The following is a 72089-nucleotide window of genomic DNA, read 5'->3' as shown; positions in this document are numbered from 1 at the left end:
AAATATATGTATTAAAAACTATCATCTGTTAGTTATATGAATTGGAAATCTGTTCTTCAAATTTTGGTTTGTCCTACCACTACTTAATATAGCATTTGATGAACAGATGTTATTATTTTTAGTAATATAAATGTATCACACAACTTTCATTTATAGTTTGTGCTGTTTGAATGTTACTGAAAATTCTCTCTTATGATATCATAAATAAATTCTTCTGTTATTTTCTAAAATTTGCATAACCTTGATATTTATATTTAAGTCTTTCATCTGCCTGGAATTAATATATTTTGGTATGATTCAATATAATCAATTGTCCTAATGACATTTATCAAAGAAATATCTTTCTCCGAGATATCTTGTCATATAGGTTTGATGTAGGCTTCTGGTATCTCTATTCTGATCCACTGTGTCAAATACCCATCCTTGTGCTAATACCTCATTGTCTTAGTTCGCTTTTAAAATAAGCCTAGATATTTGGCAAGCAGGTTCCTAAACTTATTAAATTTGTCAGGGGTATCTTGGCAATTCTTTGCTCTTCTGTAAAAATTTAAGAATTAGCATTCTCATAATACTCCAAAAATAATTAAAATACCCTTTGGTGGACACTTTATGCCTGACTTGGCCTTTGTTTCTCTTCCTTATCTTCCCCTCAGAAGTGCTTTTAAGCTGTAACAGACTGCAGTTTCTTATCTGTGATGTGTGCTATCTCATGACTTTCCTTTTATCTTAAACTATTTTAGTCTCTTTTTGTGATTAGAGAACATCCAGTGTTGACTATTTAAGCATTGTTCTTATAGCTGAGAACTTTTTTTGGCATTTCCGTATCTGTCATGTTGGATTAATTTAATTGTGTATCTGTGTTATCTATGCCAAGGCAGAGGCTATGTCTGGACCTAAGCATATCCTGATGAGGCTGTTAGAGTGTAGAGAACCAACAGAAGTGTTTTCAGTTATTAATAGTTGAGACAAGCATATACAATCTTGTCAAGGGCTTTCAAAACTATAACATTCCCTGGGATGGCTAAGGAAAAGCAACTTCAAATGAGGAGTGCTGATCCCATTGGCAGGCTTGAACTTCAAACTCTCCTAGAAACATTCCCATTGCTGACTATGGTATATAGAGAGAGCTGAACTGAAAACAAACAAACAAACAAAAACATGAGATTGTTGCTACTTGATAAAGGGTTTTATCTATTTTTTAGGCTGCATTTGAGATACTGCATCACAAATTCTTATACTAGAGAATATCATGAAGCCTATAAAGTTTCCTAAGATTCTCTGAGCTATTCTTTTCTCTACTGTCACTATTGTACACTGAAGGTCACAGGGAAGCTACAACTACCCACTGGAAGAGTCAGGAGGGTGGGAAATGGAGAAACAAAACAACAACATTGTCTTAGAAATGTGTGATACAGCAAATGTGTGCACATTTTTTTTTTTTTTTTTTTTTTTTTTTGCGGTACTCGGGCCTCTCACTGCTGTGGCCTCTCCCTTTGCAGAGCACAGGCTCCGGACGCGCAGGCTCAGCGGCCATGGCTCACGGGCCCAGCCGCTCCGTGGCATGTGGGATCTTCCCGGACGAAGGCACGAACCTGCCTCCCCTGCATCGGCAGGTGGACTCTCAACCACTGTGCCACCAGGGAAGCCCCAATTTTTTTAATGACAGAAAATAAAAATAAAGTGTTAATTTTCATGGCTCAATTCAAGGCCTTCTTTTTTTATTTTGCATGTTTAGGATGCAAAGAGCGTTCAACTTTGAAATTAATCTCATCCATTACGGAGACAGAGAGAACATAAAACAGAGAGAGACAGACCAAAGCACTCTTCTATCATTTAAGAAGTTTAAAAGGAGGAGAGTTTTTGTCTTGACCATCGTTTGTCAATTTTATTGATCTTTTTCAAATAATTATTACTTAGTATTTCTATGAGTTTTATTATGTTTCCTTTCATTTTTCACTCTTTCTACTATTTATTTATGTTTAATTTGCTGCTATTGTTCTAGTTTCTTGAGATGGATGTTTAGTTTACAGATTTTTAAACTCTGCTTTTCTAAACTATACATATAAACTCCACCTTATACACATTTTAGCTACAGTCCACAAGTTTTGATATGTTGAATTTTCAGTATATTAAATTCAGAATAGTTTTCTAAATTTGATTTTCATGTCCTCTTTGATATATATGTATATATGTGTGTTTACTTATTTCTAAACATATGGGGATCTTAAAAATCATTTTCTTATTGACTTCTAGCTTAAGCCCAAAATGTTTAGGAAAATGTACCCTTAAATTTACATCATTGGCATTTTAATGAGGCTTGCTTTCTAACCCAGGATGTAATCAATTTTTGCAAAACTTCTGTGTGTACTCAAAGTAACGGGTGATCTGCAACCGTGGGGTACAAATTTCCGTGTAAGTCAATTATGTCGTTTGTTAAATGTGATGGTCAAATTTCCTGTATTCTTACAGCTTTCACGTCTGCATTTTTCAGTCAGTTCCTGAGAAAGGTGGTTAAATTCACCACAATGATTATAGATTTTTCTATTGTTCTTTTAATTCTGTCAATTTTTACTTTATATATATTTGAGGGTATGTAATTAGATAAATTAAAAAAAACTTTTGAAATATTATGGTGGATTTAGTTACTGATCATTCTGATGTATTCCTCTTTATCTCTAGTAATGCTTTTTGCCTTAAAGTCTGATATTGATACAGCAACACCAGCTTTCTTTTGATTAGTCCTGGCATGGCATAACCTTTTCATTCTTTTATTGTACTTCCAAACTGTGATTATTTTAGATGTATTTCTTAAATTCAACATAAATATATTTTTCTCTTTTACATTTCAGGAAATTGATAGAAACTACTTGGGTGAAATGAAGTTTTCAAATTTATTCATATTATTTGCAATAACATTAGGGACTATTGTAGGGACTATGCACCGCATTCCTAGAATATTATCAACTGTTTGCCATATTTACTTTTCCAACTTTAAATTTTATTCAGTCTTCAATCCGTTTTTATTTTTAGGAAAACAAATTTGCTTCATTGACTCATTTTACAACTTTGATAGCTCTTAAATGTTTAGTGTCTACTGATCTATATAGAACATTAAATTCAGCCCTGAGTCTATATAGTATAGAGCAGACTGATTTGTAGAGTTAATATAGCATAGTAGTTAAGAGCACAGATTATGGAGTCAAATTCTGTTTGTTCCACTTATTAGTTGTGTGTCATTGCACAAATTATCTGACATCCTTATGTTTCAATTTCCTCATCTATAAAATGAGGTAGGTAATAATGACGTCTACCTTACACAGTTATTGCAGGATTAAACAAGCTAATATGTAAGAAATGTTTAGAACATTACCTGACATGTAATAAGCACTCCTATACATACTTGAGTAAAGCAACAAAATATTATTAGCTATTAGATCCAATAATATTATGCGTTCTTAGCTATGAAATCTAGTGTTATTAGATCTTCAAGGATAATTGGAAGGCTTTGCCTCAACCTTTATTTCTGGGTTAATTCTCTGTCATGACTACACATATGGAACTTCTGCTAACATCTGGATGCTTCTGTGCTTTTGCATATACTGCCCCCATGGACTCAATACCCCATTTCTTAGATCTGGGAATTCTTCTTAAACCTCCAAAATCCAACTCGTTATCAAATTATCCAAAATTCCCTCTTTAAATTCTTGGACTTGTGTTGTCCAATATGATAGCTACTAGCCACTTGTTGTTATCAAGCATTTGAAATGTGGCTAATCCAAATTGAGATGCACTGGAAGTATAAAATGCATCCTAGATTTCAAGGATGCATTTAGTTAAAAAACAGAACAACAACAACAAAAATGTAAAGTATCACATTAATGATTTTTATATTGGGTTAAATAAAATGTATTATTAAAACTATTTTTGTCTGCTTCTTTTTGACTGTTAGAAAATTTTTAATTACATGTGTCTTTGCATTATAATTCTTTTGGACAGTGCTGATCTACACAAATCATTCCCTTTCCATTCATGTGCTCCCACATAACTTAATAGATCCATTTCCTTATCATCACATATTATACCATTATATAATTTTCTTTTACTTTGATATTCCATTATCAGATTGTCAGCCTTTAAAGGGCAGAGCCTACATTTTATTCATTTTCAGATCTCTGATATATTGCTGATGTCATGACCCATAAATACTTGTCCAATAAGATAAGATTGATAAAAGATTGTAAATATTTCAGTGAGAGATAGTAAACAAGTTAAGCTTACAAGGATGCTCTGGCTTAAAAAGCAGAGCAATTATATGCAACAAGTGATCCTATTTGCAAAACAATATCTTCCCAATTATAAATATAGGTAGAAGTCAGGATTGAATTATTCAGAGCCTTAGTGGAGCCAATGAGGTATGATTATACAAAAAATACCTGACCCATATAATCAGAGTGCACAGAAGGGATGTATGTCCTTGCCCATTCTATCCAAAACCATAAGTAGACATTTGGGAAAAGTCAGTAACCACCCACTCTACTACCACTTCCCATTTCCTCCACTGGGGATATAAAATCTTTATTGATTTGTAAACTCTTAGAATAGCATTTGATCTTTTGTTTAAGATAAACAATCTCTGTTCTTTTAATCTTTTCTAAAGCATCCTACTTTCCAAACCTTGTGATCACTATCAATGTAATTCAATTTAACAAGCTTTCTCATGTCTATGAGGCAATGTGCTGAGTGCTATGGAGGACACACAATGAAGATATATGCCTGGCTTCAACAAGTTAATAATATGTAATGAGAAATAGATATATAAACTAACCTTAGCCCAAACCAAAAAAAAGGATAATAGCTTTGCAATTCAAACCAAGAATTATGAGCATGCAAGAGATAGAAAACATAAAGAATGAGGCAGAGGTCTTATGCCCTACAATTTGGACTTCATGCAAAATAGAACCAGGTTTTAGGAGGATCCATCTGTCTTGCAGAAATTTCTCATAGTGAAGCATGGAAAACAGAGCACCATAAAGGATACAACAGGAAACAGCAGCACCCTTGCATATAAGTGTTTGGCTCATTCTATGGACAGACTTCTCTTCAAACAGTTTTTATATGATAGAAACTGTGTTAGGCACAGGGAGATGAAAAAGAATAGGACATGGGCCCTACCTTTACAGACATGTATCCAGACCTAAAGTAAATTAATCTATAAAAAGCAAGAGTGTCACATAAGAAGCATCATAGCAGACATATTTCTAATAGTAAGCTACGTAGCTCAATTCCTCTATGGGAGTCCTGGACAAGCTAAGGTTGCCTAATGAATAAATCAAATATTTGAGGTTTTCTATTCAATTGTTTTTCTTTTCCAGGTATTTGTCTGGCCTTCACCCTTTGTCTTTAAACCCCACAAAGATGAGAACTATAGCTACTATATTTTTTTAATCAAAGCTCCATTCCTTTGCTTTATGCCTGCCCATGGACCACTCAACCCAACACTATTTAGGCTCTTTTAGCCTAAATGAAAACGACTCTCACTAAAATCTTTTCTGTATTGAGTAACACAATTCTTGAATAAGAGGAAACATGTCTGACACCCTTCCTTCCTCAAAGCACTTTTTTGGATCCTCAGAGTATACGTTGATATGCCCTTTGGTGACGTCTCTGCCTTCTTCCATTGCCAGGGATTCTGACTGCCTGAGAAAAGGCTGTTCCATCATTCAAAAGTCTTAGAAAACAAAACCATTTAAAACATGTTTAAGCTCCAACAGATATCTGCTGATTACATGACACTGTGTTTAAAAATAGATTCTTACCTAAGGTTTTCTGAAAATGAGTTTTACCTTTGATAAAATAACTAAAAAGGCTTTGAGTTCCTCTGAACAGATTGTTTGACAATTGTCAAATGACAACTCTTTTAACTCAATGATCTCAGATTGAAGGTTTCCACCAACTGCAGTAGCAAAGCACTTTCAAAACACAGATTGCATGCTAAAAAGGAGTAAGTGATGGAAAACACAACCTGTGTAGCAATATCCTCTATGTCATATTGTGCTAATTCAATTCTGAATGTCTTCTTGACCTCTTCTTATCTTAGCAATACATGGCTACTGTATCCCCAAGGCTGCAAAGAAGCAGGGTCAGGGAAGGTGGTGAGGAGCAGTTCCTTTTGAATGTAAGCTTGCAATAGTTTGCCTGTTTTGAAAGGAGATGTGCAAAGCCTTGGCCTCGTATTGTTTATGTACACCAGGGGAATTTGAAAATCAGATTACCTAGCAGAAGAATTCCAACATTTACTCAACTATGTCCTTTTTTCTTTTTTGCAGAAATGCAGCTTCCTGAAGCCCGGAGACTTACTGGTAATACATACTAGATTCCCTCCTGTTCAAGATATATCACTATATATCTAAGAATTCAGTTTATGATTTGTCCTAAACTTTACATGGGAAAATCCATGTAATAGTTACACAATTGTTTATAATAACCCCCACTAAGAGCCACAGTTACTAAGGAGCTATGGAGAAAGGGATTCAAGGGGCTCTATCTGTCATCCATAGCAGCTCATGCCAAGTGATTTGCACAAGGCCAAGCAGAAAGTAAGCAGTACATCAGGAACTTTCAATCAGATTTCTTACCTCTGGTTCAGTTTGACCTCAAAACATCTGCCATAGCAGTGTTGAGGTTACCTTTGCACCTCACTTACACACACGCAGGCACACACACAAACATGTTCACACACACACTCACAACATACGCACAATCATGAAGCCAGACACTGCAGTTTAAAAGATGGTGGATTGACTGGAGTTTCTCTGCCCCTGAACAGTTTAGGAATTCTCAGTTTAGTAGAGAAAAAAAATCAGTAAGGAGAAGCATTATCATCTAGTATAAATACTGTAAAACAATTATTTCCAAAAATGTCACAAGAACCAGGAAAATGCATGAGTAGCTCTACTATCATCTTGTTGTACACGCTGCTTTTGTATTCTTGTGACTGCGATGTTCTGGTTCCTCCACCATATCATGATACCCTTAAGAAAGAGACATCGTGCCTTATTCATGCATTCATTCAGTGAAGTTATGTGTAACATCTATCTTGCTAGGTACTTAGCATCAGTTAAACTATGTCCTTATAATTGAGAAGCACACAACCTAATAAGGGAGAGAGACATAAAAGACTCTCATTTCAGTACAGTGCTTGAATATAAAACATTCTTAACATAGGAAAGAGAATAGTGTAGCATTGACACTTATTGAGACTATCTTATGAGTCAGACACCACCCTGATTGGTTACCTCCATTCATGTAATGCTCATAGCCCTTGAAGTAGCTATAATTACTATCCACATTTTACCAATGAAATCACTGATGCAGAGAGAATTTAAATATGTTGCCTATGTCATAGAATTAATAAATAGAAGAGATGGGATTTTAGAAAATGGGGCCACAAAAACCATGCTTTCAACCATTAAAATGCCCTACATTTCAGAGTATATTAACACCTACCCTTAACTTTCTTGTGGCCTGGTTTTCTCATGCATAAAATAGGGGTAAAAATTAGTTTCTCTAATAGAGATAAGTATTAATTAAAATTATATATGTAAAGTTCTTGGATCTGTGTCTTGCATGTAGCGAATGTGGCCAGTGTTATTTCTTATTCGCAAATATTTGTTGAATACATGAATAATTCTCTCAGGAAATCTGTGAAAGAAGTATATATTATCATCTCACTAGGGCTATTTATCTCTAAGGCAGTGGTGCTGCCCCAGATATTCTTGTAAGATTTCATCTAACACAAAGAGGTTTGTTGAGTTTCAGGAACTCTGGGTGTCATGTAATAACCCAGCCACAAGCACTCAATCTGAATGCGCCTTGGGTTCTACCCTGTGCAGATTACATCAAGATTAATTGCCTTGTCTCTGCATCTGGAAAATATTATAGGTGCCCTAGCCACTATTTATAGCTTCAGAAAGTTTCCAATGTGATTGTCTGTGACAATATGTCAATTTCAATGCTGTGATTATGCAGGCATCTAGCAGAGAGGGGTGTGCAATATGTAATATTAGTGCTTCTACACTCCCTTGGAGATGCAATTAGAATAGTGAATTATGTCATCTTGCAGTGCTTTTCCCACATCAGCTGTACTTCCTGTGCATGAATTCCAGGCAGCACTGGACATTTTATTCAGAAACAATGCATATGGACAGTAATCCCATTAGCTTTCAAGATGGAGAAAAAAGACCAAAAATATATTTTGGCCAAAAATGTCTTCATTGAAAAGAGTAAGTGCTCATGACAGCTTGAATTCAGTTTTTTTTTTTAATCTTAGAAAGATGAATTACTATATTTAGATGACCTGCTTCTAACACAAAGTAAGAATCTTTCTCATTCTTCTAAACTATAACTTCTTTTTTGTCTCCTGGTGCCTTTCTTTTCACTGGATATGTTCAAGTTGTCAGAGATAAAACAGGAGGAAGGCTTTTTATAAATGGAACCAACATTAGCATTGGAAGTAGCACCAGTAGCTGAAGAAAGAGATTGATGGCCCTGTAACTCCTATCTGGATGTCAAGATTAAGGCCATGAAATGAAGGGCCTCATATGAAGATTTGTTATCAGTAACATTTCACATGATCTTTGCTGAAACCTACAATGCAGCTATAGTCAGTATGTTTTATCATTCTATTTATAATAATCTTTACTACTAATCTCAGTTTGGAGAATATTTACTTGCTGACTTACATTGGAAAAAAATTAAATCTACCTGATCTAATTCTTTACAAATTTCTCATTGTGGTGAAGAAAATGTATCTATCAATTATCTGATTCTGAACTTCATTGTAGACCCAGTGCTAGAACTCAGATATGACTCCAGCCACGATTTTTCCAAAATTTCACCACCACCTCAGTTTACAAAACTTTAAAATAAGGTCTTGGTAATGTAGAGAGAAAAATTCAAAAGATAACAAAAGATAATCAAGACATGTATCAATGCTGCCTTGTAACATGCTAATTAAATTAGTGGGATTAGTACAAATGATGGATAATGACATAGAAATAATTCAAGAAACTCATAGTTGCAGGTTTAAAACAACAATATGGGTTTTAAAAGACTGACAGAGGTGTTATTGTTTTTTTTTTAAAAAAATGGAGAAATTGTATAGACTTAAAAACCTTCAGTGAAGAGTCACTGGGAACATCTGAAACACTATGCTTGATACCGAGAGTGATTTTACTATTCTATGAGCTTTGTGGGTAATTAGAAATATTTGACTCTCTCTGCTTACCTTTATGGAAGTGAGGAGAATATACTCAGAAACATTTTGTAAACATGGCAGGGTAAATACAGGTGAAAGCAGGCAGCCAGAAGTCCATATCTTGGACAGCTATAATTAGACAATAAATGTTAAAACCATAACCCCCCAAAACAATGTATGCTGCCACTAACAGCATAGTCCCTGTTCTCAGAGACTTTTTTAAAAAATTTATTTATTTATTTATTTATTTTTGGCTGCGTTGGGTCTTTGTTGCTGCACGAGGGCTTTTCTCTAGTTGTGGCAAGTGGGGCTACTGTTCTTGTGGTGTGCAGACTTCTCATTGTGGTGGCTTCTCTTGTGGAGCACAGGCTCTAGGCATGTGGGCTTCAGTAGTTGTGGCCACTGAGTGAAGTGAAGTCTAGCATAACTTTTCTTTTTCAGAGAAATTGTAAAGCAGTGAGAGGATCTGTATTGAAACAACTCAAATAAACAAATAAACATACTTCAGAGGATCTGACAAATTTGTCTAAAAACACCAAATACTTAAAAAAAATACTTAAAAACACACAAAAAATGTATTTCTTTTGACATGGATTAAGGAATTAATCAGAAAGAGGAGGTAAAAATTTTATGGATGAAAGTGTTTATTGCAGCATAATATTATTTTAATTTTTATACGAGGTATAATATATACACCACAAAGGATGTACATGTTAAGTGTATATAGTTCAGTGAACTCTTACGTATATACCCATGTAATCTCGACTTAAGTCAAGATACAGGACATTCCCAGCACCCCAGCAGGCTCCTTTGTCTTCAATGTCAATACCACCAACCACAGGTAACCACTACTATCATTTCTAACAACATAGATTAGTTTTTGTACGTTCCCAAACTTCATGTAAGTTGAATAATATATAATTTTTGTGCAAGCTCCTTTCACTCTATATTACATCTATAAAACCTGCAAGTGGGACTTCCCTCGTGGCACAGTGGTTTAGAATCAGCCTGCCAATGCAGAGGACTCAGGTTAGATCCCTGGTCCGGGAAAATCCCACATGCTGAGCAGCAACCAAGTCCATGAGCCACAAGTACTAAGCCTGCATGCCACAACTATTGACGAACCTGTGCTCCGCAACAAGAGAAGCCACCACAATGAGAACCCACACACCACAACGAAGAGTAGCCCCCACTCGTTGCAACTAGAGAAAGCCCACGCGTAGCAACAAAGACCCAACACAGCCAAAAATAAACAAATTTATTTTTAAAAGTCTGCAAGATCTGTTACATGTATTGAGTTTTATTTTTCTCTGTGGCATTCCATTGCATTAATATACTACAATTTATTCTTCCACTCTCTGATAAACCTTTAGATTATTTCTAATTTTGAGATATTATCAATGAAACTGCTATGAAACAATCTTGTACATGTCTTTTCGGGGCACATTTAGGAGAGCAATTGCTAGTTACATATTCCTTTTTAATAGGAAAAAATTCTGGAGTAAACTACATGTCAGTTAATAGAGAAATCATTGTGTAAATTACAATGTTTATTTTCTAAAAAATTTAATAGTATATAAAAAATGTATAGTAATAGATACTATGTAGTAACGAGTTAATACTTATGGTGTAACTTTAAATTAGGTGATCAGAAAACAAAATACTCTCCATACTATAACACTACATGCAAAGATATATATGTGTTACATAAACTTAATATCATAAAAAAGCAGCAAAAATGCCACAAGGCTAAACATGATTTTTTTTTTATCATAGTCAATGAAACAAGGCAAAGATGACATTACAATATTAGTGGTAAGCACAGAAAATACCTTTTAAGGAATGAGGAAATGATAATCCAGATAACAATCAGAGGAAACAGGTAGAGGTGGAGCTGGCTATATAATTTGTGATTGTCTAACTTAAGAGGTTGAACATTGACAAATACGTTGATAAATTTGTACAATTAGTTAATTATCTTTGATATAAGGAGAAATATGTTAGATATAAAGTGGCTTGAATAGCATAACTTTAAATCAAATATTTTTATAAGTTGATCAACTCAGAAAGAATAATGAATACAAAAAAAACGTAATTTCTAGTTGTCACCGTGTTACTATGCATGTTATCTGCACAATAAACTTTGCATAGTTCACATAGTCCCTAGTGAAGATGGGTGGCATTACACCCATGACATCTAGATGCTGATGTATATAAAACCCTGTACTATGCTATCTGGGGTATGGTTTTACTCACAAACATGATGGGATCCGAAATTTACTGCTCATAATCTCAGTCTCTGGGAATATGTAGTACATTGGAAAGGTTGTTTCTGTTGGTAACGAAATGAAGAATGATACTTCAAATTTTAACTGTTTAGTGTTTCAAATATCCTTTTATCTCTGCTTCAACTATATGGTTTGTTAGATCATTGAATTGTAAGATCACATAATTAAATGAAAAGAAAACTTATGTGGATAATGACTCCCAGTGTAAGATAATATTTAGGGAAACTGTGTTGAAGCTCCCCATACCTCTGCACACTGGCCAGAAAAGGAAATGAATTTGCCCTTAGAAAAATTAAACACTAAATCAAGCCACTCTGTCAATATATACTAACAGTTTCACGTAACTGTAAATGGTGGAGCAAAAAGAGTAACTGAAGGGATATGTACATAATTAATATGCTTTATAGAAGCAATCTCTACCCTCATTGGGTGTTTCAAAGTCTGGTGGCTTTCAGGGTATTAGTATGCCTAATCTTCTGTATTTAATTTTGCAGAAAATGTTGTAGGACAGATAATGGAAAAAGTAACTGAGAAATATGTTGCAAGGAGATATTGATTGAAGTCAGAGATATTGATTGAAGTCAGAATGCAGGCAGAGGAGGAAAGGGTTACAGAAACTGGCCTGGGATTTGCGTCTTTACCAATAATGGAGGAACATTCCTGGGTGGGCAGGGGGAGGCAAGTGTTTCAGTTGAATTTCTTTGCATATAAGATAATAACTCACCTTAGGAAAATAGACAAATAATAATTGCTAATAGAAGAATGCTTCTCTATGAAGTGCTCTTAGAAGGACAATCCTGATTTAAGATTTCTTATGGTAAAGAAACTTAGAGTCTATGAAATTAGGAGGCACACTCCTGGAAAGTGTCATGAAAGCCCTGTAATAAATTGGATATAAAATAGAGATGTTTCATAACTTCGATGCTCACACTGGGTAAGGTGACATGCATACCTCACCTGGAGACCTTTTCTATTACTGTGGGCCAGAAAGTACATCTGATACATGAGGGGAAGACCAAGAGAGCCACATGGGATATCCAAGTCCTCTCCCCGCTTTGCCCATGCCACTGATAGCTTGTGTCCTTGAATGAGTAAGAGCTCAGATTTATGTGTGTGTGATTTGACAGTTAGATCCTCTGTGTTATCTCATAGTGAATGAACCATTAATTTAACTATTAACCTCCATAAAATACAGGATGAAAAGAATCTCATCTTGGAGTGTTAAGAAAAGGTAATCCCTGACACAAAATTGTAGCCAAGTTTCTGACATCATATTTTCTTTAATGATAATATCTACCTATCTATCTATCCTCTATCTATCTATCAATCATCTATCTATCATCTAAAGTTATACAGACAGTTTGGGCCCATGTCCACAAACAGAAACCTAAAATATTATTTAAGAAGTCAGAGAAAATATGTAAATATTGATTGTAAGTAATATAAGGCTTTTTTCTAGTTATCTTTCCATCTCAATATAATTAACTAGGAGGTAATGATTGATGAAAATGGAAATTTTAAGCTAAGAGCTGGCAGATATGTATAAGAGTAAAGTAGTCAGTACATTGTTTTTCCTCTCTTAGGGGAGAGTTTTTGCTGAGTTGCAAACCATTCATTGAATCAATAAATATGTTTTAACAGCATCATCTATGCACCAGTTACTGTGTTTGATTTGGGGGCCAAAAAAAAGAAATGAATGACATACATATTACTTCTATAAACAGATAACATTATAATAGTAAGGGAAGGTAGGTAAATCATATTATAATATGGTACAGCAAATGCTATAAGCAAAAATCCCAAGAGATAATAGATATACACAAGAGGAGGATTGAATGCAGACATGGGGTGGGTGAATGAGAAGGTATAAACAGTGGAACACAATCAGAAATATGTTTTATTAAAAAGAAAAATAAATAAATAAGGGAATTCCCTGGCAGTCAAGCAGTTAGGACTCCATGCTTCCACTGCAGGGGGCAGGGGTTAGATCCCTGGTGGGGGAACTAAGATCCCGCAAGCCATGTGGTACAGCCAAAAACAAAAAAAAAGGAATAAGTTTTACATAGTTAGTTAGTTAGCTAGTTAGTTGTAAATGCTAAAACACCACTTCAATATCAGAAGCAACATTTTTTCTTTAAAAACTTATCTATATCACCAGGCTCTATATAGCAATAACAAAATGTAATGAAGGTGTTTCTTGGACCCCATTGCCTAGGAGTTCTTTAGACTCGCTCACCTAAAGAAAATATAAATAGAATTGAACAAACATATCAGCTTGTTATCAACTATAAAAATCACATTGCTACTTAGTTGAAATATTTCACAGAATCAAAATACAAAAATATAGCAGACTACAGCATTCTGATTTTTCTCATCTGCCTTAATGAACGTACCACATGGAGCTTTTTCAATCAGAATTGTTGGCAGGGGAAAAACTCTAACCTTGGCATAAGAGGGAACCTGATGTTTTTAGAAAATACATATTTTTTTAAAAGAATAAGGAAGATAAAATGCAATTTGGTAAAATATACATAACCATAGTTGACTAACACTAAAAATTCAGACTGTTCTCTCTCCCATTTTCTCTCCTTATTTCAAGGTGTGATCATTCTCTTTTGTGAATTTCTTATTTTGTTGGCATCTATGTATAAAGGGAATAACAAGACAGGTGCTTCTAGTCTTTACACTTGTTACATTCATATATGGAAAATAACAATTTTCTGAATCCTCTCTGATTTACCACAATCTGTGCTTCCTGGATCTCTGTATTCACTTATAAATAGCTTCAGATGGAAGTCATAACTCTTATCTCCACTACAAAAACCACCAATTGCTTTACCCAACTCTGAAAAACTGATGGATTCAGTGAAAAAATATATATATATATTTTTTTTTTGATATATAACCAAACCAATTATTTGAAAGACTCTCTGGCTGACTAGCTCATTTTATAAATGCATAGGTACTAGGAATTCAAGGGTGTGTTTTGGACTACTAGATTAGCCAGTGATTTAGCTTTTCTCTTTTCAATGATGGTTGTCAACTGCAAAATAGAGAGGATTTGTGAAAAAGAAAAAAGAAATCTATTGAGCATCTATATGTGGTAGGCCTTGTACTAAACAATGCATGTATTATCTCATTTAATCCTTAAAAATAACCTGTGAGGTATTATCACTTCCCATTTCACAGATGAGGAGGCTGAAAATAAGACAATTTAACTTTTTCATTGTATAGATATTGAAAGAAAGTGATAGAGCTGAGATTTAAACTTGGGCCCAAATCTTACCCCTCAGATGAGGAACAGATATATCCCTAAAGCTTCTTTTTTGTTTCTTATAAATGCTTCCTTTTTTTTTAATTTAATTTTATTTTTGGCTACATTGGGTCTTCATTGCTGTGCGCAGGCTTTCTCTAGTTGTGGCGAGCGGGGGCTCCTCTTCGATGTGGTGCGCGGGCTTCTCATTGTGGTGGCTTCTCTTGTTGCGGAGCATGGGCTCTAGGCATGCAGACTTCAGAAGTTGTGGCTCGCAGGCTCTAGGGTGCAGTCTCAGTAGTTGTGGCACAGGGGCTTAGTTGCTCTGTAGCACATGGATCTTCCTGGACCAGGGATCGAACCCATGTCCCCTGCATTGGCAGGCAGATTCTAAACCACTGCACCACCAAGGAAGTTCCTCACAAAACTTCTTGTTAGTAATCCAGGGAGCTCATTGAGCAATATGGACATGTACATACAAACACATTTCCGATACTGGGAAATGATAGATGATAGATAGATAGATAACAGATGATAGATAGATGATAGAAAAATAACAATGTTAAGGCCATTAGGGTAGCATCCTTTTTACATAATCATATATATACTTTATTTTTATGTTTACCAATTAAACCTTTCAAATACATTCTAAATTCTACCCCACATAAAAATAATTGCAGGGGCTTCTCTGGTGGCGCAGTGGTTGAGAGTCCGCCTGCTGGTGCAGGGGACACGGGTTCGTGCCCCGGTCCGGGAAGATCCCACATGCTGCGGAGCGGCTGGGCCCGTGGGCCATGGCCGCTGATCCTGCGCGTCTGGAGCCTGTTGCTCCACAATGGGAGAGGCCACAACAGTGAGAGGCCCGTGTACCGCAAAAAAAAAAAAAAAAAAAAAATTGCAGAAAAGGGCTTTTGGATGATTGTGAAGATAAGACATTCTCAAAGGAAAATACAAGTAATAGTACTTTCCAGCAATTAATTGCAAATAATCTCAAATACTTAAACTACTATTTAAAATTGTTGAACCTTAGTTTCTCTATGTAATTTTTCCATAGCGTGTAATGTCCATAAATCTTGAGGGAATGTGTTATTTCATACCCAAATATAAAAATTCTCACAAATTTGCAAACTAGTAGCATGAGTAAAATAAAAAGTAGAGTAATTATCTCAAAAACAATGGCCTCAATATGATATTTTCAAACTGTAGAAAGACATAAATGATCGATTTTCTTTTCTAGTCACCCAAATGTCCTCAAGATAAATGATGCAGTATAATTAAGTAGAGGAAAGTTTACTTTGCTCAATCCATGAGGAGCAGTAAATCTTTAACACTTACTAAATTTGTGTTAATTAGGTAGCCATGAAAAGCACGTTGTTATTAAAAATGATGATAGAGCTTTAAAAAAGAAAAGAAGGGCTTCCCTGGTGGCGCAGTGGTTGAGAATCTGCCTGCCGATGCAGGGGACACGGGTTCGAGCCCTGGTCTGGGAAGATCCCACATGCCGCGGAGCAACTGGGCCCGTGAGCCACAATTACTGAGCCTGCGCGTCTGGAGCCTGTGCTCCGCAACGGGAGAGGCCGCGATAGTGAGAGGCCCGCGCACCGCGATGAAGAGGGGCCCCTGCTTGCCACAACTAGAGAAAGCCCTCGCACAGAAACGAAGACCCAACACAGCCAAAAACAAATAAATTAATTAATTTAAAAAAAAAAAGAAAAAAGAAAAAATTGCTATTCAGGTTAATTGAAGAATTTTTCAGGCAAGTATCAAAGAAAAAGAAAAAATGACACTTGTTTTTACACCTTTATCAAAAATAAGCACCAAAGACAATAAAGATACCTAAGCACCAAGGTGAACTGACAAGTGGAAACCAAAGGAGCATATGCCAGTGTTATGTGGCATGAAAGAGGTTTAAAATACAATCCTTACCCATCAAGAAGCACAATTTAACTGTTAGGGTACTTGGAATGGAGAAATTCTATATTTTCTAGCATTTGGATCAAATAGAGAATTATTTTAGGTTATTTGCCCTTTTAGAACTTCCCTTTCCTCTTTGGTAAAGAATCAGAATACAATACAATCTTGCAAGGTTTTTGCCAAAATCACATGAAATAAGGAATTTGAAAATTATACAGTGCTATAAAAAATAGGGCATTTTTATTACTCTGTAGAATGAAAATTATTCAGAGCTAATAAGTGTACAGCTGTGTGAAAACAAGAGAAGCCAGAGGGGTTGAATAATCCATTTAGGAAAATCCACATTTTAAAGGAGTTCCAGTGCATCTCACTGGTCAAATTAACTCAATGATGCAGTCACTGGGAGTATGATATGGGGTCCCTGTCCTATTTTCCCTCATTCATCATTCAATGGGCTGGACTGCTTTGGAAAATGAAGAAAGAAGAACAAGGGGAAGATGTTTAGATATTGTCATGTCTGGTTTTGAATCTATATAGGTTCTGTTTCGTTCTAGAAAAAGGAAGATCAAGGTTTCTTAATCCTCCAAACCCAAAAATAAGTACGGCCTGCTGTGGACAGAAGATTTCACTGAAAAAGGTTTTTATTCAGTATTCCTTTGTGGATCCCAATTTGAAGGCATCATCTTAATAGGCAAGTCCCTCTCATAGCTAAACAATTACAAGGACAATAATATTGTAATATTGATTACATTTTACAAGTGATATTTTGCCCTTAGCTGTGGATGGCATGCTTTGAGGAGCCCATGATGTCCTACCTACCTCAAAGCAAACCCTGACTTGAGTTCCATACTGATTATCATCATTGCTTTAGCCTTTCTATTCACACCCAAATGAATGATTATATGCGACCTCAACATAGCAAAGGACAAGGAACAGACATTGAGGAAATACAGTGTGGTAAGACTGGAATTTAGAAAGGGCCAAACTAATTTTTTTTTCTTTTTTTTGCGGTACGTGGGCCTCTCACCGCTGTGGCCTCTCCCGTTGCAGAGCACAGGCTCCAGACACGCAGGCTCAGTGGCCATGGCTCACGGGCCCAGCCGCTCCGCGACATGTGGGATCCTCCTGGACCGGGGCACGAACCCGTGTACCCTGCATCAGCAGGCGGACTCTCAACCACTGTGCCACCAGGGAAACCCCTAACATTCTTTTTATATCCCTACTATGTGCTGGGCACTTAGTAATAATTTGACTAAAGTCTCTCCTTTAATCTTTACAACAGTCCTGTAAGAATATTTTTAAAAATTATTTCAAAGCTTTCAGATTAGAAGAATTCAGTTTAGAAAGATTAATTTAAGTAATGGTTGCTGGAGTCTAGAATCCAAAGTCATGGCCCATATTCCTGTCACTATCACAGTACTTCTCAGACTTTGTGAAATTTTTGTATTCATTTTTGTTTTTGTCTTGTTGTAATTATGTTACCAGCAGGGAAACATTCCCATCAAAAAAAAAAAAAAAATCTCACAGAGAAACTCAACTGTAAAACAAATTTCAAAGTAGTTAATTTGATTGCAAGTGAGGTCATGAAGAGGGGGCCTTCATTAATCACCCCTACATTGGCCACTATGACATTTGTTCCAAAGCTTTGTTCATTTCCAGGACTCAGAAAATCACTCAACTCGACAAGCTAACTTGAGTCCTTACTCTGAAAACTGCTCTTGCTGAATGCAGATGGAGGTCAAGGGGATGACATGGAATGAGATTACTAAAAGGGAGAGGGATGCAACAGAAAGGAGACAAGAATGAGATCACAAATTTGCCTATTTCACAATTCAGCCTATGATCAGTCCTGGATAAATGACACTCAATGTCATTTATGCTAATGATTTGAATGCAAATTTATTTTGACCAACATTCTTTCAGATTAAGAATCATACATATTCCTAGTCACACCTTACATTAAAGAAACATCTGACTTATAATTGATTTATTTGTCCTTAAAGAAGAAAAATGAATAAATGCATTTTAAAGCACCATTAATGAGTAAAACAGCATTTTAATTAATGTGCCTTTAATTAAACAAAATTAATTTTCTTCACAAGATCCTAAGTGATTTTTTTCCACCCCCTCTAGGCAAAACAGCAGCATTAAATGTTTCAGCCCATTAGGTTTTAAAGTTTTAAGTGACAGAAAAGTTGGATTCCTGAATCTGTATTACAACCCACTCACAATGGAAAATTAATAGCTCATAAATGTAACTTCTGTTACTAGTAAATTACATCAAACATTTTCCTGAAATAAACATTTTTTTAAATGGAGCTAATTTTAACTTCTGTTCTCTGCCCCAGGTGGTCACAGCTCAACAAAGGAACACAGCAGCGGCAATGGACCAGAGGAACTTGGGAACCAAAAGTTCACACACCTGTAGCTTCAGCTTTTCATGCACCATCTATTTTTCTCTTCTAGCCCAAGGCATAGGCCTTATAAATCATTGTTGGTTTTTATTTACATGTAAACACATAGTCTAAGCAAATGTGACATAAGGGTCCACAAAATATGGGTAAGAAAATTCTCTTTTAAAAAAATAAACAATTAGCAAAAAAATAGCTTCAAAAAAATACCTTCTGTGAAATGTGGACAAAGTGAAGTTTCTGTTTCTACATCTGGGGGAAACATACACGATAAGAATTAAAAATGCTGTAATAATTTAAGAAAGCAGATTTAACTTTGGTGTCCCTGGAACAAGTTGAGAGACAATATTGGTCTTCTTCAGGCTCTTGTCTTAAATTTTGCAAAGTACTGTCCAATCATCAAATGCAAGAAAACTCAATGAAATGCTAATCTCTGACTTGCCAAGGCAATGCATTGTAATTAGAATCCTTTGTGTTCCACCTAAGTCAGTGGTTCTTGAACTTTTATGTACATAAAACACACCAACGAACGGGTGCTTTTCAAAGTGTAGGATCCAAACCCCATTCCTAATTCAATGAGTCTGGGAGAGGGCCTAAAGCAATCTGTTTATCCTATGTGATTCTAAAGTAAGTAGTCTGATGACTATGAATAGACACAGACCTATAAAGATGTTTTTTTTCCATATATACACCTTTGTATAAAATTTGGAAAATAAAAGGGAAAAAATTCTGAAAAGAAAACATAATTGCTTGTAGTCCCATCACTCAACATAGCTACTGCTAAATCTGTACAACAACTTCTAGGAGTATGTGTATAATTATTCACAGTTTTCTTCATGCTGTATATATTATATATAATATTTCACATCTAATTTAATATTACATCTCAAAAACTTTCTTTAAGTCATTAAAAACTGACTGTGTATAAAATTCTGTGATGATTATATTTTCTCTTAATATTTGAAGATATTATTCCATGGTTTTCCTACACAGTGTTGCTAATGAAAAATCTAATGATAGATTCCTGGTTGCTCATAGGTGACTTTTTAAAAAATCTCTGAAAACACAGACAATTTTATTTTCATCATTGATATTCTTAAACTTTATCATCCCATGTTATATAAGTAAAAGTTTACCTACAAAATTAGAGGGGTTACACAAATGGAATTTCACTATCCACTTTCTATGTCTTTAATTGTTCATTTAACAATGGATTTTACAGGAGTCTAGATAGAAGAGGGCCAAAGATGACAGAATAGGAAGACTTTCAGTTCAGTACCACACATGGGGACACCAAAATTACAATTTATAGAGCAACTATTAATGAAAACAACCTGAAGGCTAGCAGTAAAGAGCTTCAACAATTAAAAATATAAAGAAGGAAGCACTACAAGATGGGTAGGAGAGGGACAGAGACATAGTATAGACAAGATCCACACCTCCAGGTGGGCAACCCACAAACAGGAGGATAATTAAAATTGCAGAGAGTCTCCCCAAGAAGAAAAAGGCCCAAGCCTCACATCCAGCTTCCCAGCCCAGGGTTCCTGCACCAGGAATATAAGCCCCAGAACTTTTGGCTTTGAGAGACAGTGGGACTTGCTTTCAGGAGAGTCAGGTGGCTTGTAGGAAACACAGACTCCACACTTAAAGGACACAAACAAAATCTCACACACTCTGAGACCCAGGGCAAAAGTAATAATTTAAAAAGATCCTGGGTCAGACCACTTGCTGATCTTGGAGAACCTTTCAGAGAGGCAGGAAGCAACTGAAACTCATCCTTGTGACATAGACACTGGAAGCATCCATTCTTGGGAGCTCACTTTACCATGAGGATACTGGTGCTAGAAAGTGCTGTTGTGGAGTCCTACCTCTAGCTCATTAGCCCCAGGCAAAGAAGACATAGACACAGATGGCAAAGACACAGCCCCACACAAGAGTAGACCAGTTGCCATAAGCCCTCCCGAGCCTCTCAGCTGCCCTAGGACCTGGCTCCACCCACCAGTGTGCTGATACCAGTCATGGACCCCCATGGTCCTGTGGCCAGGGACACTGGAACCCAGCACCACCCACCAGTGGACTGGCACTAGCCTCAGGACCCCATGGGGCCCTGCAGCCCGGCCTTGGGACAAAGACCCACCCACCAGCAGGCTAACACCAGCTCCAGGACCTCTGAGCCCTTCACCTAAAGATCCCAGGGCCCAGCTCCTCACACTTACTGGCGAGCACTAGCCCTGGGACCAGGCTCACTACCTGTGGACAGGCATCTGTCCTGGGACCACCTGGGCCCCAACCCCACCCACCACAAGTGGACACCAGATTCAGGACACCTTGGGCTCATCACCCAGCAGGCTGATAGTTCCAGGACACCCCAGGCCCACAGCAGACCACATCAGAAACCAGTCCCATAAACCAGCAGGCTGACACTAAATCCCAAACCCCCACAATCCCACAAAGAGCTGTGTCAGGATCCTGCCTGACTACCAGTGGACCAGCACCTGATCTGGGATCCTTCAGGTCCCAGCCCCACACACCAGCAGGCCAGCACCAGCCCCAGAACACCTGGCCCCTGAAGCCTTCTGCCTTGTGAACTGGCCCAGCCCATTAGCAGACAAACACCAAAACTGGAACTCCTTGGGCCATGCAGACAGTGGCACAATGACCCAGCCACTCCCAGCAGTGACCAGCAGTCTCCACATTACGCAGGGCCTGGCAACAAGCCAGGCAAGAGTACATTCATGCCTACCAGCATGCTCACAGTAGGCAGTCCTGCCACAACAGAAGGACCCATGCAGCCCCCACAGAGGGCACCTCTAGAGCACATAGCTCTGGTGACCAGAGAGGAATGTACTGCTGGACCCCATATCATGTCTCCTGTAGGAGGCCACTTGTTCAATCAAGATGGGGAAACATAACTGACTTATCTAATACATAGAAATAAATCAGATAATAGGAAAAATGAGGCAACAGAGGAATATGTTCTATATAAAGGAACAAGATAAAATCCCAGAAGAAGAACTAAGTAGAGACAAGCAATCTACCCAATAAAGAGTTCAAGGTAATAATCATAAAGATGCTCAATAAACTCAGGAGAAGAATGGAAGAATACAGTAAGAAGTATAACCAAGAGTTAGAAAACATAAAGAAGAAACAGAGCTGAAGAATATGTAACTGAAATTTAAAAAAAAAATACACTAGAAGGAAATAACAATAGATTACATGATACAAAGGAACGGATCATTTGGAAGACAGAGTAGTAAAAATAAATGGAACTGAAAATATATATATTTTTAAAAATAAGGACAATTTAAGAGACCTCTAGGACAACATCAAGTGTACTAACATTTTCATTATAGGGATCCCAGAAGAAGGGAGAGGGGGGTAGAGAACATATTCAAAGTGATAATAGCTGAAAACTTTCCTAACCTGAGAAAAGAAACAAACACCTAGGTCCAAGAAGCACAGAAAGTCCCAAACAAGAAGAATCCACAGAGGCACAGACCAAAGCAAATTGTAATAAAAATGGCAAAATTTAACGATAAAGAGAGGATATTAAACATAGCAAGGGAAAAGCAACTAGTTTTGTACAAGGGAGGTCCCATAAGGCTATCAACTCACTTTTCAGCAGAAATTCTGCAGTCCAGAAGGGAGTGGCATGATATATTTAAAGTGATGAAAGGAAAAAAAACCTACAACCAAGGATAATACACCCCACAAGTCTATCATTTAGATTTGAAGGAAAGATGAAGAACTTTACAGACATGAAAAAACTAAAAGAGTTCAGTACCTTGAAACTGACTTTACAAGAAATGCTAAAGGTAGTTCTCTATCAGAAACAAAAAGACCAAAACTAGAAACATGAAAATTACCATGGGAAACCTTTTATTGGTAAAGGTAAATATAGAGTAAAAGTAGTAAATGAACCACCTAAAAAGCTAGTAGGAAAGATAAAATCAAAAGTAGTAAAATCATCTATATTCTACTTATTGTGGAATAAGTAGTTGAGGGATACACAAAACAAAAAGATGTAAAATATGACATCAAAAACATTAAATGTGGTGGGGTGAGTAAAATGCAGGGTAGTCAATATGTGTTCTAACTTAAGAGATCATAAATTTTAATATATATATGTAATACATATATTAAATCTATAATAGATACACACACAAAAAAGAGAAAGGAATCCAAACATAACACTAAAGATAACTATCAAACCACAAGGGAAGAGAGCAAAATAATAAAGGAATAAAAAGGAACTACAAAAACACCCCAAAACAAGACACAGAATGGCAATAAGTGCATATCTGTCAATAATTACTATAAATCTAAATGGACTAAATGCTCCAGTCAAAAGACATAGAGTGGCTGAATGTATATAAAAAGAAGACCTATATATATGCTGCCTATGAGAAACTACTTCAGATCTAAAGACACATACAGACTGAAAGTAAGAGGATGTAAAAACAAATTCCATGCAAATGGAAATGAAAAAAATCCAGGGCAGCAATATTTTCATCAGACCAAATAGATTTTAAAACAAAGACTGTAACAAGAGACAAAGAAGCATATTACATAAAGAGATCAATCCAAGAAGAATATATAACAATTTAAAATATGTAAGTACCCAACATAGGAGCACCTAAATATATAAAGCAAATATTAACAAACATAAAGAAATAAATTGACAGAAACACAATAATAGTAGGGGACATTAACATCCCACTCACATCAAAATACAGACAACAGACAGAGAATCAATAAGGAAACATTGACCTTAAATGACACATTAGACCAGATGAACTTAAGAGATATATAAAAAATATTCCATCCAAGAGCAGCAGAAGGCACATTATTTTCAAGGGCACATGGAATATTCTCCAGGATAAATCACATGTTAGGACACAAAACAAGTATTCTGAATTTCATGAGTACTTCATGAGTATTTCTCTGCCCCCCACGTATATTGCTCAAGAAGCTGCTGCCTTACCTGGCCCAGTGGAAACTCAAATATAGAAACTTCCTGAACCACACATAGATCTGGTTTACTGATGACTCTTCTGGCTAACTTCTACCAGGATGGAATAGGGTACAGTTCTCACTCATACCAGCCCCTGAGAACTAAAGGATCCTTGCCTTGATTTTTCTCTGTGTTTGTTTCAAAAGCACGTGTTATTTGACAGAGATGTTTTGCAGCTGTGCTTTAAGAGATATGCAGTGGTCAACAGCCCTGAACTGGGTCTGACTTGACCACAGGAACACACCTGCATAGATGAGACCTGGAGGTGTCCAAAAGTTACCTTTGCTTCATTACAATGTTAAGATCTCCACCAAGGGAAGGACTTGTACTCTGCTGGGCACAATTTGTGCAGTGTACAAAGTAAGTGGAAGACTGAGCATGCCCAGGCTACCCCTAGCTGCCCCTGGAAATCTCTGTCCCTTTCCTAGAGCCCCGATGACATGTCTGCCTCCTACTTCTTAAAATTCCCTTATTCCCCTCCCTTTAGGGAGAAGGTGATTTTGGAGTACAAGTTCTCCCTTCGCCATTCCTTGATCAATGATTAGTTTCTGCTCTGCTACATTAAACCTGGTTTGTTTGATTAGCACTTGTGATGCTGGACAAAAGACCCATTGAGGGATCCCTGACCCATTGAGGATTGGTAACACAGCTGCCATCCAACCTGAGAGGGACAGTAAAGGATGCTTGGCAAAATGGGCAGAGCCTCATGCAATGTGGATGGCTATCCAGGCCACCCCAGTAAATGAGCTGTGCTATATTTTCACTGACTCATGGGGCTGTGGCTAATAGCCTGGCTGTTTGGTCAGGCCACTGGCAAGCCTCAGACTGCCATATAAACAATCTTCCCTTTGAGGATGAGGCATTTGTATCAAAACTAGCTCTGCTCCTAATAAGTTTTTGTTACCTGTGTAGATGCGTACCAGAAAGGCTCTTGTGCTGACTGAGGAGAACATAACGAATGAGCAGACCACATCTGTCACCTAAATACAAAGACTGAATAGCCCTCTAACTCAGGACAAGCAGACATGCATCCCATTACCTCCTGGATCCATGAGAAATCAGCCTATGGAAATTCAAGCACCATCTTAGACTAGCCTATGTGCTTAGACTGCCACTACTATTTGAAGAAAAACAGCATGAAAAAGCTGTCCTACCTGCCAGGCCATGGCCAAAGCTAAAAGTACTGACCAGGGACAAATCTTTCAATCTAATGGTCCAAGGAGTTCTTGACAAATAGATTATGTCAGGTCTCTGATCCCATCCAGAGGGTTCTATCACCAGAAAAGCCCACTGGGGTCCCCAGGAAAAATAAGAAGGAATCTATGTGATAAGATGAGGTCTAACCTCTTCTTTCGTGGTTTTACTTGTTTGTAGGCAGCCATGGGCAGAGGCCTTGCCCTTAACACATCGGATTAGAGTTCCCAGCACAGACTGCAAGTTGGCAAGTCGTGTGGAGAAGAGCTGCCCACAGCACTTCAATAAAGATGGTGATGATGGACCACGTGCAGAGATGCTGTGCCCTGCACTTCGATCTGGAGACTTGAGCAACATAACTACGCCTGACCTGCAAGAACTCCACCCCTCCCTCCACAGATGAGAATCCTACAAACCAGCCCCACCATCAGCCTGTTTGGGAGAGTGTGTACTTTAGAACGTGAGCTCACACCTCTCCGTTCTTTGATCAAAGGATACAACTTTGCTTCTGAACTGAACTTGGTCTCATTCTATTGATGCGACTGACACCAGGCAGGATGACACTGGTTGGGGTTTGACTCAAATACTCGGGAACTGTTCCACTAGATCTTGATTACAGTTGACACCTTCTCTGGGTTTGACCTAGCCATCCTTGTGAATTCCACTGACTTAGACCACACTGCCCAGGTCAAACAAGACCATATTTGTATTTTGTTCAGGTTTCCTGAGCACATTGTGTCTAGTGATGGCCCCAAATTGTGGCTCATGTTCCACATCAGGGGGCCAACATGGGCATACAATGGATTTTTCAGGTTCTATATCACTTCCAAGCTGCAGAGGTGATTGAGCATTTTAATGGACAATCAAAAGACAGGTTTAAGTGTCTTTTGATGGGAGGAGTAAAGATAATTCTAGTCTGAACTCAAATCTCAAGCGATCAGTCTGGGATCTCAATGCAGAAATTCCCTAAAAGGGTACCTCTCATTTGCCCCATACATTTTACCAGGATGCCTGCCCTCTCCTTTCAATTGTACAATCTTTTTTTTACAATTATTGACAGTTTGTTCTCTATAAGGAACACTGCAAGGACCCTCCGTCCCTTTCTAACTCTTCCTGAAGACTCAGATCAATGGGAGATTAGAAGGGCTATTAAACAGTGAGGAGTGAGAGTCAGTAACCTCCTTCTCCATCTACTACACAGGTGCAGAGGATGGATTTTTGCCAACAAGGACTTTGAAAATTATGATCATCAATTTGAAGACTCTAGTTTAATATTTTCCCTAAGGTGGCCCTGCTGCTTTGCTTCATGTAGCCCCATGGGATCTACATCAATACATAGAATAGAAACATTTATTGAACCGCTGGAGGATCCAAGCCAGAAGATTTGGGTAAATCACCCCAGAAAATGGATTAAGAATGCTATCCTTGCCCAAGGTATGGGACAGATTGCCACACTGCAGTCAATGGGGAAGGTCTCCTTGACCTATAGGATGTGAGCTCCTTCAAACCTAAGAGCCTGGGTAAAGGAGAGGGAGGGGAAGGGGATGTAACTTCTCTTCTCTCTCCTACAGAATACACTGTGTGACTCCTGCCTTGCTGAATTTGTTGATGAATCTGCTCCAGACAGTCACCCCTGTCCTGAATGTGACAAGCCATTGGATATGTCACTCACTGCCTGATCCCACAAATAAACATTTGATAGCTGTGCCAATGAATACCAGGAACAGACATTTCTCTAACCACAGACCTTCTGACACCTCCTGTACCCAAACCTTATTCATCTGAACTGATGCTTTGCCACAACTGGACTCTGACACTGCAGAAGCTAAGTGCTATCAGAGGTACACTGGGAACACCTGGGAAAGGGATCATAGGCTCTGCCATCAGTGCTACTTAGGTATGGGTAGTGGCAGTCTTCTCCTCCAGTCTTCCCCTACACTCACCCTAGTTCTACACAAACTCCTCAATTCTGCTCAAGAATTCTGCCCACCAGGAGAGACTCTTAGCTGGTTGATCCTCGTAGTATTCAATGACTCTACCCTCTCAACACTGTGTGTGCACCCTCTTGGGATATTATTTCATCCACAAAAACCAAACCATCACCTTTCTTCCTCCTACAAATGTGACATACATATGGGCATTAATAAGAACATCCCCTCCAATTGAATATGTCACATTATGCTGACACAGGTGGGAGCTCCAAAACCAGGCACAGCCCAATTACTAGAGAGAATTGACAAGTGGCATTCTGAACTCTCTGCTCACAGGTATGCTCATGTGGTTACCCCACCATGAGGGGCATTCAATTAAGAAAAGTTTTGCACAACCCGTCCTGACCCTCGCTGAGGTCATTAATGATAATACCTCTGCTTTGTAGGCAAAAAAGACCAGCTCAATTCTGTGGCTCAAATAATGTCAGATAACTACATAGTCCTCAACTTCCTGCTGGCCAGCCAAGGAGCTTGGGTGTGATTGGGGTCCATGGCTATGTGCACTCCTCCAGGCAGGCCTGATTTTCCAGCTTCAAGTGATTTGGATCATGGCCCTTGTCCACTGTTGCCTCAGAATAATTAACTAGTTATTGTCAGAGCTCCTTAAAGTCCAATCTATTTGGGCCCATCGTGGGATAACCTGTGTTTTTCACCCTAGCCCATAAAGATCAAGAGTTGGAGTTGAAGAGTCTGGCTCTAGCCCCAAATCCTATGGATAATCTTTAAGGCCCTATTTTCATGTTTTCCACAAATAGCACTAAAAAATGTGCATGACTTGAGGGAAAAATCTAGTATTAGCTGATGTCTACAGGCTCCAAACATATTTCATTTGGGAGTAGAGGAGAGTTTTGGCAGGCCATTACTTCTTCAACTAAGTTATTATAAAGCAAACTCATATTCAAGTTCCAAGAAAACTTTCACACTATAACTCTGACCTGAGGCTGGTTGACCTTGTCAACTATCTTTCTTTATCTCTGTGGCTCTTTGTCCTATTTGCTACACTTAAAACTTCTCCTCTATCCATATGTTAAGAGTTGTCTCTGAATTCAAAGACTCTGACAAAGTTCTGCTTCTTATATAAGAGTGTGGGAAACTCCAGCAATCTAGTCTCCAGTGAAAATAATGAAAATTATTTTAAACTTAAATTATTCGAAATTTCTGGAAGTGGCACAACAGACAGGTAACAAGTAAAAAGCTTCAAAAAATATACTAAAATTTATGAAGAATTATAAGAATCTGTGGTAGTTGAACCGTGACCTGTACCCTCCTTTCCAAGCCTCAGTTTAACACTATGGAATCTCCACTGTAGAGTGGGACAGAGTCTATAACCCTTATATATTGAAAACTGAAACTTTTGTTACTATATAATATCTCCTTAAATGTATTTAATGATTTAGTTTTAATATTTTATTTTTTCTGATCTCAACATTACTTCTCATATCTTATTATTTATTAGCATTAATCTAGTACATATATTCCATCATTCTTTTCATTTTTTCAAAAGATTTTCTCTTAGGTGTTTCCCAGTAAACAGCCTATGTCTTCAAGGTGGAATGATTTTCAAGAGTTCACCCAGAAGAATGGCTCCTGCCTAGATCTGTATTCTGTGCTCTGGTTGCACAATTAATCTAATCTTTCTAGCTAACATCTTCTAAAACATCTTAAAATGTTCTGGTTGCTAATGGTACCCTGTCTTATTTCTGGTCCCATTATAGGTTTATTCTAGAAGGATAGAAAGACAGGCAAATAAAAATATATTCATCCTAGATGTATATGTACAGGAAGATAATTTTCTCTGTTGTTTCTATATGATTTGGATGAGAGAGGAGAAAATGGATGTATTTAGTCTGTCCTCTTGATCTGTTCTCTTAATTTTCCTCAAATATGATGAACTCAGGTTCACAGAGAGTAAGTCATTTGTACAAACTCACTAATTAATAACTAATTAATAGCAGAAAGAAAACTGAGGCACTGAGCTCTTAATTTCTATGTAAGAACTGTTTTCACTAGAGTGTGTCTTCAATACACACGTGTTTAAAAATTTATAGCACAAAAAGAATTAAGTGAAAATATAATAGTTGTGAAAAAGCACTTCTAAATGACTTTTATAAGTAATGTTTAGAATTGAAGTGTAGCAACTGTTACAGAAGCGCTCCACTTACAAAACTGAAAACAGCTCTCTCTTTAATAAAACCAATGCATCAGAAAGTCAATATATATCCTACTGATGTGCTCATTAGAAGTGGAGACTGAGTTACAAAGCTCAATCAGCAACTGGTCGATGCAGGATTTCAAGTGGACATCATTGGCCCAGCTCCAGTGCACCAATCTATAAGTCTTCTTCTAAATCATCCACGATGCTCAGAACTTTATTTCTTCCTGAATTAGCTAAACTTTCTTCAGCATTTCATATTATTTTTAATCAAAAATTTCTCTTCTATTTATTTCTAACCTGTTTATTGACGCTGAGTTTATAGACAAGACTCACATATGACTGAAACTGAAAGCCGTGGGAGACTGCAAAGTTGGATCATTTTTATTGAAGAGCTCAGAAGATTAACCACGTGACCCAGTGATTTATAATATCAGTTATAAGCCAAGGAGTTTCATACACTTGGATAGATTTCACAAATACCTTCCACATCAGAACTCACAAAGGCTGCCTTTTTCTACTAATACTAATAATTTTTACTAGTGCTTTTGTAACAAATAAAAGAAAAATTACATTGAGATTAATATGCCAGATTTTAACTCTAAACTTTTTATGTCCCAGAGAATAAACTCATATTATAAAAATAGGTCCAGCTTTAAAGTATAAACAGGGTACACAGTGAATAAATAAATAACTAGAGTAATTTTCCTGAGAAGTATCTAGTCTGGGAGTAAAATTAAAATGACCTTTTGAGACTAGAAAATGTCCTGCAAAAGAAGGATGCATATAAAAGGGAAAAAGTGCCAAGAAAAATATTTAGGAAAAAGAAAATCAAAATAATGTACAGTTAAAATATAATCTAGAACAAAATATTATGAGTCAGTCCTCTTCTCATATACTACTGACATCCAAAATATATGTATAGAAAAAAAAAAGAATATACTTTCTCATAAAGTAACATTATAAGTGGTCTTTATGTCCCCATGTCCATTCACAAGAACAAGGAACACATAATAAAGCCAAAGTTACTTTACATGTACTTATAAAGTAAAAAAGATAGAAGCAATGCAAACTTTTTTTTTTTTTTTTTTTGCGGTACATGGGCCTCTCACTGTTGTGGCCTCTCCCGTTGTGGAGCACAGGCTCCGGACGCACAGGCTCAGTGGCCATGGCTCACGGGCCTAGCCGCTCCGCGGCATGTGGGATCTTCCCAGACTGGGGCACGCACCCGTGTCCCCGGCATTGGCAGGCGGACTCTCAACCACTGCGTCACCAGGGAAGCCCATTTTTATTTACTTTTAAATATTAAAAAAGTTGACTCAAATTTATAATATACCTAAGAAAAGGTAAATAAAATTTTGCAGGGCATGAATTAATGATTTTTATTATTTATACTTGTCAATTAATATACTCCTTACTTGCAAAAGAACTGAGGCAATTTACAAATCATATGTAACAAAAAAAGTGTGTAAAATGGATAGAACCATTTTTGCTCAACCCTCCCCTCCCCCACTCTTCTCAGAGATACACACTCTGTAGTGCAGGGATTCCACAGTTTGTGCAACTTGTAGTGCAAGGACAGAAACTGTTTAGAACAAAGTGATTATATTCCCGAGGGCAGAGTTCGAGGAAGCCCGCTTATTCCTATAAAATATCCTTCTGGGTTCTCTATAGGCTAAAACATATTTATATTTTTAATATTGTGAGATATAAAAGGCAAGAGGATAAGAAAAAGCTTTGAAAAGAAAGCATATAGGAAGCTAAGAGTATAGCTCCTAATCCTTCCTTGCCTTCATTTTGTTTCCCTGGAGAATGGGAAAACAGTATCAGATAGATGTCTCCTTGTGGACGGGTGAACTTGAGTATAGAAACTGATGTTTGCTTCCCTTCTGGTGACTTCTGAAGGCTGACAATATATTATTCATATATAGCATATAGGGAGGTAGCACAGAACCACAGTGCTGCCCAGAGGGCTACTGAGTCAAGCAGAGGAAGAACAACTCAGAGAAGAGGTTAAAGTGTGTATTGCTGGCAGGGTCCAAATAGTCACAGTTGTCCTTCGATCTTTCTGTAATGGACAGGGTCAAGGTAAAGCTGTCAAAAAGAAAGATGCACAAAGGCCCATGTCAAGACCACACCCATCAGACCCAAACAGACTGAGCAGGAGAATCTCTTCCCCTACCCACTGCCCATCCCATGAGCAGCACTCCTTTCCTCCCTGCTGTCTGACCAACAAACAAGAATGAGAGTGACAGCCTTGAGTATACAGACTCAACATGGAGACATGAAGGGAAGGAAGTTCAGAAAGAAGAGAGTTTGAAATCCGAAGAGTGATTGAAATAATGATTATATCAAACAACTTACTGACTATTCACCCAAGAGAAATATAAGTTTTAATAAGTAGATTAATTGTGGATATTATTGGGGTGGATGAAGATTTAATCAAGAATGGGAAAAAAGATTCCTTCTCTGTATATTTGGGGATCCAGTGACTAGAATCATTCATACAAGCTTTATATTTGAATATATCTGCATTGAGAGTCATCAGGCAAACAAGATACACATGGTAGATAAGTACACAGTTGATTGACCTACAAGTATATACTTTACCTAAATTGGTATCATCAAAGTCACTACTCAGAAATGAAGATTTGGTATTGGGCTAAGGAAATTGTCTTAGTCTGCCATGTCTCTTGCTTTTGAAATTTCTGTCGTTGTTGTTCCCACTGTGGTTGTGTATTTTGGTGTAAGTTGGGTCAGCAGGTTGAGTTTGCTTTCAAGGCTTGTCCTAAAGGGGGCAGGACTAATCTGCTCAGCCTTAGTCACATGTCCTCCCCTGTGACAAAAGGGATCAGGATACTATAGTTGACTGGTTCAAGCAGAACCATTTGTGGTGGAAAGAGGACACTCCCACAAAGAAAAGATACTGGAAGAATAAAACAAATCTATGCTTACCACCTGGGTGAAAAAACAAGAAGACAAAGGTAGAGGAATACATGAAAGAGAAAATAGATCGTGAAAAATACTGGACTAAGAATTCCTACTGAGCTTCTTCACAGCCAAAGCAAGAAGAGAAAAAAGAATAATATAATTGTTCTTGACAACTACAAAGAGGAAACAGAACAGTTAATCGAGAGAAACTTAGCGGGTGATACACAGTAATTTTCTAAGAAGCCTTATGTAATGATCGTTGATAAAAAAGGAAAAATAAATGTTGGAGAGGACAGGGAGAAGGCAACATATACTAAATTATAATTATGTGATGCCTTATTTTGGAGAATTAAAGGAAAACCATCTACTATTTAACTTTGTGATAATCTGATACAATGTGAATTCAGAATTAAAGGCCTTTGTGTGACTTTTGCTCTAGTGTTTCCCAAAACCTAGATACATACCAGAATCACCAGGAGTGCTTATTAAAAGCAAAGATTTCAATGGTCTAAATTGAAGTCTGAGAAGCTGTACTTAATAATGCCGCTAGCAATTCTGATTTAGGTATCCCTGCTTGGGAACCACTGATTTACACTATAGTCTCAAGCACTGATTGTCCTAGCCAGGTGTCTGAGAGGACTTTGGACATTTGCCCATAAATCCATCCACTTCCCTTGCCCTACTCTCCTTTGTCTCTTGTTAAGGTGGTAATAGAGGACAGGTTGGCCTATGGCTTGTTTTTCCCAGGCTCCTATGTTACCTGACTTCCAGATAGGTTGAGTCAATGGGAAGTAGTGGTAAGATATTAGATTGCAGAGGAAGGGGGAGAGGCCAAGTTATTCCAGACATCACTACCACCAACTCTGCTTCACACTACCCCCACCTGGCGTTGCATTTAAAATTTTGGCCCTGTGTCTTCCATGGCTTCAACTCTACTAGACCATGTCTCCTCCTTGGTTCCATCTCCAGATAGACAGACCCTACTCGTAGCACTGATTTCTGGGCTCTGAAAATCCTATCTCCCTTCTTTTCTTGAGCTCTGGAGGGCCCTGGAAGTGGAAGTTGTTTTTAGCTGCTGATGATCTCGAGGTTGCCTCACAGTCTTCTGCTTGGCTTCTCAGGTCTTCCACTATCCATGTAACCAATTCTCTGTATTAAATTCTTTCAATTTAAAAACATACAATGGATTTTGACCAGATTGTATCTGATACTGTGTAGTTAATTGAAAGACCAATATATTTCAGATACTGGACACATATGTGATAAAGCTCATATTCCAGATGATAGTTCCATAGACAAAGATGCGTATAAACATATACAACTATGACTTGTATTTTTCACCATTTAAAAATCTACCACAGCAGCACATTGGAGTGGAGATGAGTTTCTTTATTGCCCAGAGAAAAAACAGACTATGCTCAGAAAACAGCTTTTTTTTTTTATTAACATCTTTATTGGGGTATAATTGCTTTACAATGTTGTGTTAGTTTCTGCTTTATAACAAAGTGAATCAGTTATACATATACATATGTTCCCATATCTTTTCCCTCTTGCATCTCCCTCCCTCCCACCCTCCCTATCCCACCCCTCCAGGTGATCACAAAGCACCGAGCTGATCTCCCTGTGCTATGTGGCTGCTTCCCACTAGCTATCTACCTTACATTTGTTAGTGTATATATGTCCATGCCTCTCTCTCGCTTTGTCACAGCTCACCCTTCCCCCTCCCCATATCCTCAACTCCATTCTCTAGTAGGTCTGTGCCTTTATTCCTGTCTTACCCCTAGGTTCTTCATGACGTTATTTTTTTTTTCTTAAATTCCATATATATGTGTTAGCATACGGTATTTGCCTTTCTCTTTCTGACTTACTTCACTCTGTATTCACTCTGACTTACTCTGACTTACTTCACTCTTCACTCTAGGTCTATCCACTTCATTACAAATAGCTCAATTTTGTTTCTTTTCATGGCTGAGTAATATTCCATTGTATATATGTGCCACATCTTCTTTATCCATTCATCCGATGATGGACACTTAAGTTGTTTCCATCTCCGGGCTATTGTAAATAGAGCAGAAAACAGCTTTTTAAACACATGTTTTAACATTTGTTTAATTGAAAACTCATATTCTACACATTAGTATATGCAAAAGTTGTTTGTGGCCTCAAACTTCTGATAACAGAAGTTACCAATCATTACATAATAAATGAAGCTTCATACAGTCTCTCTGGAATGGAAAATTTATGATCTTCAAAATACACTCACAGATACATTAAATGAAGTGTTTAATATGTATTAAATGTATATTTGATTTAGGCAAAATTGATAGAGCTGTTGTTATTGAGGCGTAATTATCCAGTACATTCGGTTGCATTCTACACGTCCACATGGAGTGTAAGAGAAAGCACACTATACTGAAACATTACTAATGAAAAGATATTTTCAGTTATTTTGAACACAGGTGTTTGATGAAAAGCTTTCATGGGAGAAGAAACATATAAAGATTTACTTATGTGGAAATTCTAAAAGGTTATCTCTTCTGTGTACCTACAAACATTTTTGTGGCTGCCATCACTGGTTATTATAAAAGGTTGAGTGACATATTTAGGTATTTACACAAAACTATGGACAATATAAATTTTCCATTAATAGTTAGAAACTTGTGAATTTAGAACTTTTCACAAATTAGCAGAATAACTAGGTAAAGTAAGAACCTACTGAAACATTTTCTATAAAGAATGATTATGATACCTTACTCTACACAGAATTAATCGCTATCTTCTCTGTTAGACTGAAAGCTCCATGAAGGCAAAATACTTTGCTATTTTTTTCATCTTGTTAAAAGAAAATCTGAGTCATATTAAAAATTTTAAGAGTTTATTTGAACAAAAATCTAAAAATCAGGCAGTGCCAAAGCAAAGGGGTTAGGAGTGTTCAGCTGAATGGAGCTGGGGAGAGATATTTATAGGGAAGATGGAAGCAAAGTAAGGAAGTTATTGACTGGCTATAGCTTAAAGCCTAGTTGGCTGCTTGTGACTGGTTGTCCTCAGGTTTCAATTTCATAACCTTGAACTTTTACAGGCTTAGATTTTGATTTGTTTATGTAGGCTTCCACAACATTAGAACCACCTTTGTCTAGTGACCTCCTGATTTATTTAACATTCTGTATCCAAAGTGTTTAGGACAGCACCTGGCATGGAGTAAATGCTGAGAGAATATTTGTAGCATTGAAATAAATTGACCTTAACTGAATTAAATTGAACTAATTAAGAGGTCTGAGTGTTTAATTCATAATTTGTACAGAAACCGATATAGGCCATCATGAAGTCTCCTAATACAATGTTCTTTCCTTCTTCCTTGTTCTGTTTCTGGAAAAAGAGAGAGAGAATATGAGACTCCAAACATCCACACAAAGTCAGAAGACTGGGCATGAAGTGATTGCAAGTCCTGCATGTGTGACTTACCCAGCAGTTACTGAAATGTTTCTCTGATACCCTCACTTTAACCACTTTCTTTCTGTTGGACTGCTGTAACAGAATACCATAAACTGGAAATTTATTTCTCACAGCTCTGGAGCCTGGGAAGTCGACGATCAAGACACCAGCAGATTCACTGTCTGGGAAGGGCCCACTTTCTGGTTCATAGACAACCATTTTCTCATTGTGCCCTCGCATTGTGGAAGCCCCTCTTTTACAAAATCACTTATCCCATTCAAGAGGGTTTTGACCTAATCACCTCCCCAAAGCCCTACCTTTTAATACCTTCACTTTGAGGGTTAGAATTTCAACACGATTTTTTTTTTTTTTTTTGCAGTGAGATGGAACATAAACATTCAACCTATATCACTGACCAGGAAGAAACACCATTTCTTAAAAGGACCCCGTCTTTAAAATACCAAATTATGTTTTAGTGAGAAAGTAAATGATGAATAGGAAAAAGTCAAATATGTTATTAGAAACATCCATATTCCTGACAGTTATACATACACAAATATTCTTTAGATTAAAAGTATAACAAACTATTGAAATGTTTTGCAGATGTAGATAAATTCCACAAAGTAAATTAATAAGCAGATGTGGGAATGCTCCGTCATTCTACTGTCAACTTTATAAAGCTGAGACTGTATTCCAGAACTCCCTGTCCAGCTGGATCCAGCTGGCCTCCCTTTTCTCCAATTTCTGTCCAGTTTTTTCTTCCCACCCACTGTACAAGCTGACCAACAACAGCCTTAGCCACCACCAGAGGCTTGCCTGTGTACCACAGAGCTGTTAACTGCAGGAGCAGTAGCTATCCATAGACTTATGCCCTTACTTGTCAGATATGCTGAAAGTTCCTATACCAGTCCATTCATTTCAGTGCTTTAGGAGGTCGTTTAGTAACGTCTCTCTGATCTTCTAGCTCCTCCAATAGAACTTTACTTCCTCAACTCCTCCTGCAATTGCATAATAAATCTCTTATCACACATCCTTTGTACTGGTTCTATTTCCCTAAATGGACCTTAATTGGTGCAATGGATTTCTGATTCCAGACACTATATTCTTAGAATATATCGCTTTTCCAATTTCATCAAATTAGAAATCAGTAGCTGTTGATAATAGTATTTTATCTTAATTTTAAAAGATTTTTAGAATAAAATCTGCTATCCTTTCACACAAAGACCAGCTGCCTTTATATTTAGATACTAAATAACTTCTGGAGAACATTTGTAATATTATATACTAGTAATATAAAAGTAAATTGGGACCAAAAGTATTCCTGATTATTTATATAATATCAAATTTTATTATTTTACACTATTCATTTCTATGTATTAAATATTTCTTTGTGGTTAATGTATATAAACAAGTGTGTTTAATATATATTAAATGTATAATATAATGTTATATGTATTATAAATAATATAACTGATGTTGGGAATATCTTTTCTTCTTTTCATTGTCTTACTACAGAAAAACATGTCCAAAATTATTCAGAAAGAAGTGTTTAAAGAATCAGATTATTTAACCTAAATGAGTCTCAAACACTAATTCACAATATGTGTTCTCATTCCTGTGATTGCATTCATTCAATATATGGATATACATTATTGACCAGACTACTATTTTCTCAAGAAGTTTCTTTCATGAATTGTATCCCATCAATATTAGTATCAACAGTGAATAACACAGTAAATGGCACACAGTTGGTACAACATATTTTGAATAAATGAATGAATGAAACACTTGGTCACCCTCTGCCTTCTGTCAGGAAACTTCTACTTACTACGGCTACATAACAGATTATTCCAACCCATAATGGCTACCTTAATGGCTAACTCAACTGACTATCAAATGTAGTCAGTTTCTGAGTATCTCTCATTGTTTCTGTGGTTTGGGGATTAATGAGCAGCTCAGCTGGGTGGTTCTGCTTTGGGGGTCTCTCATGATGTTATAGTCAGATAGTGGCTGAGGCTGGGGTCATCTGAACGGTTTCTTCATTCCTTTGTCTGGCATGATGTCTGGAAATCTCAAACAGCTGGGGCTGGAACACTTGAGTCTCCTTGAACGTCTTCTCTCTATATCTTTGTAGTACCTCCATGTGATCTCTAACATAGTGGCTTCAGTATAGCCAGACATTCTTAATATTGTCTCAGGACTCTCAAGGCATGTGCCCTTTTATGGGAGGAGTGTCAAAGGACTTGGTACAAGTTTTTAAACTACCACATACCTTATACATTTTAATTCAGCCAAATATCTAATACTTTCTTAAATCACACAGTCCTTCAGTGTTGATACTTAATATTTAACATAAAAGTAAGGGTCTATATTTTCTTACGGAAAGCTTTCCAATATATTTACAAACTGAGAAAATGGCTATCACCAATATTACAATGGATTTAATTTGTATCTAGGCTCAACTTTCCCTTCTAAACTAACAACATCCCTCTGAATGCCAAATCCTAACTTTATGGTTTAGCGGCCTTATGATATTGAGAGCCACTGAATAGTGGGATGTCTGTTAGAGGGAGTTCAGATGGAGCTCAGTGAAGTTTTGAGGCATGGACACATATCCCTTCTGATGGGTGGTTCATGAGCAACATGCAGTTTTCTCTTAATGGAAAGTCTTCTCCAGAGAGCAAAGACAAGATATTCAGACCACCTCAGGAGCTTATTCCAATGGCTAAGCATAGCTTCCAGTTACTAAGTCAACACAGTGAACTTTCTTAAACCTAGAAATATATTGTGTTGTGTGGTCTCTTCAAACTCATTTCCTGATTTCTAGACGGTTCTGTGTCCTCTCTCCTTAGGTGCAATTTTCCATCTCCCACCTATGCCCTCCTGTCTAAGCCCAGAACTAAAATTCCCAAAGAGTGAAATAATCTGAATCTTCTAACATTCTCTTCTGTGTCTCTTTTTATAGCATCAACTCTATACCTTACTTACTTCAGTGACTTTATTTTTCCATTCATTAAACAGATACATATAAATTGCCATCTGTATACCAGGCACTGTTCTACATATTTGGGATGTATCAATGAACAAAACAAATAAATGTCCCTGTTATTCTAAATCTACAATTAACATAACAAATAAGTAAATTATATTGATAAATGCTGTGGATAAACTGTAAAATAGAGTCTGGTAATTTGGATAGGATATCAAAAGCTTTGCTTTCAAAACTATTTTATTTGATAAATGATTCAAGATAAGGATATTTCAGCAGTAAAAAAAAAAAAAAAAAAAACTTTCTTTCTCATTGCTGCAACACCTGCAACTAATTTTTTTCGAGGCAGTGTATTGTCTCTGCCTTCTGAAGCCAAGGGTGCTTTGCAAAGAGATGTGGAAATGAAGGGCAGATTATTACTTCAGCATGCTCTCTCACTATACCAATATTACAGTCTACAGATACCAAAGACAAAGATCTTCTTATAAGTGATAAACTAGTTACTGAAGCTTCTTATAAGTAATAAATTGCTTACTCATGCTCACTAAGACATATTATTATTTTTAAATAACTTTCTTCAAGAAAGATAGGAAATGACCACCAAACTTTTGGAAATGAAAGCCTGCTTTGTTAATGAGGTGACTACGTGTATACATTAACACATCACTTGAAATTTCAACAACGTGTAATATAATACCATCGAAATAAGCAATAGTCTATAAGAAAGATCTGAAATCTGCCCAGAGCTTCTGTCATAAAACCATTCTGAAAAATAAGCAAAATAAAAATTAAAGCACATAAAAACTTTGAGCAATAGAAGGAATCAGAGGATTTGTTTTGAAATGTAGCACTTTCTTTACAGATTATTGTAAACTACAGTGTTGTGGCAGAAAAACTTACTGAAATAAGAAATGTTATTTCTTCACTCTCATGCCCTGCCCTATTTCGTACCTTGTCTTTGCCTCAGATATACGGTGTGATAGAAAAGCATAAAGAACCCGAAGGCAAAGGTCTTGCTGTGTTTAAAAACATCCTTAGTCTTTTGACGAGATAAAACTAAGTGTGTGTGTGTGTGTAAAGGGGTGAGAGGAAAAGTGTTTGGGGGCGAGGAGAGAGAATACAAGAGACTACTTCAGCCTGGAAAGAGTTGTAGGTGGTGATACAAGAGTAACAATGACCACGTTTTGACAGCACACTGATCAAGGCACAGAAGCCAGAGGGAGTACACTGGAGCCAGGTTTAAGGGGAAGAGTCTCAATATCATCAAATGTTTCATGCCACAGAGGTAAGGTGTGTCAAAAAAAAAAATTTTTTTTTTTTTTTGCGGTGTGTGGGTCTCTCACTGCTGTGGACTCTCCCACTGTGGAGCACAGGCTCCAGGCACGCAGGCTCAGCAGCCATGGCTCGCTCCGTGGCATGTGGGATCTTCCCAGACCGGGGAATGAACCCGTGTCCCCTGCATCGGCAGGCGGACTCTCAACCACTGTGCCACCAGGAAAGCCCAAAATATAATTTTTTAGATGTTAAGAAACATAGTTCTCACACAAATAAATAAGGAGCATGCATCAACCCATAATGATTGTATCATCAGAATAGCAAAGCTGGTTCAAAGGATGGTAAAGTAACATGCATATATAGTCAATGAAAAAAGAAATAGAGAATTCCAGAATAAAATTCCTAAATTATAAAACCAGTTAATGCTGTCTTACAGGACAATAATAAATAATATTTAGAATTACCTTCTTTATGGAACAGAAATATCTCTTCACAATATAACATTTTCATCTTATCAGATTTATTTGATACGATCTATTTTTATAGAGTTGTAAAGGTCCAACTCAATAGTAAATACTAGAGCAAATACATATAATTCCATCTAGAGGATCAGAAAACTCTTTTTATATGAAGTTCCAGCATGGCGTGATGGTCACATAGTCATTCTTTTTTTTTTTTTGCCTTACCTCCAAATTTTGGAATTTTTTTACAGGTAGAAGTTGTAGACACATCTAAACTAAGGGAGTAGCAACAGAATTAGATATAATGGGGCAAAGTCAGCAGGAAATAGTTAACTAATTAAAGGTGCTTAAAGAAATTGACACCTGGAAACCTTGGTACAATCCTAGGAGGAGGAGAGGAAACCCAAATGACTACAGTTAATTTTCCCCCCAGCCAGGCAGGATGGGGATTTGGATATGGACTTAGCAAAGGGTAATGATAAATAATGTGATACTTTCATACAACCTAGCATTCTGTCTAGAATTTGTTCTCAATAACAAATAAGACAATTAGATCATAAGATGCCAAAGGCCCAGAAGAACACAAGAATCCAGAAGAAAATCAATATACATTTCTGGCTTTCTTAAAAAAATGACTGCACTTATTATAGGACAATGGATTGGAGAAAACATGATTGGTTAAAGGAGTTAGTCCAACCGATCAAAGATTTTGCAAAGTTTGCTTCTTTGATTTTGGCTTAACATACTATACAGCCTGGCCCTAAAATAGTGAAGGGCATTAGGCTGCCATACATTTTCCACATTTCCATTGACCAGATCAGCTTGATGCTTCTCTATCCTAAACTGAAATCAAGGTAGGATGGGAGTATAGTTACACATGATATCCTGGTAATGACAACAGAGCACATTGTTATTCTGTACTCATTACACTTGACTGTGTTGTGTTAATGAACATTCTCAGAATTCCGTTCTCTCCCCTCACTTATTCAACTGCAAAACCTCTAGCAAGTCACTTATCTCTCAAGGCCAGAGTTTTCCCATCAGTGAAGCTAAGGGTCAGTTTTCAACCTCCTTCCAGGTTTTAAAGTCTATGCTCAACATACCTGACTGCTCACCTCTTTACCAGAGCAGGGCTGCCAAGCATGTAAAACCAGAACTGCTGAAGAAACAAGCCAAAACCCAGACACAGATAGAGAAATGTCTATTTTAAAAATGATTATCTAATTACCAAGATAAATTAGAACAATTTTTAATTAATAAAATGAAATTAGATCCAGGTGTCCAAAAGCATAACTTTGAAGAAAACAAAGGTTGGTTGCAAAAAGAAAATAATGCCCAAAGAGTGTTTAAAAACTAAACACACACCACTGGCATTTTTCACAGAACTAGAACAAAAAATTTCACAATTTGTATGGAAACACAAAAGACCCTGAATAGCCAAAGCAATCTTGAGAATGAAAAATGGAGCTGGAGGAATAAGGCTCCCTGACTTCAGACTATACTACAAAGCTACAATAATCAAGACAGTATGGTACTGGCACAAAAACAAAAATATAGATCAATGGAACAGGAGAGAAAGCCCAGAGATAACCCACACACATAAAGTCACCATATCTTTGATAAAGGAGGCAGAAATGTACAGTGGAGAAAGGACAGCTTCTTCAATAAGTGGTGCAGGGAAAACTGGACAGGTACATGGAAAAGTATGAGATTAGATCATTCCCTAACACCATACACAAAAATAAACTCAAAATGGATTAAAGACCTAAATGTAAGGCCAGAAACTATCAAACTCTTAGAGGAAAACATAGGCAGAGCACTCTATGATATAAATCACAGGAAGATCCTTTTTGACCCACCTCCCAGAGAAATGGAAATAAAAACAAAAATAAACAAATGGGACCTAATGAAACTTCAAAGCTTTTGCACAGCAAAGGAAACCATAAACAAGACCAAAAGACAACACTCAGAAGGGGAGAAAATATTTGCAAATGAAGCAACTGACAAAGGATTAATCTCCAAAATTTACAAGAAGCTCATGCAGCTCAACAACAATAAAAAAAAGAACAACCCAATGCAAAAATGGACAGAAGGCCTAAATAGACATTTATCCAAAGAAGATATACAGTCTGCCAACAAACACATGAAAGAATGCTCAACACCATTAATCATTAGAGAAATGCAAATCAAAACTACAATGAGATATCATCTCACACCAGTCAGAATGGCCATCATCAAAAAATCTAGAAACAATAAATGCTGGAGAGGGTGTGGAGAAAAGGGAACCCTCTTGCACTGCTGGTGGGAATGTGAATTGGTTCAGCCACTATGGAGAACAGTATGAAGGTTCCTTAAAAAGCTACAAATAGAACTACCATATGACCCAGCAATCCCACTATTGGGCATATACCCTGAGAAAACCATAATTCAAAAAGAGTCACATACCAAAATGTTCATTGCAGCTCTATTTACAATAGCCCAGAGATGGAAACAACCTAAGTGTCCATCATCGGATGAATGGATAAAGAAGATGTGGCACATATATACAATGGAATATTACTCAGCCATAAAAGGAAACAAAATTGAGCTATTTGTAATGAGGTGGATGGACCTAGAGTCTGTCATACAGAGTGAAGTAAGTCAGAAAGAGAAAGACAAATACCATATGCTAACACACACACACACACACACACACATATATATATATATACATATATATATATATATATATATGGAATTTAAGAAAAAAAGATGTCATGAAGAACCAAGGAGTAAGACAGGAATAAAGACACAGACCTACTAGAGAATGGACTTGAGGATATGGGGAGGGGGAAGGGTAAGCTGTGACAAAGTGAGAGAGTGGCATGGACATATATACACTACCAAACGTAAAATAGATAACTAGTGGGAAGCAGCCGCATAGCACAGGGAGATCAGCTTGGTGCTTTGTGACCACCTAGAGGGGTGGGATAGGGAGCGTGGGAGGGAGGGAGACACAAGAGGGAAGAGATATGGGAACATATGTATATGTATAACTGATTCACTTTGTTATAAAGCAGAAACTAGCACACCATTGTAAAGCAATTATCCTCCAATAAAGATGTTAAAAAAAAACCAAAAAACAAACTAAACACACACATACACACACACACCTCATACTAAAACTCATTTAAAGGAAAATATATTAACTAAACCAAAAGGAAAAAAAGAAGGAAAGAAATGGCACATGTGTCTCTTTTGCCCGGAGACATTTGGATGCAACTCAGGAAACTCTGAATAAACACAGACAAATAGGTAAACAGGGGGAATTAGTTTTTTTGCAGTCCAATCTGACTTGAACTCCTCTTTGAGACAAGTCCCTTGTGTTGTGCACACATCATAGTATTCTGGATACCTTGTTTACAGGCACAGACTCCTGCAGGGAGCACTTATGTTTTTCCCCCACTATTTCATTTGCAGTAAATATAAATTCTCTTCCCATGGGAGCTGGGAGGCAAGAGGTGAGACAGCCTGGTCACCTTTCAACATTCCTGACTGCAAAGGATCTTCAGTAAACACCAAGAGAAAAGCCTTCACAGCATTCAGCAAAAAAAATAAACAATGAAGCTCATACTTATTTGGCAAGCCCTGGAGAGTTTCTAAGAACCAGGTGATATCAGTCATCAAAGAAACTGCAGGCATATGGAGCCAGGCCTCAGGAGTGCAGACCTTCCTTGAAGGAACTTGAGATTAAATGATAGCTTTCTATAGACATAGGAGCTCAGAAAAAACTCTGCCAGTATGGAAATGTATTAACTCTCAGGGGTATGTTTTCAATGCAGAGTGCAAGCAATTTAGCTACTGACTCCCACTGATGGTGGGTATGCAGTTAAATCCTAATCTGGCACTTTCAACCTGGACCCTAGAGCTTTCTTTTCTCCCTAAGAGAGAGAGCATTTTGTTGCCAATGCTGTGGGTCAGCGGGGGTGGGGGTGGGGTTGCGGATAAAACGAATCATTGGTTTACAGCATTAGGCATCTATACACTCCAGTGATACCCATTTCAAAACTTTGAAAGAGTTGTCTATGAATTTTTGCCGAGGCCAAACTATGTAAAAGGTAAAGAATATATATGTTTTTGTTAGATCACTGAGCAAAATGCTTACTTATTTTCTTAGAATCACAGAATTTTAGATATTTAATCCTAATATTTTCTAATACTTAATCCACTAATTGTTTTGATGTCATCTATATTAATACTTATTTCAGTGCACTTATCTTTTAAGAGTTTGGGCTTCTTATATGTCTACTTAGAGCAGTAAACTCTCTTCACAGAAAGAGGCACATATATCCAAATTTGTTAACACAGTTTGATAGGGTTCACAAATTCCCTGAAACGCACTCATGGATAAAAAGTCCCAATTTAAGAATCTGTAATCTAATATAGATCAACATAACATTATAAAACCACTCTCTGTGTTTGCAACATAAAAAGTAGTAAATGAGATGTGAAGTACTTGAAAGAATTGGTGTTAAATAAAGCTATTGTATTTTCTATTACAATTGTTTTCTCCATATAATCAAAAGGACATCTCAATGTTACCATGTTGCCTATGGTATAGCATATGGTATATTCAAATACAGGAAATGTGGACACTTTAATGAAATTGATTAGTCTGCCAGTGAATTCAATAAAAACAACCAGCAACCAGAGTTAGCAACTATTCATTTTATTCAATTAATTCACCAAAGATATTTGTTCGGCAAACATTATATTTGGTGAAGCCAATTCATATTCTCTGCCATCTCACTGCCAAAATCATTCTCAGGATTTTAATCCCTTATGAAATGGTAAACATGCCATGATGCCTTTCAGCATCTCTAGTAACAAGCTATTTACTGAAATGACGATAGCAATAAATTTTACAATTTCCAGCTTGTATAGTATGTTATGTCAAAGACAGGGCCTCAATACCTGGTTAACATTGCCTTTGACTGAATTCTTACCATGGTTAGGGTTCTCCATGGCATTGGAAATCAAAGTAGAAAACTTTATTTCTGCAAATCAGCATCTTTATGGTTGATCTGGTTGGTAGACAGGGAAGGGATAGACAGAACCAGTAGAAATATAAATATACATCTATAAATAGAGAAACACAGTCACAATCTATTACTATTGTACAGACTATTACACAAAGGTCAAGTAACAAAGGATCTAGAAATGATAACAGAACAATGATACCATACTGCACAAGTATCAAGAGCTTCGGCGGAGGTGAGGAGCATGATTTAGAGAAGATAATTTTGAAGGCATTTCATTTAAAACGTTACCGGAAATTCCTCAAAGTTAGAAAACTTGTTAAGTACTTGGGCAACATGCTTATTTGAATTGAATTGGCAATATAATTGAGGATGTCACTAGAAATTAGGACGTTTAGAATCCATCCTGTCTATAACTGAACAGGAACAGTCTTGTCCAGGTATTATCCTCTGGATGCTCTTTGTTCTGTCCACGCTGAGCGCGAAGATACTGAGAGCAAACACTGACTAGTTTTATTAGGATGAACACCTCTACTCACATCAGAGGGAGTTTTAACTCAAGACTATAAATATAAATAGCTAAATGAAAGTAATTCAGAACTTAGCATGCATTATTTACTACATATGTCAGTTTATTTTAATATATGTTAATAGTAACAGACACCTAAAGATACTTATTTAGACATAGACATATGTTTGGGCATAGCTGCAAATTCACTTTCATTAGTCTGTTGATAGTACCCTTAACTAGATATAGCTTGGGAACATTTTGTTTTGAATGTTTCCAAACACAAAGGAATCAGGTTCCCAAATTGGAAAGATTCTAATAAAAGACTGTGAGAACTGTCTTCCTCTCTCCTATTTTTTTTTAAACGTCCAAACACTTTTTTTTTAACACTTCCCTTATAGGATTTGTCCCACTACTACTACTTGCTCTGAATGTATTATTTTCTTTGCTCCTGCAACCCACCAAAAGACAAAGGGAAGCCTGTCCAAAAGCATAAGGAAGAACTCCAGAGAAGAGATTATGTGTGATAGGAGCTATCTTCCTACCAAGTTTTCATACTTCATTGTTCCTTGTGATGGTCAGGGCTGCATCCATGATGACCAATAACTACTATATAAACAAGTACATACAGCAAAGGCTTCAAAATCTAGGCAGCTAGATGCTCTCAAGAGGAGAAGTACTTAAAGTAAGGAAACAATTTTTCATTACCAAACTGTATGTGTTCTTTTTTATAAGGAAAAGTGCTCATTCTTAGCTCTGAAAAGAATCTTAACATCAGTTCAAACTACACTAATTACTAAAAGCATGTTTTAATAATGTCATTATGTAAAGCAGATGAATAAAGAAAAATTATAGTTAGGCAACTTCCCAAATATTAATATAAAACATCCACAATGATTTTGCAAAGGTAATTGATTCCTTTTTTTACAAATGGTGATAAAATATTTCCTGCTACTTCAGATTTATACTATAAAAGATGAAGCAATATCTTTATTACTGCTTAGGAAGCAATGCACAGTTCATTCTCTCTTTAGGAATTTGTCCTGCTCTGGTCTTCATTCAACATAAGTAAGACATACAGGAATTTGACATACCAAATTCATTCATCAGAATATAAATTGCCTCATAAATGCTCTCACTGATGTTTTGATTAGCAGATAGTATTGTGAAGGAAGTCAGAATTGGTGATCATCAAATGTCAGGAAACTGAATGATATTTGATGAAGACTAGATTCTTTGATTTTATTAAATTTCCAGATGGTAAAGACCATATCTTATTCATCTCCTAAGAAACATATCCCTGTTCCTTTGCCCCTTAAATATTTTTTAATAGTTTTCTTCTTAAGGAAGACTAACCAGAATAACCATTTTTTAGAACATGTTTCCAATGAAAGTAATGTTACTTCAACCCAAGAAACAGTGAAGCCATCTATCCATTGTAAAATAAATATAACGAGAGAGCTATTAAAAGTGATCACTTATAATGATAATAACAATAAAACATCTGCCATGCAAGTCAAGATTTATTTAGCTGTACATAAATTAGAGTCCCAGAACAATTTGAAACAAGAAAGAAAGGAACAATCAGTAATCCACTGATTATTAACAGAAACAAAATGTTAAGTTTTAGCCTTGACCCAAATTTACTGTTTATTATCTTTTCCCACTACAATTAGAGGATTCAGCATTATTAAAACCTAATTAGAATTTTTATCCTCTTCTGACCTATGTTTTTATGCTTGTTTCTTGGTGGAATATTGACTGAAGCTAATTGACAAGTATTTCTATGAAAGACAAACCCTTTACAAGCCTTTTATTACCTTCAATTTACATATGAAGATACTGAGGCTTAAGGAAATTGAATAAGGTCACAGAGCTTTAAGCGATGGAACTATGATCTGAACCGAGGTGGCCAGACACCACAGTCCACACTCTTTTTAACTCTTCATTACATTGTTTTCCTGTTGTTGACTCTTCTCTTGCTCTCTGAATTGTTTAAACTGTCATAATGTACCCCTTAAGGGAAAATATAAGGGATAGCTCTGAAGGGTTTCAAATGCTTTTCAAAGAGCAAAGCCTAGTCAGAGAATGATAGAATGTTAAAAGGGATCTCAGATATCATCTAATCCAGACACACCAACATCCTTTTTGGAGCCATTATATAAAAGAGCAAATATCCTCAGATAAATTAAGCTAGTTGTTCAATACAGCTAGTCAGTGGCCATACAGGAACTCAGAACTAAGATCACCTGTCAATTAGTTCAAATCGCTGTCCTCAGCTTTCCATAGGCCTTAATTTATACACTAGCAATAGTGGATCAAATATAGAATTTAGGTATATATCAATGATAGAACTCTAAAATTTCTAGGCTATTCTTTAGATGCACCACTTGGTTGAGGTGTTGGAGATTTTTTATAATATAGAATCTAGACCCTGCCCCCATACTTTGAGGGATCCTTAGAGATCTTAACTATTTCCCCACTTCTAATAAGTAAGACACACCCTCTACACTGAACAACCGTATGTGTATTAAATAAATATAGGGGTCTGAAAAATTTAACACACTACACTGTGATATTTGATGAAAATGCAGCATCTTTGTTCCCACTAACTGATTTAATCTTCCTCCTGAGCCTTACACACATGGAATAGGGTGGACACAGAGGGAAAACTAAACTTTAAATTTGCTGACAAATATCATTTCATATATTCAGTTTAAATAATCTCCTCTGTTCTGTCAGTTTGGGTAAATTATTAGTCTTTAAGCTTGCTTCTCTCTCTCCTTCCCTTCTCCAAAATGGTATAAGATAGAATCAGGGACTGTAAGGTACTCTGTGTCATCATAAATGCAGGGGTGTAATGCTGTGTTTTCTGAACCATTGGCAGTCTCAGCAACAGAGTGGCTGGTCTGTTTTGGTCCCGGAGCTGGCCTTTTAAGGCTGTACTTCTGGCAGTCACCACCTCAAGTTGAGGAGTCTGCAACACATTGTACCCTTTATCCTACCCTATGCAATATGAACAGTCGATTCTCCCAGCTCTCCTGAGTGGCCTTTCAAAGTCCCAGGGAAACGTCTGAGTTTAGCATTACCCACAGAGCTACAGAACAGGAACAAAGCTCTACTTGGAACTCACTATCCTAAACTATCTAGTTCCAATCCCTGGTGCTGTGTTCTCACTCTTGCAACAGTTGGAAGTTGCATTCTGCTGACCCTCTCCGGGAAACCTGAAGTCTCTCCCAGACTGTGCCCAGGAACGTTTCCTTAGCTTTCATCCTGAGGTGGAGAAAGCAGAGCCATTAAAAGCAGAGCCATTAACTCCTGATACCCCCACCATACTCACTGCACTTCTTCCCACAATCCTCTAGGACTAAAGTAAGAGGGCTTCTAACCCACTCTCTTCTTTTTGTGTGTGGCTGCGTTGTGCACCATGTGGGATGTGGGATCTTAGTTCCCCAACTAGGAATCAAACCTGCACCTCCCTGCAGTGGAAGCATGGAATCCTAACCACTGGACCACCAGGGAAGTCCCATTCTCACCCAGTCTTATGAGGAAGAAGTTCCTAAGCTGTATTTTCAGTTTTCTCCACCCCTAGATTATTGTTGATTTTTGTAATGGAGTCTCACACTTATAGCTCTTGATATACCCATCAAAGCTAAATTAATTTACATAATCCTCTTTTCTCCACAAGTCATGATTTTCATGACTGTGATCTTGAGGATTCAAAATGCTACTCTGAATGTTGAGAACTACATTGACTTTATTTAGCATCCTTGTTAATATGATCCCAATCAGCCACCAGGTTAAATATACACCACTGGCTGAAGAGAGGAAGTTCAGGAACAAAGAAATGGAAAAAATAACTACATTGATGTATTTCAGAAACAGTATTTTTTTCATCACAAGGAATGAGCTTAAATTTCAAGCTGTAGTTGGTCAACATGAGGAGAGATCATGGCTTACTCTGAAATTCATGCAACTTTTTCTAAAAAGCCACGAACTGGAGGGACAAGGAGAAGATGGCAGAAGAGTAAGACGTGGAGATCACCTTCCTCTCCACAGATACATCACAAATACATCTACAAGTGGAACAACTCCTACAGAACACCCACTGAATGCTGGCAGAAGGCCTCAGACCTCCCAAAAGACAAGAAACTCCCCACGTACCTGGGTAGGGCAAAAGAAAAAAGAATAAACAGAGACAAAAGAATAGGGACAGGACCTGCACCAGTGGGAGGGAGCCGTGAAGGAGGAAAGGTTTCCACACACTAGGAAGCCCCTTCGCGGGTGGAGACTGTGGGTGGCGCAGCGGGGAGCTTTGGAGCCACGGAGGAGAACACAGCAACAAGCGTGCGGAGGGCAAAGCAGAGAGATTCCCGCCCAGAGGATGAGTGCCGACCAGCACTCACCGGCCCGAGAGGCTTCTCTGCTCACCCGCCAGGGGCGGGCGGGGGCTGGGAGCTGAGGCTCGGGCTTCGGTTGGATTGCAGAGAGAGGACTGGGGTTGGCGGCGTGAACACAGCCTGAAGGGGTTAGTGCACCACAGCTAGCCGGGAGGGAGTCCGGGATAAAGTCTGGACCTGCCAAAGAGGCAAGAGACCTTTTCTTCCCTCTTCGTTTCCTGGTGCGCAAGGAGAGGGGATTAAGAGTGCTGCTTAAAGAAGCTCAAGAGACAGGCGCCAGACGCAGCAATCAGTGTGGACCACAGAGACGGGCATGAGATGCTAAGGCTGCTGCTGCCACCACCAAGAAGCTACCCACCTTCCCTCCTGGGAGCCTGTGCAGCCCACCACTGCCAGAGTCCCGTGATCCAGGGAAAACTTCCCCGAGAGAACGCACGGCGCACCTCAGGCTGGTGCAAAGTCCCACCGGTCTCTGCCGCCGCAGGCTCGCCCCGCATCCCTACCCTTCCCTCCCCCCGGCCTGAGTGAGCCAGAGCCCCGGAATCAGCTGCTCCTTTAACCCCATCCTGTCTGAGCGAAGAACAGACGCCCTCAGGCGACCCACATGCAGAGGCGGGGCCAAATCCAAAGCTGAACCCCGGGAGCTGTGCAAACAAAGAAGAGAAAGGGAAACTTCTTCCAGCAGCCTCAGGAGCAGCGAATTAAATCTTCACAATCAACCTGATGTACCCTGCGTCTGTGGAATACCTGAATAGACAACAAATCATCCCAAATTGAGGAGGTGGACTTTGGGAGCAAGATATATTATTTTTTCCCCTTTTCCTCTTTTTTGTGAGTATGTTGGTATGCTTCTGTGTCAGATTTTGTCTGTATAGGTTTGCTTTCACCATTTGTCCTAGGATTCTGTCTATCTGTTCTTTTTTTCATTTTTACTTTTTTTTTTTTACTTTTTAAAATTATTTTCATAATAATTATCTTTTATTATTTATTTTAATAACTATTTTATTTTATCTTACTTTATTTGATTTCATATTTTTTTATCTTCTTTCTTTCTATTTTCTCTCCTTTATTCTGAGCCATGTGGATGAAAGGCTTTTGGTGCACCAGCCAGGAGTCAGTGCTGTGCCTCTGAGGTGGGAGAGCCAACATCAGGACACTGGTCCACAAGAGACCTCCCAGCTCCATATAATATCACACGGCGAAAATCTCCCAGAGACCTCCATCTCAACACCAACACACAGCTTCACTCAACGACCAGCAAGCTACAGTGCTGGACACCCTATGCCAAACAACTAGCAAGACAGGAACACAATACCACCCATTAGCAGAGAGGCCTAAAATCATAATAAGGCCACAGACACCCCAAAACACACCACCAGATGTGGACCTGCCCACCAGAAAGACAAGATCCAGCCTCATCCACCAAAACACAGGCACTAGTCCCCTCCACCAGACATCCTACACAACCCACTGAAACAACCTTAGCCACTAGGGCCAGACACCAAAACAAACGGAACTACAAACCTGTAGCCTGCAAAAAGGAGACCCCAAACACAGTAAATTAAGCAAAATGAGAAGACAGAAAAACACACAGCAGATGAAGGAGCAAGGTAAAAACCCACCAGACCTAACAAATGAAGAGGAAATAGGTAGTCTACCTGAAAAAGAATTCAGAAAAATGACAGTAAAGATGATCCAAAATCTTGGAAATAGAATAGAGAAAATGCAAGAAACATTTAAGAAGGACCTAGAAGAACTAAAGGTGAAACAAACAACGATGAACAACACAATAAATGAAATGAAAAATACTCTAGATGGGATCACTAGCAGAATTACTGAGGCAGAAGAACAGATAAGTGACCTGGAAGATAAAATAGTGGAAATAGCTACTGCAGAACAGAATAAAGAAAAAGAATGAAAAGAACTGAGGACAGTCTCAGAGACATCTGGGACAACATTAAATGCACCACCATTTGAATTATAGGGGTCCCAGAAGAAGAAGAGAAAATACAAGGGACTGAGAAAATGTTTGAAGAGATTATAGTTGGACACTTCCCTAATATGGGAAAGGAAATAATCAATCAACTCCAGGAAGCACAGAGAGTCCCATACAGTATAAATCCAAGGAGAAACATGCCAAGACACATATTAATCAAACTGTCAAAAATTAAATACAAAGAAAACATATTAAAAGCAGCAAGGGAAAAACAACCAATAACACACAAGGGTATCCCCATAAGGTTAACAGCTGGTCTTTCAGCAGAAACTCCGCAAGACAGAAGGGAGTAGCAGGACATACTTAAAGTGATGAAGGAGAAAAACCTGCAACCAAGATTACTCTACCCAGCAAGGATCTCATTCAGATTTGATGGAGAAATTAAAACATATACAAACATGCAAAAGCTGAGAGAGTTCAGCACCACCAAACCAGCTTTAAAACAAATGCTAAAGGAACTTCTCTAGGCAGGAAAAAAAGAGAAGGGAAAGACCTCCAATAACAAACCAAAAATAAATAAGAAAATGGTAATAGGAACACATATATTCATAATTACCTTAAATGTAAATGGATTAAATACTCCCACCAAAAGACACAGACTGGCTGAATGGATACAAAAACAAGACCCATATATATGCTGTCTACAAGAGACCCACTTCAGATCTAGGGACACATACAGACTGAAAGTGTGGGGATGGAAAAAGATATTCCATGCAAATGGAAATCAAAAGAAAGTTGGAGTAGCAATTCTCACATCAGACAAAATAGACTTTAAAATAAAGACTATTACAAGAGACATCGAAGGACACTCCATAATTATCAAGGGATCAATCCAAGAAGAAGATATAACAATTGTAAATATTTATGCACACAACATAGGAGCACATCAATACATAAGGGAAATACTGACAGCCATGAAAGGGGAAATCAACAGTAGCACATTCATACTAGGGGACTTTAACACCCCACTTTCACCAATGGGCAGATAATTCAAAATGAAACTAAATAATGAAACACAAACATTAAATGATACATTAAACAAGATGGACTTAATTGATATTTATAAGACATTCCATCCAAAAACAACAGAATATGCATTTTTCTCAAGTGTATATGGAACATTCTCCAGGATAGATCATATCTTGGGTCACAAATCAAGCCTTGGTAAATTTAAGAAAATTGAAATCGTATCAAGTAACTTTTCCGAATACAACACTATGAGACTAGATGTCAATTACAGGAAAAGATCTGTAAAAAATACAAACACATGGAGGCTAAACAATACACTACTTAATAACCAAGAGATCACTGAAGAAATCAAAGAGGAAATCAAAAAATACCTAGAAACAAATGACAATGAAAACACAATGAATCAAAACATATGGGTTGCAGCAAAAGCAGTTCTATGAGGGCAGTTTATAGCAATACAATCCTACCTACAGGAAACATCTCAAATAAACAACTCAACCTTGCACCTAAAGCAATTAGAGAAAGAAGGACAAAAAACCCCCGAAGTTAGCAGAAGGAAAGAAATCATAAAGATCAAATGAGAAATAAAAGCTGGTTCTTTGAGAAGATAAACAAAATTGATAAACCATTAGTCAGAGTCATCAAGAAAAAAAGGGAGAGGACTCAAATCAATAGAATTAGAAACGAAAAAGAAGTAACAACTGACACTGCAGAAATAAAAAGGATCATGAGAGGTTACGACAAGCAACTCTATGCCAATATAAAGGACAACCTGGAAGAAATGGACAAATTCTTAGAAATGCACAACCTGCCAAGGCTGAATCAGGAAGAAATAGAAAATACAAACAGACCAATCACAAGCACTGAAATTGAAACTGTGATTAAAAATCTTCCAACAAACAAAAGCCCAGGACCAGATGGCTTCACAGGTGAATTCTATCAAATATTTAGAGAAGGGCTAACACCTATCCTTCTCAAACTCTTCAAAAATATAGCAGAGGGAGGAACACTCCCATACTCATTCTACAAGGCCACCATAACCCTGATACCAAACCAGACAAGGATGTCACAAAGAAAGAAAACTACAGGCCAATATCACTGATGAACATAGATGCAAAAGTCCTCAACAAAATACTAGCAAACAGAATCCAACAGCACATTAAACAGATCATACACCATGATCAAGTGGGGTTTATCCAGGAATGCAAGGATTCTTCAATATACATAAATCAATCAACATGATACACCATATGAACAAATTGAAGGGGAAAAACCATATGGTCATCTCAAGAGATGCAGAGAAAGCTTTTGACAATATTCAACACCGATTTATGACAAAAACCCTGCAGAAAGTAGTCATAGAGGGAACTTTTCTCAACATAATAAAGGCCATATATGACAAACCCACAGCCAACATCGTCCTCAATGGTGAAAAACTGAAAGCATTTCCACTAAGATCAGGAACAAGACAAGGTTGCCCATTCTCACCACTATTATTCAACATAGTTTTGGAAGTTTCAGCCATAGCAATGAGAGAAGAAAAAGAAATAAAAGGAATCCAAATCTGAAAAGAAGAAGTAAAGCTGTCACTGTTTGCAGATGACATGGTACTATATGTAGAGAATTCTAAAGATTCTACCAGAAAAGTGCTAGAACTAATCAATGAATTTCCTAAAGTAGCAGGATGCAAAATTAGTGCACAGAAATCTCTGGCATTCCAATACACTAATGATGAAAAGTCTGAAATTGAAATTCAGAAAACACTCCCATTTACCATTGCAACAAAAAGAATAAAATATCTAGGAATAAACCTACCTAAGGAGACAAAAGACCTGTATGCAGAAAACTATAAGACACTGATGAAAGAAATTAAAGATGATTCCAAAAGATGGAGAGATATACCATGTTCTTGGATTGGAAGAATCAACATTGTTAAAATGACTCTACTACCCAAAGCAATCTACAGATTCAATGCAATCCCTATCAAACAATGAATGGCATTTTTCACACAACTAGAAGAAAAAATTTCACAATTTGTATGGAAACACAAAAGACCCCAAATAGCCAAAGCAATCTTGAGAATGAAAAATGGAGCTGTAGGAATCAGGCTCCCTGACTTCAGACTATACTACAAAGCTACAGTAATCAAGACAGTATGGTACTGGCACAAAATCAGAAATATAGATCAATGGAAAAGGAGAGAAAGCCCAGAGATAAACCCATGCACATATGGTCACCTTATCTTTGATAAATGAGGCAAGAATATACAGTGGAGAAAAGACAGGGTCTTCAATAAGTGGTGCTGGGAAAACTGGACAGGTACATGTAAAAGTATGAAATTAGAATATTTCCTAACACCATACACAAAAATAAACTCAAAATGGATTAAATAGCTAAATGTAAGGCCAGAAACTATCAAACTCTTAGAGGAAAACATAGGCAGAACACTCTATGACATAAATCACAGCAAGATCCTTTTTGACCCTCCTCCTAGAGAAATGGAAATATAACCAAAAATAAACAAATGGGACCTAATGAAACTTAAAAGCTTTTGCACAGCAAAGGAAACCATAAACAAGACCAAAAGCCAACCCTCAGAATGGGAGAAAAGATTTGCAAATGAAGCAACTGACAAAAGATTAATATCCAAAATTTACAAGCAGCTCATGCAGCTCAATAACAAAAAACAAACAACTCAATCCTAAAATGGGCAGAAGACCTAAATAGACATTTCTCCAAAGAAGATATAAAGACTGCCAACACACACATGAAAGAATGCTCAACATCATTAATCATTAGAGAAATTCAAATCAAAACTACAATGAGATATAATCTCACACTGGTCAGAATGGCCATCATCAGAAAATCTAGAAATAATAAATGCTGGAGAGAGTGTGGAGAAAAGGGAAACCTCTTGCACTGTAGGTGGGAATATAAATTGATACAGCCACTATGGAGAATAGTGTGGAGGTTCCTTAAAAAACTAAAAATAGAATTACCATACAACCCAGCAATCCCACTACTAGGCATATACTCTGAGAAAACCATAATTCAAAAAGAGTCATGTACCAAAATGTTCATTGCAGCTCTGTTTACACTAGTCAGGACATGGAATCAACTTCAGTGTCCAGCAACAGATGAATGGATAAAGAAGATGTGACACATATATACAGTGGAATATTATTCAGCCATGAAAAGAAACGAAATTGAATTATTTGTAGTGAGGTGGATGGAACTAGGGTCTGTCATACAGAGTGAAGTGAGTCAGAAAGAGAAAGACAAATACCGTATGCTAACACATATATATGGAATCTAAGAGAAAGGAAAAAAAAGTCATGAAGGACCTAGGGGTAAGACGGGAATAAAGACACAGACCTACTAGAGAATGGACTTGAGGATATGGGGAGGGGGAAGGGTAAGCTGTGACAAAGTGAGAGAGAGGCATGGACATATATACACTACCAAACGTAAAATAGTGAGAAGTGGATGCACAGCACAGGGAGATCAGCTCAGTGGTTTGTGACTACCTAGAGCTGTGGGATAGGGAGGGTGGGAGGGAGGGAGATGCAAGAGGGAAGAGATATGGGAACATATGTATATGTATAACTGATTCACTTTGTTATAAAGCAGAAACTAACACACCATTGTAAAGCAATTATACTCCAATAAAGATGTTAAAAAAAAAAAAAGCCATGAACTGACTCAATAAGTTTCCTGTGTCTGAGAAAGTGTGTAAATATCAAGACCAGTTGGACATTTCCTTGCCTCCTGATCACATGGCCCCTCAATTAAGGGAGATGAAAGAAATCCTTCAGTTGAACCTTTGCTGAATCTCCTAAACTTGAAACAGTTAGGTTCCAGACACTAATAACTGTCAGATAGCAAATTTGTCACTCTTCAGGTCTTCAAATGAAATTTAAAATTTCTACTCTTATTCTGCAAATGATACACAAGTGGATAAGTCCCTTTATGAAAAATCCCAATTACCCAGACTTCCTGTGCTGTCATAAGCATGTTTCAGACAGAAAATTTGCAGTTCAAATGAGTCTAATCAACAAAAATTTCCATCATCTGTGTAAGAGAAGAAAACTGTCACATTTTGTGTTATTTTAAAATAGGAGTCAGAAGGAGTCACCTTTTGTTTTGTAGGAAACAGGGCAGGTTAAGGATTTCATTTTGCCTAGTCTTTTTCCTGAGAATCATCACTGCAGCCCCCTTCTCTTTAATAAAATGAATTTAATTTTACAAAATCAATTTTTGAGGTAAAAAATGAAGTATGTGAGTTTTTCCTGTGTTAAATTTTTTTAGTAGGAAGGATACACTTAATACACTTAATGGAAACTTTTTATACTGAAATTGTCAAATGTTTGAGCTCAAGGTACAATTTCTAGTAGAGAAGGCTAGTGCAGATCTGCTGACCTAACTTTTGAAACCTGATATATGTGTTCAGCACTGAATAAACGTAACATCAGACCTATTTCAGAATAAACGATCTTTCATCTATTTGTAGTAAACCATTTTGAAGCATTATTGTATCCTTTAATTATAACGGCAACATCTGCTTATTGTAGACAATTCAGAACTTATAGAAAAGCATATAAAAATAGAGATTAATTGAAACCCTACTATGTAATAACAACTTTTAATATTATGATATATATCCTTCCAGACTATACATATTATGTTTTTATATATACATGGTTTTTAAATTAAATAAGACTATACTAAATTTATTACTTTTGCAGTGTTCATAGCTCACTCACCACACCCCTGCTCCACCAAAACTGATAGAAGTTTATTTTTGTTATCATAGATACTAAACTTACCCAGTCTTTTCTTGACTTTTATGACACAGAAACAGAGAAATGAGTAGGCAGAGCAAAGTTGGAAGAAAAGAACAGGAGATTTGCTTCAAAGAAACCTCTAATATAAGTCTAAGGACAAAGGGAGTTGAGAAACAAGTCACCTCCAAGAACTGGTGACCAGGTACCATTCAGCTGGAGGATATTGAGAGTGGTGAGATATACAGGTGGGAAACTGAAGATACTTTGCTGTGCATTAAGAATGTACCTTCCACATAATAATTAAATTACAAGTTTTCTATTGGATTTCTGTACTTTGAGCCAACAGGCTCAAATTAGAATGAATTGGGTCCCATCTATTCAGATCATTTGAAATGTTTTTTTTTTCCAGTAAAATATATAATATGACACCTTGTCAATAGGCATAATCCTTATCATTTTTGAAAAGTTGCATTCTATTCCACTATGTATATATTAAGAATTACTTAGGAGCCCTTGACTGCAATTCTTTTCAGAAACTGCAGTTCATTGTGTCTGCATCAAGTGGAAAGGCTAGATTTCCCCTGAGTCCTGCCAGGCTCAGAATGTACTTCGATCTCCAGGAATCAAGAACATGTCACAGGCAGTTCAAAAAAGAAAAGTACAGATCTTCCTTAATTCATGATGAGATTACAACATGATAAACCCACAGTTCCCTGTGCTATACAAGTACTTTTTAATATGAAAAGTATTCCTTCAATCAATTATAAAAAGAATGATTGCATCACAGTTATAAATGGGCAAGGACACAAAGACAGTTTGCCAAGTACAGAAAGGATCTTCCGAGTTTTTTATTTTTCGTTTTTTCTTGTCATATAAAAAATGTGTAATGCTGAGTATATAAACAAAATATACTTTTTAATAGCTTTGGACATTTTGCTGAGTGACAATACTGCCTGAGACACCTTCAACCCCCCTGTTTCCCCAAATGCCTTCCTCATTAAAGAACTCTCCCCTGCTACTCAGAGATGAAACAAGGAGTCAGCTCCCTTTACACCCCTTTGTTTATCTATCAATTTTATTACTGTTGTAGTTAGAACACTTAGCATGAGATCTACCCTCTTGACACATTTTTAAGTGTGTGATATAGTATTGTCAACTATAGGTAAAATGTTGTACAGCAAATCTCTAAAATTCATTCACCTTCATAACAGAAACTCCATACCTGTTGAACAGTAACTCCCCATGTCTCCTCCCCCCAGCCCCAGGTGAGCACCATTCCACCTCTGTGTCTGTGTGTTTGGCTACTTTAGATACCTCCTCAAAGTGGAGTCATATTGCACTTGTCTTTCTGTGGGTGGCTTATTTCACTAGCATAATGTCCTCCAGGTTCATCCATGTTATCACATGGCAGTATTTCATTTTTTTAAGGCTAAAGAGTATGCCATGGTATATATTTACCATGTTTTCTTTGTCCGTTCTGTTGATGGGCACTAGGTTGTTTCTTGGCTATTGTGAATAATGCTGCAATGAACATGGTAGTTCACTGAGATCTGGATTTCAATTCTTCTGGATAAGTTCCCAAAAGTAGATCATATGGTAGTTCTATTTTTAATTTTTTGAGGAACCTCCATACTGTTTTCCATAATGACTGCACCATTTTAACATTTCCATCAAGAGTACAAGGTTTCCAAATTCTCATTATTCTTATCAATACTTGTTAGCTATTGATTTTCTGATAATAACCATTCTAACATGTGAGGTGATATCTCATTGTGGTTTTGATTTGCATTTCCCTGATTAATGATGTTGAGCATCTTTTCATGTACTTGCTGGGCATCTGTATGTCTCTTGTCACTTTTTCTTTATTATTTCTGCTTTTGAGTATTTTTTTAAAGAAATTTACCTAAGATGAATTAATAGAGTCCTTCATATGTCTTTTCTAATATTTTTATATTTTGTTTTTCATAATTAAGCTTTAAGTACACCTAGAATTTACTTTGCACATATGGTACAATAGGATTATTGTAAGCATAAGATGTAAAGAATTTAATAAATTGTTAACATAGAAAAAAGCAAAAAAGAGAATTACTTAAACATCCTTCACAATTTTGTTTCCAATTTTCAGAAAGTATGTACAATGAACAATTTTATATATAAAACTGTAGTTTTCCAACAATTTTATTAGTGTTATTTCCTGGAAGTACAGTTTATGGGTTAAACGCAAAGTACTTATTTGATCTTTTGATATATGTAGTCTAATCATCCTCCAGAAAGATTGTACATTCCTATAAACCATGAGTGAGAGGGTTAAGTTTCCCACACCCCTACCAGTACTGATTATCCTAAATTTTATTTCTAACTTGCTTACAGGACTAGGAAACAACAGAAGTGATAGATATTTTTAAATTCCATTGTTGATAATGATTCAGGACATCTTATCATAAGTTTATTAACCAAGAAATATCATCGACACTAGGAATCACTGAAAAGGCCAATAACTCTCATTGGAAATCCAGGAATTATCCTCATTGTTTGCTTAAATCATTTAAATGAAAACCTGGTTAAAATAATGTAGTTAAAAGAATGTACTACAGAGCAAAATAAAATCTAATAGAATGCTAACCCTTCCAGATGAATAGCTCTATTAAGCTGATGCTTTTTTATATACTAAATCAATTTTACCAGAATAATAAAAACCACTTAACGGAATGTCTATGAAGAAAAAAAGCTACTATGGTAATCAGTATCAAAGTAGATTCCCTTGAAGGTGAAACGTTTATCTATATTTTGAAATGAACCTATTTTTTCATAAGTGGCACAATATAAATACTTCCCATATATCCTTTTAGCAAATGGCTCTATTTTACAGTTTTTTAAAGTCTACTATTTTTTAACACACCATTACATAAAAGTAAATATTTTTCTAATAATTTTCCCTATAAAAACAATTCATCCAATCTTTCCTTTTCTAGAAGTTTCAAGTCTTTATCCAGCTTTGGCAAAATTGGAGACAGCACATTTTGATAATATTGTCTACATATAATGACAAATCCTCAAGGATGTCACTATTTTAAGTGAATAGAAGACATTATACTTCTGCTGTTTTAAAAGCCTTATTATTTGTTTTACTTTTTGTTTTTACAAGAAGTGATAGTTGTAACATACCAATTTTCTAACTTATGATAATACAGAATTTTTAACAACTGCAGCTGTCTCTTAAATGTTGATGTTATCCAGGCTTCCATTCTTGACCCTCTGTTTCTCTTCTCTGCAGTGACCTTATTTAAATTCCACACAACACAAACTCAGTATGTCCAAAATTATCACCATCACCACCCCTTCTCACACACAAACAAACCTGTTCATCTCCCCAAAAATGTTCTATTGAACAGTTGCCCTGTTACAATGAAGTCATCCTAGACTTTCTTTCTAACTCCCAACATTGAATCAGTCATCAAATCCTATTGATGCTACTCCATAAATATCCCTTTAATCCATCTTTCCCCTCATTCCCATTGACACACCCTTGACTTAGATCTTGATTACTATAACAGCATCCTAAATTTCTTTTTCTTTTCTACTTCTACTCTTCTGATCTAAACTCTAGCACCCCCCCCCAATCAATTCTCCTTAAGGCTATCAGAAAGAACATTCTAAAATTCAGATTTGATTTCATTACCAACCTTCTAAAAAGCCTAAACATAGGTTTTTGAAACTCCTTAGCTTAACACCCAAATGTCTATATATTCTGATGCCTGCTTACTCTGCATTATCTCCCACCACTCACTCACATACATCCTATGTGTTAGCAATTCAGAATGGCTTGATAATCCCTGAATTTACCTCACTCTTTTCCTGTGCATTTCTCTTCTCACATTATTCCCCTCTTCCTAGACTATTCTCCCTACTGCCTTGATAATGTGTATCCTTCAACAGTTAGTTAAAAATTCACCACCCCAAACAAGCCTTTCCTAAAATATGGGACTGAATTGTGTATCCTTATTTATGATTTTAACAAGAAAGTATGTATACAATTTTTCCTCTATTAAAGGGAAATTTTCTTGACAAAAAGGCCTCTTTTTATCCATACATGTGTCTCCAGCACCTATCACAATGCCCAGTCAAAATAAACCCTCAAAAAATCAAGGTATAAGATAAGGAGCTTCTGTCTTACAGGCATTTAAGCAAAGGCTGGATTTCAACCTATCAAAGATGATTTAGAAAAGGTTAGACAGAATCAAATCTGTTTAGAACACTTAAATTCTATTGTATATATAACTCAATTAGCAAAATTACTGAAACAGTGTAAATGTATTTATTTATTGTCACTGCCAAGTAGTACTTTTCTCCTACCCATACCATTAGCTCCTCAAGATCATCCTATGATGATCTTTTCTATATTATGCTTTATAGAAAATACAGATGTTGGAAGACAGTTCTCCATGGGTCTCTTGTTTCTATACTTCTTGAGAGCACAGGCACTGACAATCTTTGCTCCAAACTATCTTTCCAAGGACTTTTGTGTAGTGAACCGTCTTGGAAGATAGAGACAGTGTGTGCCTCTCGAGCAAAGGGTAGGTTTGTTTACTGCCCAGTATAATAAAGATAACATCTCACTTAAGAACAAAAGGCAGGTTTGCTTGCAGTTTGTTATAAAATATCTGAGCTCACTAAACTTGAGATTCCTCAGGTGTAATGGAACACACTACATATGCGGCATTTTTCTGGCTCCTTTCCTGTCACCTCCATGGAGTTGGGGGACAAAAGGAAATCTTAAAAATATGTATCTCATGCGACTTGCTGTACAGTGGGTAAGAAAACCTTCTCTTACTCCAGGTATCTTGTTGCTTCTTTCAGCATCCATGAAACTGTAATAGCTAACTTGTAAGATTGCAAGTAGGATACATTCTCAAGCCTATCTCAGTTCTTGAGAGTAGCTTTAAGATAAACCCACCCTTAAACCAGATTGTCATTCCAAAGTATATCCTGTAAAAAAAAAATCCAGAACAGTTTTCATCTACAGATTACCATGGAAAACATTAAACAGCAGCATATTTGGCTCTAACCCCCTAAACATGCAAACATCCAAACACAGAAAATAACCATGATCAAGCAACTTCTTTTTATCAAGAATAGTGGCCCTGCTCGACATCCTTTCTTCTGTCTTCTCAAGAATATGTAGAAATAGCAGCCTGTGCTCTTGGAGAAGGATAAAGCTGATTAGGTCTACAAATTGTCAATCATATTCAGCATTTGTTCTTCATAACCTTCAACTCTGACTTGATTACATGATTTGGAACATGCCCGTGGCTCATTGATTCCAAAGCATGAATCAGCTAACTCTTTATTTGCTATAGCACATAACAATGCTTTATCATTACAAGGTACTAAATAAATCTTTGTTTAAAATAATGGGCAGCTTAAAACAGTTATTTTATTTCACTAAGGAAAATATAAGCTTCCTTAGAACGAGAAGTAAGTCTTTTTTGCAAGCCATATGTTTTCAAAAGAAAGTGAATGCTTATTGATTAATTGATAAGTAAGCAGCCTACACAATGGTTACCTGACCTAAGTACACAACAGAATCACTCAGCCTGCTACACTTATTAATCAGAATCCCTAGAAGAAGGACAGAGTAATCTCTAGTTTGGAAATGCTCACCCAGCCAAATGTGAGAAGTAATAAGAATTTGAACTTGTTGCTAGATAATTGTGATCATGAAACCTTTGGTGAATAATCATTATTACAGTCCAATTTCAATTAGAAGACTTGCTAAACAAAACAAAAGATACTTCATGTGGTATTAACTAAGTTCCAAAGCAAAAAATTCTATTTTACAGCTATGATTTTCATGTATAAGTGCCCTTTTTAATATCAACAAAATTTGATTGGACCCTAATAGTTGTGGTTTTCTTGGACACTAATCGAACCATGGATAATAACTAAATTATTATTAATGTAGAACCTTTTTTTTATTATTTGGCTCAACAGTATCTTCATATATTTGAAAAAGTATATGTGAAAATGAGTGAATGTAAAAGAAAAGCATATCTACTCAATCTACAGATTATACTTGGTCCACCTCGATATTTTCTAATTTAAATATTCCTCCTTGCTTTTTCCCAGGTATCTAGAGACACCACACTAGAGACACCACACTAAAGACACTTTTCAGGAAGATACAGTCCAAGTTTGAAGGCTGAGTCTTTTTGCAGTTAAAAATCATCAGGACATTAGCTAAAAAGTCATTATATAATAGCACCACTTTCCTTACTACAATATTTAACTGCTCAAACTTTTTAAACAGTATCTTTTGATTTGTCCTTATCACACCCCTCTCAGATAAGATACTATTTACCTTCATTTTCTAAATGTGGTTACTGAGATACAGAGAGGTTAAGTGATTCACTTCAGGCTTTCAGATATAGTTGAAAATTCCAAATCTCCTGACTGGCAGTTTCTCATCTGAACCGTGAGACTGCACTGCCCCTCCAAGGCAGCTAATGGTATACAGGGAGGAAAGTTAGAGACAGAATGGTGAAAGCTTGCCTTTGACAGTAGTGTGTACACTTGATGAATATGTCAAGGTAGTGGTATAGATCTCTTACTGACAAGATCAAATGGGTCTGTATATTTAAGAGTTAATTGCAGAGTAGAAAAAAAAAAAGATTAAATCACATTCAGAAGAAAACAGCATTTTGGAGAAGAGGCCTAAAGATCAAAATTCAGAAGCTTGCTATAGGGCTATGAAAAAGAAGCAAAGGAGCTTAAAAGCAAAAAAAAAAAAAAAAGAGTTATTAGAATATACTTACTTTAGGGACTGTCAAACTAAACCACATCTTATAGGCTGAATTGTGCCCCTCAAAACATTCGTATGCAAATCTCTAATCCCTATTAGTTCAAAATGTGACTATATTTTCAGATAGGGCCTTTAAAGAATGGGATTAATTTCAAATAAGGTCATCAAGGTGGGCCTTAATCCAACCTGACTGGCACTCTTATAGAAAGAGGAAATTTGTACACAGAGACAGGAAAGGTATACATGCACAGAGAGACAACCATGTAAAGCGGCAGCAAGAGGGAAGCCATCAGCAAGCAACAGAGAGGCCTCACAGGGAGCCAATCCTGCGGACACCTTGATCATGGACTTACAGCTTCCAGAACTGTAAGACAATAGCGTCTGTTGTCTAAACCACCATGTCTGTGGTATTTTGTCATCGTAGCCCCAGCAGACTAAGACACCACCAACTTTGTAGATCAATCCAGAAGGGTGAAGGAATGTGCTTAAAACCATATAATGGTGTGTTTGTCCTTTGCTGCACTTCTGGGGGCCTTTCCTAGTTCACCCACTTGTAGCAAATTCTGTCAGTGTCTCATGTCTACTCTCCATGGATTCACCACTACACAGTAGTGCTGACACGGAAGATTCTGCCTGAGGCCTTTGTTTCTGACTGCAGGTTCACCCTCAGCCTACATAAGGAGCACACACAGAGTACCAAACAGTTAAAGCCCTGGAAAGGCTCTCAACAAATGATGGACAGGGATTTGGTGGATAAATACCCCAGCTTCCTCACCCCTTTACTGGGATAACTTTAAGGCTTCTTTCTACACAACCCCTAGAACTCTCCAGTGGGGATAAGCCCTAATTGCCCACCACATTAGTTGGCTTGATAATCCACCTCTTTTCTGGTTCCTTCTCTCCATTTTACACTTTTTCACTTCCCTATTAATGATACCTAGGGTTATCTCACAAATAAACTACTTTCACTCAAATCCTTGCTTGAGATCTGCTTTGGGAGGAACACAAACCAAAATACTATCTCTATGTGCCTCTGTCCTAAATCATCATCCTTGTTTATAAACTTGAGATCAGGCTGTAAGTGATTCCAGAAAGACCTAAACATCTCTGAAGACTCTACTGAACACACAAAATTACCCTTTAAAAAATATATATTCCTCCCAACTTTGAAATAGTTAATTTGTCTTTCAAAATATGTTCATCCTGAAATCTCCTTGTTGACCCTTTCCTCTTGTTCTATAAATATAATCATGTCTACCCCTTCAAAAAATTCATTCTTCCTTGACTCTGTGCCCTCTTCTAGTTTCTGCTGAAATCACTGAAACTTCTCTGGAAAAAAAACCCAGTAAGCATACTCCCAAATCAAACAAACACCTCTAAATTTTTACCTTATATAGAAGACAACGCAATCTTTTTCATTTTTTTCCTTATATTTTAGGATTTGTGACAGTCTTTCTTACCCCCAAATCAGAAAATTATTCTCCTATATTTTCCTAGAGTTTTAAGGTTTGATTTTTAAAATTTAAATCCTATTTTATTTGGACATTATTTTGTTTATGGTACAAAGGCCTTCATATATAAGGCAAAGTTGAACATTCATTTCTACAACTTTTCTACTCCAGCTTCTTTGATTCATCTCTCATTCGACTCTTCTCCCACATTTCTAATCACTAATTCATTTCTACTTTGTGCTTTCTTCTTCTGCCAACTCTGGGAATTCCCTCAAGGTCTGACAGCTGGCCCACTCTTCTTTTCACATCACACTCTCCTTTTGAGCAGTCTTATACTCAGCTTTACATTTTTGCTCTTCTTTTATATTTCTGTGCTTCTCTTTCCACAGAACAAGAAGTTCTTTAAATCAACAAATTCAAAAGTAAAACTTATTTTTCCCATCCCACCAATGAAACTTCATGTTTCTCCAGTATTCTATTTCCAGTCTGAATAATCATACTAACATCTACCCAATTACACATGTCAGAAATCTCAGAGTAGTCTTAGATTCTCTGTATTCTTGCTTCAAATCACACTTCAATAAATTAGTCATTAATTCTGATTATTTTAATTCCTAACTATTTATTATATCATCCCCCTCACCCTATCTATATCTCTACTAATCTGGCAATGCATTCATAATATTTTGCCCAGATAATTTAGATACTTTCTGTTTTCAGTACTGTACTACTCAAACCCATCCTCCTGACTGCCTCTAGAGCAGTACAATAGTGATAGAAATTACTACTGCTCACAAACATTTTAAGTTCTTCTTTCCTGCTGCACATAGAAAAACTCCAGCCTTTTCAGACATATTACAGTTGAGTAGCACCATGCAATGGTTTATGTAGGGAAGTGGTATTTCCAGGTGAAGGTGATGAAAAGTCCATGTATTCATTACCAATCTATTCCCTGGGATTGTCAACCAAAGAGATTGTACAGCCCTGATAGTCAAGGCTCCTCAGTGAATACTTAGGTCTGATCCCTAGTTCTTCCAGCCAAAGCCATGAAGACTTGGGGACTAATTTATTAAAGCAGCTTTCCAGAATTCCATGACTGGTAGAGCAACTTAAACAAAAATTTTAAGCATGTCACTCTCTTACATGAAATGCTCCAATAGCTTTTGATTGTTCTTTAAGCGTGTTCCAAACATCTTCCATAGTGAAAGAAGGACTTTCAAATGTGGTCTCTGCTCATCTTCATCACTTACGCTCAGTACCTTCATTTTATGTACTATGTACATTTTATGTACTAATATGCTGAATGCTTTTTTTTTTTTTGTATATCCAATACAATTCATGCCTTCATACCTGTGTTTTTACTGTTCTCTCTATATTGGATAACTTCTATTCAAACTTTAAGATTCCACTCAGGTGTCAGAACCTACAAGTAACTGACTGCAAATGTTGAAGCTGATAAACTTTCCAGGAAATATTTGAAATTTATATTTTTTATCTTAATCTTTTAACAAACTGCCTTATACCTTATTGTATACCTTATACAATGGACATTTCTGGAATTCATCTTAATTAACAAATAGGATATTTTGTTAAAAAATTTTAGCTTAATGGAGGGGAAAGGCAAATAATTACAACGATAATAATTTTTATAAATATGTCAAGGATAAAAGAAACATATTATGCTGGTAAAGAACAATAACCAGTGCATTTTGGGAGGTCTAACTACCAGCTACCAATGCAATGAGTATAAAATGAGAGCATTTTCCTTTCACTTCTTTTCATTCCTTTCTTGATAGCTCTTTTTTTCTTTTATTTTGCATAATTTAGAGTTGTATTGATGATTTACATTTTGATTATGCTATGATAGTTTTACTCTGTAAACTGGACCTACTATGTGCATAAGAATTGGAATGGCAGAAAACATTTTCTTTTTCAAAAATGTCCATCATGCTCAGTTGCAATTCTTTGCCTCTAAATATATGAAACATAAAAACATGACATTTCAGACCTAATGGGATTTTAGACGCACTCTCATTCATGTATCTGGAAACAGTCATACTGATGGAAGAAAAGTTAACACTTGCAAATTCTATTACTATATCAAGCACCATGCGAATGACCTTCAAGATGGCAGAGGAGTAAGGCATGGACATCACCTGCCTCCTCACAAATACATTAAAAATACATCTACATGAGAAACAACTCCTACAGAACACCTAGTGAATGCTATCAGAAGACCTCAGACTTTGCAAAAGGCAAGAAACTCCCCATGTAAATGGCTGTGTGGCTGACAGGGTCTTGGTGATCCATCCAGGTGTCAGGCCTAAGCCTCTGAGGTGGAAGAGCTGATTCAGGACATTGGACCACCACAGACCTCCTGACCCCATGTAATATCTGTCAGCAATAGGTCTCCCAGAGATCTCCATCTCAATGCTAAGAACCAGCTCTACTCAAAGACCAACAAGCTCCGGTGCTGGAAACCCCATGCCAAGCAACTAACATGACAGGAACACAACCCCACCCATTAGAAGAGAAGCTGCCTAAAGTCATACTAACTTCACAGACACCCCAAAACGCACCAAGGGATGTTGTCCTGCCCACCAGAAAGACAAGATCCAGCCTCATCCCCCAGAACACAGGCACCACTTCCCTCCACCAGGAAGTCTCCACAAGCTGCTGAACAAAACTTACCCAGTGGGGGCAGACACCAAAAACAACTGAAACTATGAACCTGCAGCCTGCGAAAAAGAGACCCCAAAACAGTAAGTTAAGCAAAATGAGAAGAAAGAGAAATACAGAGCTTTTGTATTCCTCTGAAGGAACAAGGTAAAACCACACCAGACCATACAAATGAAGAAGAAATAGGTAGTCTACCTGAAAAAGAATTCAGAGTAATGATAATAAGGATGATCTTTATTATAATAAGGATCATCATAATTATTATTATTATATAATAATAATATAATAATTATATAAACATGATGATGCTCATATAATTATTAATATTATATAAGCATTATGATGCTTATATAATAAGCATCATAATAAGGATGATCCAAAATCTTGGAAATAGAATGGAGAATATATAAGAAAGGTTTAACAAGGACCTAGAAGAACTAAAGAGCAAGCAAACAATGATGAACAACACAATAAATGAAATTTAAAATTCTCTAGAAGGCATCAATAGCAGAAAAACTGAGGCAGAAGAATGGAGGAGTATCCTGGAAGATAAAATAGTGGAAGCAACTACCACAGGGCAGAATAAAGCAAAATATAATGAAAAGAATGGAGAACAGTCTCAGAGACTTCTGTGACAACAGTAAATGCACCAAAGTTCAAATTATAGAGGTACCAGAAGAAGAAGAGAAAATACAAGGGACTGAGAAAATATTTGAAGAGATTATAGTTCAAAACTTCCCTAATATGGGAAAACAAATAGTCAATAAAGTCCAGGAAGTAAAGGGAGCCACATACAGGATAAATCCAAAGAAAAACATGCCAAGACACATACTAATCAAACTATCAAAAATTAAATACAAACAAAAAATATTGAAAGCAGCAAGGGAAAAGCAGGAAATAACATACAAGGGAATCCCCATAAGGTTAACAGCTGAACTTTCAACAAAAACTCTGCAAGCCAGAAGGGAGTAGCAGGATATATTTAATGTGATGAAAGGGGAAAACCTACAGCCAAGATAACTCTACCCAGGAAGTATCTCATTCAGATTTGATGGAGAAATTAAAAGATTTACAGACAAGCAAAATCTAAGAGAATTCAGCACCAACAAACCAGCTTTACAACAAATGCTAAGAGAACTTCTTGAGGCAGGAAATGCAAGACAAGGAAAAAACCTACAATAACGAATCCAAAACAATTAAGAAAATGGTAATAGGAACATATATATCAATAATTACCTGAAAAGTAAATGGATTAAATGCCTCAACCAAAAGACATACACTGGCTGAATGGATGCAAAAACAAGGCCCATATATATGCTGTCTACAATAGACCAACTTCAGACCTAGGGACACATACAGACTGAAAGTGAGGAGATGGAAAAAGATATTCCATGCAAAAGGAAATCAAAAGAAAGCTGTAGTAGCATTCTCATATCACACAAAATAGACTTTAAAATAAAGACTATTACAAGAGACAAAGAAGGTCACTGTATAATAATCAAGGGATCACTCCAAGAAGAAGATATAACAATTGTAAATATTTATGCACCCTACATAGGAGCACCTCAATACATAAGACAAATGCTAACAGCCACAAAAGGGGAAATCAACAGTAACACAATAATAGTAGGGGACTTTAACACACCACATTCACTAATGGACAGATCAACCAAAATTAAAAAAAAATAAGAAAACACAAGCTTTAAATGATACATTAAACAAGATGGACTTAATTGAGATTTACAGGATATTCCATGCAAAAACAACAGAATATGCTTTGTCCTCTAGTGCTCATGGAACATTCTCCAGGATAGAACGTATTGTGGGTCATAAATCAAGCCTTGGTAAATTTAAGAAAATTGAAATCATATCAAGTATATCCTCCAATTACAACAGTATGAGACTACATATCAATTACAGGAACAAAAAACTGTAAAAAATACAAACACATGGAGGTTAAAAAATATGCAACTAAATAACCAAGAGATCACTGAAGAAATCAAAGAAGAAATTAAAAAAAATAACCTACAAACAAATGACAATGAAAACATGATATCCCAAAATCTATGGGATGCAGCAAAAATAGTTCTAAGAGGGAAGTTTATAGCAATACAAGCCTACCTCAAGAAACAAGAAAAATCTCAAATAAACAACCTAACTTTAAACCAAAAACAATTAGAGAAAGAAGGACAAAAAAACCCCAAAGATAGCAGAAGGAAAGAAATCATAAAGATCAGAGCAGAAATAAATGAAAAAGAAATGAAGGAAACAATAGCAAAGTACAACAAAACTAAAAGCTGGTTCTTTGTGAAGATAAACAAAATTGATAAACCATTAGCCAGACTCAACAGGAAAAAAAGGGAGAAGACTCAAATCAACAGCACTAGAAATGAAAAAGAAGAAATAACAACTGACACTGCAGAAATACAAAAGATCATGAGAGATTATTACAAGCAACTATATGCTAATAAAATGGACACCCCTGAAGAAATGGACAAATTCTTAGAAAAGCACAACCTTCTGAGATTGAACCAGGAAGAAATACAAAATATAAACAGACCAATCACAAGTATTGAAATTGAAAATGTGACTAAAAATCTTCCAACACACAAAAGCCCAGGATATGATGGATTCACAGATGAATTCTTTCAAACACTTTGAGAAGAGCTAACACATATCCTTCTCAAACTTTTCCAAAATATAGCAGAGGGAGGAACACTCCCAAACACATTCTACAAGGTCAAAATCACCCTGATACCAAAAGCAAAGATATCATCAAAAAAGAAAACTACAGGCCAATATCACTGATGAACATAGATGCAAAAATCCTCAACAAAATACCAGCAAACAGAATCCAACAGCACATTAAAAAGATAATACACCATGATCAAGTGGAGTTTAACCCAGGAATGCAAGGATTCTTC

The sequence above is a fragment of the Globicephala melas genome, chromosome 8, assembly GCF_963455315.2.
Source record: "Globicephala melas chromosome 8, mGloMel1.2, whole genome shotgun sequence".
Lineage (NCBI taxonomy): Eukaryota > Metazoa > Chordata > Mammalia > Artiodactyla > Delphinidae > Globicephala > Globicephala melas.
This window is presented reverse-complemented; position numbering follows the sequence as displayed.